General features: G+C 44.2%; 3 protein-coding genes and 1 long non-coding RNA gene across 7 annotated transcripts; 3 read left to right on the forward strand and 1 right to left on the reverse strand.

Moving 5' to 3' along the window:
- The first annotated feature begins 5217 nt into the window (after window positions 1-5217).
- LOC119363814 (pentatricopeptide repeat-containing protein At4g21065-like) lies at window positions 5218-7430 on the forward strand. Its single transcript, XM_037629181.1, has one exon. The coding sequence runs from the start codon at window positions 5246-5248 to the stop codon at window positions 7037-7039; it is 1794 nt and encodes a 597-aa protein (XP_037485078.1). The 5' UTR covers window positions 5218-5245; the 3' UTR covers window positions 7040-7430.
- A 2066-nt stretch (window positions 7431-9496) lies between these two features.
- Window positions 9497-11301, forward strand: LOC119363815 (major pollen allergen Ole e 10-like). 2 transcript variants are annotated; one of them, XR_005174455.1, is made up of 5 exons: window positions 9497-10068; window positions 10193-10528; window positions 10688-10718; window positions 10866-11032; window positions 11205-11301. XR_005174455.1 is itself a non-coding variant. In XM_037629182.1 (4 exons), the coding sequence occupies exons 1-4, from the start codon at window positions 10014-10016 to the stop codon at window positions 10963-10965; spliced, it is 522 nt and encodes a 173-aa protein (XP_037485079.1). In that variant the 5' UTR covers window positions 9497-10013; the 3' UTR covers window positions 10966-11301. The 2 variants fall into 2 exon arrangements, 1 of the variants encoding a protein (XP_037485079.1); XM_037629182.1 differs by having other exon boundaries at window positions 10866-11301.
- A 1282-nt stretch (window positions 11302-12583) lies between these two features.
- On the reverse strand, window positions 12584-19613 carry LOC119363816 (factor of DNA methylation 1-like). The gene is made up of 7 exons (XM_037629183.1): window positions 19475-19613; window positions 17919-18828; window positions 17593-17774; window positions 17399-17488; window positions 13652-13936; window positions 13322-13552; window positions 12584-13015 (listed from the first exon to the last, which is right to left on the reverse strand). The coding sequence occupies exons 2-7, from the start codon at window positions 18799-18801 to the stop codon at window positions 12776-12778; spliced, it is 1911 nt and encodes a 636-aa protein (XP_037485080.1). The 5' UTR covers window positions 18802-18828; window positions 19475-19613; the 3' UTR covers window positions 12584-12775.
- On the forward strand, window positions 14071-17207 carry LOC119363817. 3 transcript variants are annotated; one of them, XR_005174458.1, is made up of 3 exons: window positions 14071-14554; window positions 14630-14707; window positions 14828-17207. It is a non-coding gene; the product is annotated as an uncharacterized LOC119363817 (long non-coding RNA). The 3 variants fall into 3 exon arrangements; XR_005174457.1 differs by having other exon boundaries at window positions 14071-14728; XR_005174456.1 differs by having other exon boundaries at window positions 14071-14707.
- Window positions 19614-53274: the final 33661 nt, after the last annotated feature.

The raw sequence follows: 53274 nt of genomic DNA on the forward strand, positions 1-53274 counted from the left end.
GAGATTTTTAAAAATTCGTCAAATTCTGAAGAATTTGACGAAGATTAGAGTGAAGAAATAGAAACACAAGGAAAACTAAGTCATCACATATCAAAGTACATGCAATCTGGATACGAAAGAGTGAAGAACATGCAATCATACATTCATACACGCATGAAGAAAATGAACTAAGGAAATGAAAGATAGTGAGATGAAATTCTTCAGTTCAAATTCGTCAGAGCACAGATCACAAATCCTTCAGCAGCGGAATAAAGTAAGAGAGAGTTGAGGAACTTGAAACCAGATTGGCTCGGTGAAGACAATGATATTTGATAGACCAGTTCCAGTTGCTGCATCAACTGTACGTCTGGTTAAGGCGGCTGAGTCGCAACTCACAGGACACACAATCCTCACTGTATTTCTCTTGAGCTAAGGTCACTTAGTCCTCGTCCAATCACTCGTGGTAAGTCTTCAAGGTAAACTTCAAAAACCTTCATAGACTTGTTCACCTGCACACCACAATTACTCTTGGTGTATCCAAAACTTGACGCCTAACCGTCTGAAAGAATGACAGTTTTCAAAGGTAACAGGCGTCGGATCACACAGATCAATCTCTTCAGTGATGCTTAATCACTTTAGCTCTAGGGTTTTTTCTCACTTAGAATTCTCTCAAAATCATCAGAGGATGGATTGCTCTCTTATGACAAGTGTTAGTTTCTCTCGGAGCAGCCAACCAACAAGTGGTTGTGGGGGACGGCTATTTGTAGCCAGGGCAACCCGACATGAATTGTCATAAATGCCCTTCTCTCATTCGACCGTTGTCACGATAAGGATCCACTCGACAACTTGCACACGGCGTAGCAACGGTTGATATTTGAACTCTCAAATTCGTCGGGGCACTCAATTTCCTCACTCTTAGGCAGAACGCACTGGTGAACTCCTAACTCCTCAGCATGACCAAATTCGTCAGCGGCCAGATGAACTGCCTCAGCTGTATAGGAGATTTCCAAAGGCTTCATTCGAAGCGACTTGTGTATAGGTTTGGATAGGTTTGAGCATCACTTTGGAAATGTGAAATATGATTCACCTAGACCCCCTTTGACAGTACGATTTTTTCTATGACTCAAAGAAGAAGAAACTATGAAAACAAAGTATTCACACTTCAATTTCTTCAAAGGTCGTACCAATTTCATCATCAATTTTTTCACTTGAAGAAATACATTTTTAGGGGTCATCTTCCATGTGTTAAACCAAATCTTCTGGAACTCTGTCTTCTGTGTATACTCACGAACTCATTAGTTCCTCAACCTATTTGTCATCGATACTCTAAAACCACTAATGGGGCACTTGCTGCACTTACAAATAGCGATCACGCATCCACCTTGGTTGCGCTACTAGGCCGACACACATTGTTGGGGACATACTTAAAAAATTTGTGAACATTTTAGAAGTTTTTAAACATTTTGTCATTTTTTCCCGAAAAATTATTTTATTTTATGTGAACATTTATTTTTCCTCAATTTTTTAAACCAAAACAAAAACAATATATTTAAATTAAAATTGCAAAAGATATTTTTGATTTTAGCTTCCGTCGTGAGCTAGGTTATACTGGTGGCGATCCAATATACTGAAGTAGAGTTTCGGCAGCATTCCGTAGACTAGCACAGAAAAACTGATGGAATAACTAGTGGGAGGAGAAGCAGCCTAGCGGCGTATCTCCATCTAGATTAATATAGACGAGAGGGAAGAGAAGGGGCACAGACATCAGCGGCATGATCCAAGGGATTGGTGTGTCCTTTGGGGTGTGCCCCCACTATATATAGATGACCAAGGACACCGACTTGAAGGAGGGGAAGCCCCTTGAGGTCGATCGACCTAGGGATTAGAGTCCTCCTAGGACGACTCCTTCCCCCTTTACACACCTGCTTGCCTTGCCCCCATGATGGAGGGGGTGCAATGTATGCCCCCCAATTAGGCCCATGTAGCTGCTCCCTTGGGACAACCAAGGGATCGACCCACTAGACCCTTCCAAACTTTCCAGAACATTTCAGAAACTCCCAAAGCCCCTTGGCATTTTTCAGGGAATTTTCGGGACCTTCCCGACATGACCGAGTGCGCTAGGGCGTCTACGTCGCCACCCCAACTTCTATTACTATGTGGCTGGCTCGGACGGCATTGTGTTGATTGCTCATCGACCGCGAACACAAAGGTGGCTCCCTACGAGGCCCCGACAATTATGCATGACATCCCGACTGCCTGCACCGACAGTCGTGCTATGTCGCGCAACCATGCGCATTATCCATCGATGAGCATGCAACATGACACACTAGCGTTCCCATCCGTTGTCGGCATGCGATAGAGCCCAAGGAAACTTGGGTTGCTGGATCAAGGACGACATCGGTCGAGGATCGCGAAAAATATTGCCCACCACTCATCTTGCCACTCTTCTCCGTGCAGGAGCTGGTATACACCAACGTTGTCACAACATAGTTGGCGCCACCACGACCGAGGACAATCGGTCACACGTCACTTCCCTTTAGATATTATTTTATGTAGCAGCATACGTGTATTTAGGTAGTACTATGTTCGTCTGGATTTATTTGTCCTTTTTATATTTTGTGCCAAATTTTAACCTAACAAAATATAAGTTATATGTCATAAAAGTTACATTATTGAATTTATATTCGAAAGAGGTTTTCAATGATACTCCCTCTGTCCTAAAATAAGTGACTCAACTTTGTACTAATTTTAAGTACAAAGTTTAATCACTTGTTTTGGGATGGAGGGAGTACTATTTTTATGATGTATAATTTATTTTTTGGTAGTTATATCAAAGTTTAAAGTTTGACTCAATTAAAAATCAAAATACAAAAAGACTAAAAAACCAGAAAAAATGTGGTACTCCTTCTGTAAAGAAATATAAGAGGTTTAAATCACTACTTTGGTTATCTATAAGGGCATGGCGAATGGGTAGCCTCAAAGATTATGTTTCATAAGCCAACTAGGCTCGGATGCCACTGTGGCAGTAGGACCGCTGCTTGCATGTGCCAGGTGAAGCTTGCAGAGAAGACATGTTCTTCAAATAAGGAAAGAAAAAGTAAGGAGGGAGAGGAAAAAAGGGGAGGCAGAATGAAAAAGATAACACATGGGGACCAAAGGATGACGGGTGTGATCGTGTGAGGGCATGTACAATGGTGGAATATGGATACATATGCCCCATGACAAAAAGTAATTTGAGGCATCTACATTTATTTTTTCTTCTCAATGCAAGCTACCATTAGTGGGCCTCATTAAAAAATAAAAAATAAAGACTCTAGTATACATGCATCTCTACTTTCCACTCCACCTTTTCAGCTTTTGTTACCGGACCATACTTTTTTTCTTCAAGCACCCGCCTCCTGGAGAGGATCCCGCTTCCCTATCCGAACCTACTTTACATCATATCCGATCCTACATGACATGCGAGGCATCACCTTAAGGCTATGCATTGTACATGGCGGCAGCACCACCATAGCCACCATTGGACTGAATGCATGTGAGCAATAGCCTTAATCCTCTCATGCCTATGTGTTTGATGGAGCACCTGGCAGCCTCCATTGGGTCTCCATTGGTCATGCCCTAAACACTTTTATATTTTTTTACCCAGGAAGGGAGGGAGTATATAAGATTTTCGTTGCGCCGCGTTCCCTCCCCAAAGGGAAAAAGTCCATTTTAAACCTTAAACTTGTAGGGGTCGGACGAAATGAACCCTCAAGTCGAAATCCCGGTCGATTGCACCCTAAACTATACAATCCCGGTCTAAATCAAACCCTGACATTGTTTCAACTGGGATTCGTCTGGTGGGCCGGCCCGTTAGGGTTTTTTTTCCGTTCAAACACAAAAATTCCAAAGGGCGCATACCGGGGCAGATCCTATTTGACGCCCGCAGGCGTCAAAAGGACGTGGCTTCGCTGAAGCCTGCACACCCGACGCCTCATTTGGGCATCCCAGGGTCGCGATGATTTTTCTTCTTTTTCCTGTTTCTTTCCTTTCTTTTTTCTGTTTCTATTTCTTTTCTTTTCTTTTTCCTATTTTTATTTTTGTTTCTTTTTCGTGTATTATTACCAGTTCATTGCATATTTATGTTCAGCGTATATTTAAGAAAATGTTCAACATCTTTAAGAAAATGTTCATTGTGTATTTTAAAATTGTTCGACATATATTCACAAGAATGTTCAATGCATATTTAAACTTTGTTCAGTGTATATCACAAAAATATTCAATGTGTATTTAAATATTTGTTCAGCATATATAAAAAATATTCAATGTGTATTTAAATATTTGTTCAGCATATATAAAAAATGTTCAGGTGATGTAAGTTACTTCTTAAAGTCGGGCGCCCCTAATTTAACACTGGAAGACGGCAGGTCTGTTGGTTTGGAAGATGTATGCACTAGCGGCAGATCGCGAGTTCGAGCTTTACTCGTGAAACAATTTTCAAGCTAAATTTTTTCATGCGCCTGGATTTTTTAATATCCATTGAACATTTTCTTAATGTACGATGAACATTTTAAATTATACATAATGAACATTTTGGGAAAACTATGAATATACGTGTTGAACAATTTGCGAATATGCATTGGACATTTGTAATATACGTTGAACAATTTTCGAATACACATTAAAAATTTGTGTAATATACACTGAACAAATTTTAGAAACATAGGGTACAATTTATATTCATTGAGCAATTTTTAATATACAATGAACATTTTATAATGCATGATGAACTTTTTTGTAATATACTGTGAGCATTCCTAAATATACAATGAACATTTTGTAACACTATAGGGAAAAAGAAACATTAAAAATAAAAAAATAAATCATAAAAAAGGAAAAAGGAAAAGATTATAAATATAAATATAAAAAATAAAAAGGAAAAGGAAAAGAAAAAAGAACCAGGAAAGAAAAACCGAAAAAAAACAAATAACAAACAAAAAAACTGAAGCAACAACGCGCAGCACGGGCTGCCGCGAACTAGGCCGGCCCACCTGCGGGCGTTTCCTCCCCAATCCCGATCATTCTTTGCCACATCAGCAATCCCTGTTTGGAAAATGACCCGAAGGTTTGATTTAGACCGGGATTGCAGAGTTCAGGGTGCAATCGACCGGGATTTCGATTTGAGGGTTTGTTTCGCCTGACCTCTACAAATTCAAGGTTTAAAATGGACTTTTTCCCTCCCCAAAGCCATCACGAACCCTGACCGCGGCACGGCCATGCCATTGCCATGCGCGAGGCAATCGCTCCTGCACCACCTTCCACGCACCCGGCGCTGCGCCACTGCGTCGCGCTCCTCCGCCTCCACCTGCAGTCTCCCTCCGTCTCTGCCGCCAAGCAGATCCACGCGCGCGCGCTCCGTGCGGCTGGCGTGCCCCTCTCCCACCCTCTCCTCGCCAAGCACCTCCTCTTCCACCTAGCTTCTCTCCGCGCCGGCGCTCCCCCGCTCCTCTACGCCGTTGCCGTCCTCTCCCGCCTCCTCCCCGACCCGGACCCTTTCTCCCTCAACACCGTCCTCCGCATCGCCGCGTCCTCGGCGCGCCCACGCCTCGCGCTCGCGCTCCACCGCCGCCGCCTCGCGCCGCCCGACACGCACACCTACCCGCCGCTCCTCCAGGCCTGCACACGCCTCCTTGCCCTTCGCGAAGGCGAAAGCCTCCACGCCGAGGCCTCCAAGAACGGCCTGGTGGCGCTCGTCTTCGTCAAGAACTCGCTCGTCCACCACTATGGCGCGTGCGGCCTCTTTGAGAGCGCCCACAGGGTGTTCGACGAAATACCGGTGCTGGAGCGGAACCTCGTCTCATGGAACTCCGTCATGAACGGGTTCGCGGCCAATGGGAGGCCCAACGAGGTACTGACAATCTTCCGGGAGACGTTCGAGGTGGACCTCATGCCGGATGGATTCACCATTGTGAGTGTTTTGAATGCGTGTGCGGAGATCGGGGCGTTTGCTCTCGGGAGGAGGGTGCATGTGTTCACGTCGAAGGTTGGGTTAGTAGGGAACAGACATGTTGGGAACGCGCTGATTGACCTGTATGCCAAGTGCGGCGGAGTTGAGGATGCAAGGAAGGTGTTTGAGGAGATGGGGGTGGGAAGGACCGTCGTCTCATGGACGTCACTGATCGTGGGTTTGGCAGGGAATGGGTTTGGGAAGGATGCACTCGAGCTGTTTGGTCTGATGGAGGGGGAGAAGCTTATCCCTACTGATATCACTATGGTGGGAGTGCTGTATGCTTGTAGCCACTGCGGGTGGGTCGACGATGGGTTTCGATATTTCAATGAGATGAAGGACAAGTACGGCATAGCACCAAAGATTGAACATCTTGGATGTATGGTGGATCTGCTGGGGAGAGCTGGAAGAGTTGAGGAAGCACACAATTATATCAGCACGATGCCACTGGAGCCCAATGCTGTTGTGTGGCGGACATTGCTAGGTGCTTGTGCTATGCACAAGAAGCTGGAACTTGGGGAGGCTGCTTGGGCCCGGCTGGTTGAGCTTGACCCTGGGCACAGCGGCGACTATGTCCTCCTCTCAAATCTGTATGCTGCTGTTGGGAGGTGGGCAGATGTCCATGTCCTTAGGAAGACAATGGTCACGCGTGGAGTGAGGAAAAACCCAGGGCATAGCCTTGTGGAGCTCCGCAACTCGGTCTATGAGTTTGTTATGGGCGATAGATCACATCCTGAGAGTGATCAGATATACCAAATGCTTGCCGAGATAGCAGAGAGATTGAGGCGCCAAGGTTACGACCCCCGCACAAGCAATGTATTGGCAGATATAGAGGAGGAAGAGAAAGAGGCTGCATTAAACTACCATAGCGAGAGGCTGGCCATTGCCTTTGCCTTGCTGAAGTGTCTTCCTGGTACTCCTATCAGGATAGTGAAGAACTTGAGGGTGTGTGGAGACTGCCATTTGGTAATTAAGCTAATATCTAAGGTATATGACCGTGAAATCATTGTTAGGGATCGCAGTAGGTTCCACCATTTCAAAGGTGGAGAATGTTCATGTAAAGATTATTGGTAGTTGATTCATGTACGGACTGACAGTGATGAATGCATGGTTTATGAGGTTCCATGCCCTATAATCAGGGGAATGCTGGTGACTTATGGTTGCAGAACAGTTCTATAGAACTTCATTTGTCGACACCTCATGTTTTGACTCAACCACAACATCTGGTTTCTGTTGCACAGGACTACTGCAGCGAAAGCATTGGGGCAACCTCATCTATTACAGGTCGCTGCAATCTCAGTCTTGGTCTAACTCGCTAAATGTGTAGTGGAAAAAATAAGCTTCAGGACATGGCACATCAAAAAGCAAGGTTGAAGCTGGATACTGCCATCTCCATTCTATTGTTGGAAATATTATGATGTAAATTTCTGAGTCCTGGTTGTACAACAAGTTCTGTAGAAGTTCAGATCTCGACACATGTGTTGATTCAGTCACATTATCCAATTTCTGAATGGAAGTGTGGAGGTAACCTCATCTATTATTCTCATATCTAGTCCAACTTACAAAATGTGGAAGTGAGAAACAGAGGCAACCAGAGATACAGCAGATAGCAGGTTGGGAGCTGATACTGCTAGTGTATACTACAATTCTAATGACGCACCTGTGTTTCAGAATTTGCACCTCTAAAATAGTCTGCGTCGTACAAAGAATCTACCAGTATCCTACTGTTTGGTATGCTCCATGGGATATTACTGTGACAGATCATTAAGATTTTCTGTTTTTTTCTCAGACAGTAAGGTTGTCTTGAATGAATGTTCTGTTTCTTGTAATCAAAGATTCACAGTAGATGATTGGCATGATAAAGCTAGGGATGATACAGTTTGCAGGGTTCCTCAATCTATGGGATTTAGTCGCCGATACAAATCCGATGCCTCATCTTTGAAGATGAGTTCTGGTGGATGTGGACCCTAGACGAAGTGTATTCGGCAAAGACAGCTTACACAACCTTTTCCCCACTAGGGTGGAGGCCAACTTCACAAGCATGATCTGGAAGTCATAAGCACCTGCTGAGTGTCGATTCTTCGTGTGGCTAGCAGCATGGGATTGCTGCTGGACTGCAGACCGTTTGCAATGGAAATGCCTCGACCACCCAGTCCGATGCCCACTTTGCGATGAAGATCAGGGGACTTTGCCTCACCTTCTGATTGGGTGCGTCTGAGTCCAGGTAAGTGTGGTTGGAAGTTTTGAGTCATGACAATGCCAGGAGGGGATTCCACAGCAGGATGGCATCTTGTTGGACTGATGGGCTCAGAGGACTGTGCCCCTCCAGGGCAAATACATGATCTTCACAATGCGTGCATTTTAACGATCTGGAGCATATGAAAGTAGGGTGGATAAATAGAAGGTAAAAGCTTCCTGTGGCATTGTAACTGTGTATTCTATTTCTATCTAGAAGAAAAATATACAAACAAGAACAGTACAATGACATGAGCCCTTTTATTTAATAGACAATGACATGAGACATGTTTTGCGGGTGGTCCTGTAACTAGTATATTGGTATGTATGTAAGATACCAAAATGACACATCTCCCATGAATCCATTCTTTCTGAGGATGTGCGAGTTACAGACTTTTTGAACACATTTGAGTACTTTTAATTATCACATGTAACCAAAATTAACCATTTCAGCGGAGACAAAACTGAGATATGACTGTTAGCCAGATTCTGATTCGAAATCGAAATTCCAACAAACACAGTTGTAGTTACTTGCAGGCTTCCCTTGCGTGACAAGTATTCGCTGTAGATTTGCATGTGAAAAGTAGGTCTGCACGACATGATCAGGTTTTTCAGTAAATCAATGCAGGACCATATATATTGTCTAAAGATACAACTTTCTTCATGACAAACATCAAAGGTAGGTTAGCCCAATATTATAGTTATACGTCCTCTTTAACCTTGTTAGTTGGTGTTACTTTGTTCCATATGTCTCAACTCATTGGGATCACCACTGATGGTTTCTGCTAGTATGGTTTCCTTTCTCAAAGAAGTTTCTGGCACCACTTTTGTGCCAGTGGTTTCGTGTTAAGCTTAACAAGTTTCCCGGATGTGGCGGTGGCCGAGCCGAATTGAGTTCTTGCCAGCTACTCACTAGAAGGGAATCAAGATCGGCCCATTCGGCGACCGAGCTGAGGAGCCTTTTCTCAGGGTTTTTTTCACTCCTAGCTGCTCCATTCTATTTAGTATGCTATGTTACCTGTCCTGTCTATCTGTTTCACTGCAGCTTGCTTGTTTTTTCAAGACTTGTTACTTGTCATATATATGCTTCAGCATGTCATTTGTTCCATTGGCACTTGGCAGGTGGTGTAGGTCAGTCAAGGCAATCTGGTTCACCAAACCTCATTCATTAGGTTTGAGTCTAGCTTTGTAAAGCGAATGGAGGTTCTTCCCTTAATCCACAAGAAAAGCTTTTGCTCGTGAAGCTCCGACACATTCTACCATGAAACAGCAAAAAGATAAAATAAAGGTAACACACCATTCACTTGGCCCCTTGAGAGATCTCGTGGAATCTATTGCCTGGTTTCCTTTTGTCCCTTTAGAAATCATGGCCATGCATGCATACCTCCATGGCATGGCAGCAGAATCTATGGTTTGCCTGGCCTTCAAGTCATTCGATATCGTCAGTGTTGTTTTATAGTCATAAAGGCATCTGATCTGCATTGGTTTACACAGCACACACAAGCCTCTCTGCCATGGCCATAAGTATGCACCATGCACGGTGAGCAACCCGGGGACTTTTTTGGTTCATGAGTTGCTTCTTTCAGCGACTCGAGTAGTGAACTGAAATCCAGTGCCCTTTGCATGGACAGTAGCTTCTTTCCTGTTGATACAGGCGCTCTTCGCTCGGACTCCCATTATATTCCCTAAGACTCACATAGGGGAAAGAGACGGGTCAGAGAGAGAGAGAGAGAGAGAGAGAGAGAGAGAGAGAGAGAGAGGGAGAGGGAGAGGGAGAGAGAGGGGTGTCTTTTGAGTTAGTTTTGTTTCACACATGAAGAGAAAGGAGCTGATCATGAACGTTATTTTGATCCTTGCGTGCTTCATTGGTGAGTTCTTACACCACATATATACATGTCTCTTGTTTCTTTGCCCGTGCCTTCTTATGTCACTTGCTCTACCCTGTCATTTGAGCGCTGTTGTGTCATTTGAATCATGCATGTGTGTGATCAGTGTGCGCGGCAGGCGCGCCGCAGGAGAAGGCCGAGTCGACCACTCCGATCCCTACCCTGTCTCCTCCCGAGGGAAACACGAGCTTCATTGACGGTGTCACCTGGTGCGTCGCGCGGCCGGGAGTCCCCCAGGAGGACCTCCAGAACGCGCTGGACTGGGCGTGCGGCCAGGGCGCCGCCGACTGCTCGCCGCTGCAGCCGGGCGGCCATTGCTACCAGCCCAACACGCTGCTGTTGCACGCCTCCTACGCCTTCAACATCTTCTACCAGCAGAACGGCAATTCCGACATCGCCTGCAACTTCGGCGGCGCTGGAACCATCACCAAGAGGGACCCAAGTAAATTCCTTTTCCTTTTTTGAAATATATCTTCTGCTCCATTCCATCCATCAGCGGATGTAGAGTGCTTACTCTTGATAAGTCCGTGGCTGAGCTACATATTTTATTTTAATGATGAGTTGTTCAGTGGTGTGACCTATTTGCTGTCTGTCTTGATAGGTTTCGGGCCATGCAAGTTCCTGGCATCTGAGTGAGTCTACTTCACACGTACTACTAGTATACCAAAGGCACTCCAGTTTGTAACACATGAATTTCACAAGAAACACTTCCACACGTAATTTACTGTTGAATTATTGTACCAGTAGTAATATTAAGTGCTTCTGCTGGGCTGGTGCAGGACTTCTGCTGCTTCAGCGCTCGTGTTGAGGAGCATGAGGATGATCTGTGCTGCGTTGCTGACCATGCTTCAGCTCAGAGTTTTCCAAGCTGTGTACTGAGCGCCGTGTGTCGGTGGCTGGGATGGCTTAATGGTGCTACCAAAGTATGTAATGCAAAATCAACAATGCTATGGTCTATGTTTTTAAGGCGACGCCTTGCTTTAAGGCGCTGGGGGGGCGCTTCGACGCCTAGGCGACGCCTAGGCGCCTAAAGCGGACGCCTAGGCGCCTAAAGCGCAAAGCGCTGGGGGGGCGCCTCGACGCCTAGGCGTCGCCTTACGGACGCCTTTAAAACATAGGCTATGGTGGTTTCTCCTTTTTTGCACTTATGTAAGGAACTTTTTCTGTAATTTTACAAGGACATGCCTTCGGAGTATATATCTATATTTTATTAAAGGTGATTGAATGCAAACTGAATACAGGAAGTGCCCACTGCCACCTTTTCTCCTCAGCGTTCCATCTCAGATTTACAGAAATATTAGATAAGTTGGATGCTTACTAGAAGGTGACGCGCTTTGCTGTTTCTCGGTCATGAGTTAAGTCTTTTTTATGGGGCTATTACAGATAGAGTTGAGCATTTTTACATAGAAAACCAACGAACCAAACCAAACTGAGTTGACCGATATTCCTGTTTATTCAGTTTATTGGTCTTTAGTTCGGTGTTTCCGTAGCTAGTCGTTTAGTGTTGGGGTGTATTGTCGTTTTCGATCCTACATGATCCCAACTGATCTTCAGACCATATACACCGAAATGGCCTCCTTTCCTGTAACTTCCCTACTTTGCTGGCATGTGTAGGCATGATCCAATGTGCATGCACGCTCCCACACAATCCAATTCACTCATACATTTGCCTCTTCGAATCTCTCTTTCTGCACTGATTTTCGTCCCAAAAGAACTCCAATCTCTCAACCTAGTTGGTTCACAACCTTGACATATATCCAATCTCTCAACCTTGTTGGCTCACAACCTTGAGGTTACATATACCGCTACAAGGCATAGCTACAACGATTGTCAGATAGGTACTCACGTTGGCTTGGATCTCTAGCGCTCGATCATTCTGTTTCTGGCTCTCCCCCAATGCTAGGATGACGTCGGTCTTCCACTGCAAACCCACAACTCGAGGAGCCTGACGAGGAAGACGGAGAAAGCCGCGACTCGACTGCTTGACGCAGAACTAGCAAGGTGTCGTCGCCCCCTCTCAAACGCACGAAGTAGAAAACCAGCTCGCCCCCACCCCCAAGAAGGAGGTCGTATTCAGCGGAAAACGCGTCGAAGGACTATTTTTTTCCTTTTTGAAACGGAGGCAAAAGATTTGCCTCATCCATTAATTAAGAAGAGAGAATAGAGTTTGTTACAATCAACCCACGACAAATCCACATGGCAATTACTCGCGTTCAAGTAGTGCCCCTAGTTTTTTTGCTCCCGCTATGCTCCAAAACTTTGCTTCTTCTATAATGATGTTGAGAAGGATCGTCAGCGGGGCGCTCTTGTGGCGGAAGACCCGGGAGTTTGCTCATTCCATATTCGAGTCGAAGGACTACAGATTTGCCCACACCTGCGAAGAGGTAATCCATGGATTACGCTATGAGCGTCGGGTTCCGATGCGAATAGGCTCCATTGCAGCCGACGGCCTGTCCACCCTTTGACATAGGAGGCCATAAACGTAACAACGACAAAAAAAAGCACCAACAGGTCTCATTTCATGGGAGCTTAGTATCTCTAAAAAATCCAATGGTTTTCTAAAACCCTCTTCGCAATTGTGTTTATTCCTTTTGCAATTTACTAAGCATCAAGTACTGTTACTACGATACGATTTTACAGCGCCACAGGCCAGAAACTACAGCTAGGACTAGGAGGCGTCGGATCTCACTCAGGAGAAGTAGGTTCTCTTGTTCTTGCTCGTCTTCCACTGCTTGAGAATGTACGCTACTGCCTCGTCAAGCGGCGCTCTCCGGTTCTCCTTGAAGTTCCACAGCACGGGGACGGGGTACCTGCCGCTGGGGTTATATTCGTTCATCTCAAGAAGGGCCTTGACCACAACATCGTGGGCCTCCTGCCCTAGCTCTTCTTTCAGGGCTTGCAGCTTCTCATCGTCTTCCCGGACTATTTCCTGCACCATTCAAACGTCTATCAGAATCACAGGCTGCAAAGTCATAACAGTGTTTTCATTACTGGATCAAGGACTCAAATCAGGATAGCGATGTATCCAGTTGAAATTCAAATACTTCAGTTTTTTCCTTTCTTTTTTGACAATCTGACCATTGCCCATCAAATCAAATCAAATCAAATCAAAAATATTAATACACAAACAAACATGCATGGAACTACAGAAACATGGACCAGGACACCCTCTCAACCAGTATATGTTGTTCTCCGAAAAGGAGCAGTATAATATAAGCAAAATAAAAAGGCTTACCTTTGTCTGTCCATCAACATCGATAACTTTGAAAGGATGCCAATCTGGTTGCTTGATCTCATCTTCCCATTTTGATAACACAAGTGTTGCCTCTACATCATACTTTGCATTTTTTTTAGAAACACCATTTCCTGCTTTCTTCTTGCATGCAGCAACAAAAGCTTTTTCATCAAGCACACCCATTCTTTTGACACCAATAGTGGATCGAGTTACTTGTATCTGTTGTAGGCCCTACACAGCGAGTAATTTGTTACCCGCGAGAAGGACGAAGCGATATATAAGGTATCACAATCAATAGAAAATTAAGAGTACAATAGAGATTATACATATCTGTATAAGTTCTTTCTTGGCTTGTTCAAGTTCATCATTGGTCCTTCGTTCCACAATAATAAGGGCCTGGTTTGCAGATTCCATGGCTTCAAGTTGTTCATCTTTCTCTTTCAGCTCTTCAGACACCTTATCAAATTCCTTTGATGTTGTATCTGCCTCAGCTCCCATGTGCTTCATTACCTCTAACTTCCCTCTCAACTGTGCTAATTCCATCTCAAGATTCTGCTTAGAAGTTAAGTCCTCTTCCAGTTTGTATTGCCTCCTGAAAGCATCTTCTTTCTCTTGCTGCAATTTCAGGAAGTGAAACAAATCAAACCCATTACGCGTCGCGCAAAGGGCGAACGCTTGCGAGAGCCACGTCCTCGTTTTTACTGTGTCGAAGTAAAGAAAAATAAAGCCATTGGGAGCGGAAAAGCACATCGAGCCCCACACCCCACCTCCCTTTCCTCCCCACGCACGCGACCTTTCCTTCGTAGGCACGCCTCATCCCTCTCGTCTCGTCTCCCCTCTCTATCATCGCACTCAACCTCTCCCCTCCCGCAAAATTTACTCGATCCGGCGATGCGCCCGCGCCACTGCCGGCGTGCTCCTTTTTGGTCCTCCCCTTCCACCGGATCGGCCGATGAGCGGATTTGCTAGAGGCGGTCGACCAGTGGAGGTGAGGAGGTTATCCCCGATGCCCACATTCCCGATGCTCGTCTTTTCCTCTCCCAAGTGGCTGCTAGGGTTGCCCCCGCCATCGCCGCCCCCATCCCACCTCCTCCGGCGCTGCCCATCTCCCTTGAGTAGTGCGGTCTGGCGCTCAGCTACGAGGGCAAGGATCCCCAGCCGCACCATCCACGTCCTTGCCGTTGTGATCGCCGCGTCGGGAAGGCAGCACGAACACGCGATTAGAGGATCCAGGTCTCTCTCTACCTCTTAGAGTTCACTACGGGTTCTGGTATATGCACCCCTAAGGTTCTCACTGGTTTCCTGAAGGAGGTTGGTACATGAGGACGTGGGAAACCAATGAGGAAGATGACTGGCGAGAAGGCTGGTTGTGTTTTTTTTCTAGAAGTAAGGCTGGTTGTGGTCATGGTCCGCCCCCTTCCCAGGCCAAATGTTGAATATCTGGAGCAGATAAATTCTTGTTTGGTTCTGGTGCATCTGATTTTACCCTTTGCTTTTTCGCTTCAGGTGCATTCTAGAGGAAGAGGATGAAGCTGTATAAAAGACTGCCGAATTCTTCCTGTTCTAGCAGGTAAAAACTGAACCTGTATGTTTTGAAATTTGGGACACATTTTAAAAACTGGACCTTTACTGTTTGTTCAAAGGAAATTTACTCTTGCAGATATATACTCTCATGATTCGTTGATAATATGTACTGCAGATTCATCATGTACTAAAAAAAAATCCTTTGTGATGCATCATATGATTTAGTTATCTTTTACACCTCCTCTTTGGACTTGTTCATTGTCAACAGCTTTACACATGGATCTCATATATCTCATTTGTAAGGTAATAGTTCAAAGGTTAAATGTCTATGTTTTTTAGCCTGTCTATCTAATGGGCACTTAAACTGTAGTTTTTTTTAATCCTGATTCGGTTGAGATACTTTAAAAATTGAGTGTTATTCACCTGCCGATGTGTGATTCAATGTAGGGGTAAAGCAACAACGGAGAAATTTTGAATTTCACATATTGATCAGTTTATTTCAAGAGCGCAGGTCATTTTTCTGTATGCTGGATGAATAGCTCCCTTCTTCAGTATGTACTTCTATTTGAAGGACCGAAGAGAAAATTCAGTGTTTATACTACTCCGTTTCCAGAATAGTTATGCTCTTTCTGCGAAATCAAACGAGTCAGTGATACAAAAATAGTGTTGTTTTTTCTCCTTTTGTTAATGATTTGTTCTAACTATAACGTTAGCATGAATTGTAATGGTGAAATTATCCCTACTGCAGAATAAGTTGGCATGAAGCAATCTGTTCCCAAAATAATGTATACATGTATTAATGCCAATCTCATGTTTTCCTTCTTTTGCTGAGCTCTATATGAACAGTTCTCTATGTGTAAGTGGTCCATATGGATTTTTAGTATATCATGCTATGTACAAGTAGTTCTATATATTCAGGTTAGGTATGATGGATAGTGTCAGATTACTGGGCATTTATGTATAATTAAAATTATATTATGATGCATTTATGTATCCTTAAAGTTCTATTATGTTGTTGTGTTATATACGAAAATTGCTGCGTCGAGTTCAGGTATGGCTCTTTGTGCTACATCCTCTCTTCTACCTCTGCCTCTGTCAAGCACCACAGATCCAATAAGTTGACCTCCTCCCTCTATTCTTTTAACGTTCTCTATTTCGACATAACCAAATCTTTAATAGTAAACTGAACTATGGTCATTTGGTGTATCTTGTTTATATTATGACCAAGTGCTGAAATAGAAAGTGATGAAATTGAAGGCCTTTGTCTTTGTTCCATGGCTCTCAAGTCTGCCACTCCATCTACTATGGGATCACACCAATTGCTAGATCTAATATGTCATCTGCTCCTGTACTAATTAGTATCTCACGGGCCTTCAGGTTCTGATGCAATTTAGAAAATCCCTCTTTAAGCAAAAGTCTGGTTGACAATATAAAACTGTAGCTCTGAATTTAGTAATCACTTACCCTCACAAGCATGTTGATAAATTAGCAAGATGACTAGCTACCTAGCATATATTACTTTTCCTTTTTTTAGAAACTCAAAGTTGTTGGTTCTAATGTCTTACTGATTAGAAGCAATAATAAAGATTACCTATGGTGACATGACTTGATATTCTGATTGACTTGTTGCCTTCTCTTACAAGTAAACATGTGTAGCTACTTCGTTCCCTAATTTTACTGATGCATTTTATTCTGGTATGTATCTCATTTTCGAAGTGGTACATGTGTTGTATTAGAAAACACTCTATATTGATTACCTTTTTCCCTTTCTACTCCTTAACCTCAGTTCTCCCTGGTATCTCTTTTGAGCTCTGACGTAGCAACAAGACAATCTAGCTAGGTTACTCTGCACATACCTTCCCTGTGATGTCACATTTGCTGTACCCTTGGCTCTTGTTCTTATTTTGTAGGTAGTCACATTGCTGTCATATTTGTCCTATATGAAAACGAATGCGATATAGGACAACCTTGGACGTGGGGAAAAGGGGAGGCAAAGGGCAGTAAAATCTCAACCAAGGGCGATGTCCGCAGCTATGGCATTGTTCTTCTGGAAATGCCAGAAATGACCTACCCATGAATAATTCGATGATGGATTTATGCTTCGCAAGTATGTAGAGGCATCTCTTTCATGGACTGAAGACATTCTTCACCTCAACCTTATTTCAGAAATATGAGATCAACAGGTCGATCTTATCCTCAAACTTGCAAGAATACAAGAAATTTATGCTGAATGATATATGTGCTCTTGGACTCTTTAAATTTGGCATTTCATGCTTTTGTAGAATCACCAAAAGAAATACACATGTATGAAACTGCTATGCTTGCCCTGCTTTATCAATGCACAATCTTGCTGTTGTAGTTCTATTGCAATGTCTTGTATTTTTAACAACCAACATGCAACTATCCCTCTTTTGGACTGTCTGGACGTTGACTAGTACGCCAGCATGATTAGTGTGCACAATCCTGCCTCAAGAGGCACCACCAGGTGGTGCCCCAGCCACTAGTGCATATTCACTAGATACCCAACATACAAACAATGCTTTAAAGCAATACCTCGTGTTTCTTGAGAAGCTGCCTGAGCTCTTCACGCGCCTTCTGATGCTTTAGGGTTGCTAAGTCAAGAAGAACATTCTCGTTTGCATTCTGTAAGAGTTTTGAACAGCATACACAAGTTCAAATTCAGTTCATTAAGATATAACAGAAGGAACAAAACATAAAATAGCATTGGAGGAGACAAGAAAAACAACCTTTTCTTTCTCTGCTTCAACTTTTGCTCTGTCAATATTACTTTTCCTAGCCAACTCTTCAAGTTGCTTATGTCTCCGGATGGCTTGTTCTCTCCTGGTCTTCAGTTCCTGTTGCAGTCTTTGATTATCTTCAACTATTTTACTAGAATTCCTGCGAGCGTCTTCCTGCATCTTTCTTATCTCTGGTTATCGAATGGGAAAAGAAACTCAGTAAGTTCAGTGATCACAAGATGATATTATTGCTGACAGCTGTATTGTAGAAAACAAGTAAGATCATTAGTACGCAAAATGCGGCAAAAACACGCAGTATCGAAATATGTCCATACTTTCATTATGTTCCTCAACCATTCGATCCTTTTCCTTCATCATGCTATCAAGTTTCATGGCATTTTGATTGTTCTTCAGCTCCAGTTCTTGTAAATGCTTATTCTTCTCTTCCATTTGACGAGTAAAATGAGCTATACGCTCAGTTCTCTCATGTTCCTGATCACCAATACTTTTTAGAACTCCAATTTTCCTCAGATGCTCTCCTATTGTCCCATGAGAGTTATAATCATCAGATCTTGCAAGCCATCCATAAAGATCGTCCATTCTACAGTTTCTTCTGTTCCAATCAGTCTTACTGTACTGCTCCACTATGAAATGCTTTTCAAAAGCTAATGCATCCTTGAACCCAGTCCAGTCTTCAGCAAACTTGATGATGGAGTGATCAGTCTGGCCCTTGGAATCCAAAAGAATAGTGACTTCGCATGGTCTGAACCGTGATAACTGTGATTTTAACATATGCTCACTTTCCCTGACAAAATTTGTATCCATCAAATCAGCTGGTAGATTAACCAGAATGCCCATCCACGGCCATACAAACTTCTCTTCTTCAATCTTAGGAGGCTTATACTCAACGATGGCAAGTTGCAATGATGGTTCCAAGGAGCTGCCCAAATCATTCTTCACGTACTCTGCAAGTGCTAGGTGTGCTGCCCTCACCCTGGGCTTGCGTTTCTGAGCAGCCCCTATTCCTGAGGCATGCTGCAGAAGATCCTTGACGTTGTAATCTTGCTTCTTTTTCCCTAGGCAGAACGGGCATCGGAAGATCTTCTCACCATACTGCACTTTCAATTTTTTGGACCGCAGTTGAGCGTAGATCTTGTCCTTGTGCTCATCGATCTCCGAATCACTAATCTCAGATTCTTCTTCAGATGTATGCTCCATCGGGATTTGGATGAGAGATAAAATGCCCTGAGGATGAGCACAAAAAAACATTCAGTCAGTGCTATCAACTGATTTGAAGTGATTCATATGGTAAAGAGGCATAGCAAATTAAAGTGAATGGAAAGCTGTGCTAGTCCTCGGAAATGATTAAATAGCTAACATTTCATTTATACACACTTTAAGTTCGTATACTAATTAGGAAATGAGAAATGCGACCAATTTCTAAAATATTCAGATAAAAACGAACCAAAAACCTATCCATGGAATGACTAACAGTAATAAAAGGATCGGGTCGATGCAGATGTGTGGATTTCCTCTGCCATTCAGAACGATTTTATTTACACCCAGTGTTGTACTCAACGTGTGTACGGAGATTTAGCTGGAAGAATCCCAGATATTGTTTGGGTAAAAAGAAGTGATTACTGCAAAGGGATCGGCAACTAAATCAATGAGGGAGGGGGAGAATGATTTGGAGTTGGGCTGATCGTTGGCACAGCAAAGAACGGAAAAACCCCAAGGGCAAAATTAACACTGATCAGTAGTATTTGGATTCCTCTTGTAGTCTTGTCCGTGGAAAATAATCAAAGAATGGAGGATGGGTTACCACGCACCTAAGGAATAAGCAACGAACCGCGAAAATCAACCGAAAAACGATCACGCTAGGGTTCCTTACCAACAAAGGAAGGAAGGAAGAAGCAATCCACGCAAATCCGGGGCCAGTAGGCCTCGCTTCTTGTGCGCCGGCGCCGTCGGCACGAGAATGCGAGGGATTTCTGGGAGAAATCAGAGAAGAAGGGCTGAGAAGAGGAACAGCAAGGGGACCGGGGGTTTACGAACGGAGGAATTTTGATGGGGGTTTCACCTAACCTATATCTCTTACTTAACCCCTTCACGTCCGTTATTCACAGCTCTGGCCATCTGAGGCAAAAATGTGCTCATCTTTATTTATGCGATTAGTAAGTGGCCTTTTTTCCTCTCTTTTTTTGCGGGCTCGCGTGCGTCGGCCTACCTCACGAGGATGGACACCGGTGAGTTGCTTTAAGCCGTACGAGTATCCAATAAAATTGGATGGTACTATTTTATTTACGAGGAAATGAGAGTTCCCTCTAGTTAGGGTTTCGTTCCTCTCGCCGCCTTGGCGACGTTGAGATCTATCGTCCCTCCCGCCGGTGGATTGGAGCTCTGCATCCTGGGATCGAGGCAGCCCTGTTGCTGCCAAGGCTCGGGGTTGGTCTCTCACCGCCGGGGGCTAGGGTTGTTGGTTCGAGAAGATCGTGCTCCTTCTGTGACCGAACCCTATGGCTGGCCCGAGTTCGTCGGCGGCTGACCGCAAAGGAAAAGGAAACTTGAAGGAGATGATGAAGGAGTTGGCCCTCAAAGAAGATGACCTCGATGATGTGATATTCGAGGATGATGATGCCCCAGCAGAGGAGGCGCTCCGCTGGATGATTTTAGCCTGAGTTCATATGGACAAGGGCTTCAGCACTTACTGGTTCTTTTGTAACATGAGATCGGCATGGGATCTAGCCATGCCAGTCAAGATTAAAACCTTGGAGGAAAACCTTTTCCAGATGCGGTTTGATTGCTTGGGAGACTGGGAGCGTGTTACCCAGGGTGGTCCATGGCACTTCAGGGGAAATCCTGTGATTATCGCTCCGTACGATGGATATACGAAGCCCTCCTTTATTGAGCTCTTCACTTTTGAGATATGGGCAAGAATCATCGAGCTTCCGATCGCTTTCCATGTAAAGGTCAAGGCGCTTGCATCAAAGATTGGTGAGTTTGTCGATTCTGAGCCTTCATCTTTTAACTTCGAAGGAAATTTTTATAGAGTCAGAATCAGATTGGACGTCCACAACCCACTGAAGAAAGCTATATCCTTGATCCGGGGAGGAGAGAGGGAGATTTTTGCGGTGAAGTATGAGCGTTTGCCCGATTGGTGCCAGGTGTGTGGCATGATGGGTCACGAGTTCAAAGAACATGGCGACGGGGTGCATCCCCCCTCTGCTCTTGTGTTCAAAAACCTTCGTGCTCCGGCAATCACTGCTTGGGGAACTCGACGCTGAAACAAGAAACAGCAGAATCAGAAGCAAGAGGTGCATGCGACACACAACCCTACGGCGAGCCAACATGAAACAAGAGCAGATGAAGGCAGGGATTTGGACAACAACAGGAAGCGCTCGTCCGACCAAGTTGCTGGCTCCTCGAACCCTAAATCGACGGGTCTGGAACTGGTCCCGGTGACGAAGCTGAGTGGAGGTACATTGCCGATTAGCCCCCCCCCCCCCTAAGCAAGAACCAAAGCGGTCTAGACTAACGGGGCAGTTGGGAAAGATAGAAACTTCGGTGGAGAAGGATGGAACATGTGGTGCAGTGAAGAAAAACCCCAATGGGGGAAAGAGCTCAAACGCGAGATCGGTGGCCTCCCTAACGGAGGACCACCGAACGCAATGAATCTTCTATGCTGGAACTGCCGGGGGATTGGCAACGCCCCGACAGTCCAAGAGCTGCGCGAACTCGCGAATAAGTTTGCCCCTAGAGTACTTTGTTTAGTTGAAACCCAGATCAGTGGGGAAAGAGCTGAAAATTTGAAAAGTACTTTAGGTTATGATTGTTCTTTTGTTGTTGATCCCTCCGGTAGGAGCGGAGGTTTGGCTATTTTCTGGAATAATGAAATAAGAAACGAGATTTTGGGTTACTCGAGATATCATATTGATTGTAAGATAACTGGCGTAGGGGATCAACCATGGAGGCTCTCTCTTTTCTATGGTGAAGCTCAGACCCACCTTCGCCATCAAACTTGAAGCACGATGAAAAACCTGTCCACTCTCCAAGATTTGCCTTGGGTATGCATAGGATATTTCAACGAGGTGTTGAGACATGATGAACATGACAATATTGGAACGAGGAGTCAATCATAAATCCAGGGCTTCAGAGATGCGGTTGACGTATGTGGTTTAGTCGATCTCGACTACAAAGGCATAAAGTGGACTTATGAGAAGAAAGTAACAGGAGGCTCGTATACCCGAGTCAGGCTAGATAGGGCTTTGGGCTTGGTGGATTGGTGTGGTTTGTTCCCATCGGCGGCTGTAGAACATATCACAGCCGCTTCGGATCATTCGGCCATCTTACTGCAGTTAACCCAACCGAATGGAGGAGCCAAAAAAGTCAGGCAGTTCAGATACGAGGTTATGTGGGAGACCCACCCAGACTTGAAACCCGCGGTGCATGTAGCGTGGGAGCCCAATGGCCATAATATAACAGTGGGGAAGTCTGAGCAAATCTCGAGGCTTTAGCAAATAATCTGGGCGACTGGTCACGAACCACGTTCGGGAGTGTAAGAGGAGAAATTCGTTGTCTGAAGAAGGAGCTAGATCGCTTGCGGAGTGACTGCATGAGAGTCGGCCCTTCCCATGCGGAGATTAAGATCAATGACCGCCTGATTGAACTCTATCTGCGAGAAGAACTGATGTGGAGACAACGATCTCGGGTTGAGTGGCTATCAGCAGGGTTCGGAACTCCCGTTTCTTTCACATGTGGGCTTCCATGCAGAGGAGGAAGAACTTGATCAAGGCTCTGCAAAAACCGGATGGACAGGTGACCACGGACCTAACTAAAATGCAACAAATGACATTTGATTTTTACAAACAACTATACACCACAGAGGGTGTTGAGGGAATATAGGATGTTCTCCAACATGTCCCTTTAAAGGTTACTCCGGAGATGAATGCCTCACTGTTGGCCCCGTATGAGGCAAAGGAGGTTAAGACCGCTCTTTTCCAGATGTTTCCCACAAAACCTCCAGGTCCAAACGGGTTTCCAGCTCACTTCTTTCAACGACACTGGGATGTATGTGGCGAAGCGGTCACGAGGGCAGTTTTGGCTATTGTGAGGGGCGAGGAGAGCCCTACGTGCTTGAATGATGCCCTGTTGGTCCTTATTCCGAAGGTATCAAATCCAACCTTGCTCTATCAGTTCCGCCCTATAAGTTTGTGTAACGTGTTTTACAAGATCGCTTCGAAGGTGCTAGCGAATCGCCTTAAGTTAATTCTCCCAGAGATTATATCAGAGGAGCAGTCGGCTTTTGTCCCCGGAAGGCTAATAACTGACAACATAATCTCGGCATATGAATGTTTACACTTCATGAAGAGGAACAGATCAAAGAACAACAGTTATGCAGCTCTGAAGCTTGATATGATGAAGGCATACAATCGTGTGGAGTGGACTTACTTGAGATCAATCATGGAGAAGTTGGGTTTTGCGGCACCTTGGGTGTCAGTGGTGATGAACACGGTGAGCTTAGTATCTTTTTCAGTAATATTCAATAGTGTGAAGTCAGAAGTTTTCAAACCTTCAAGGGGTATTCGATAGGGAGATCCAATCTCTTCATACCTTTTCTTGTTAGCAGCAGAGGGCCTTTCGTGCCTCTTAAAATCCCAGAACCAATCATCCCAGCTTAGTGGCATTAAGGTAGCACCGACGGCACCGGCGGTGAACCACCTTTTATTCGCGGATGATAGCCTATTGTTTTTTCAGGGTGAGTGTTGATGGAGCTGAAGCAGTATCAAACCTGTTGGACACTTATTGCATGGCATCGGGCCAAAGGATGAACAAAGAGAAATCATCAATTTTCTTTAGCAAGGGCTGCCCAGAGATAGTTCGTGTTGCTGCCAAAGGCCACTTGCAAGTTGCCAATGAGTCATTGGGCGACAGATACTTGGGCATGCCAACGGACGTGGGTCATTCTAAGAAGGGGACATTCAAATACTTGAGTGACAGAGTATGGGACAAGGTAAAGGGGTGGATGAGCAAATGTTTGTATGCAGGTGGGAAAGATGTGCTAATTAAATCGGTAGCCCAAGCTATCCCGGTGTTTTCTGTGTCATGTTTCAAACTCCCTAGAGGCTTATGTGATCATATCAAATCCATCACCAGAAAGTTTTGGTGAGGCTGCAAACAGGGAGAACGCAAGCCGGCATGGGTGTCATGGGATGTGATGACACGCTCAAAACACCTTGGTCGACTGGGTTTTAGAGATCTTGAATTTTTCAACCTATCTTTGTTGGCGCGTCAGGCTTGGAGACTCTTGCAAGAACCAATGAGTTTGAGCGCTATAATACCGAAGGCGACATACTATCCTGACAGGACGATCCTTAGCGTTGAGTTGGGGTCTAGACCGTCTCAGATATGGCGAGCTATCTTGGAGGGGCTGGATTTGGTTAAGCATGGAATCACCCGCCGGATTGGCAATGGACAAACAACGGAGATATGGAATGATAACTGGATACCAAAGGAGATGACACCAAGGCCCATCACGTTGCTGGTTGCCAACCCCCCGAGGTATGTTTCGGAGTTGCTCTCCCCGGCAACAGCCTCATGGAATGAGACTCTAATCCGGACAGTTTTCCTGCCTATAGATGTTGAGGCTATTCCAAAGATTCCGGTATGCACATGTAATATAGAGGATTTTTGGGCTTGGTACCCGGACAAGAAAGGAAAGTTCAGCGTCAACCCGGCCTATAAATTTTTGCTTAAGATAAAGTTGCAGAGGGAGGAGTGGCTGAACGGTGGTATCGGATCATCTCACACTGAAAAAGATGAAAAAGCTTGGACCTCTCTGTGGAAATTGAGAATCCCGTCGAAGGTGAGAATCTTCCTTTGGAGACTTGCTCACTATTCACTCCCCACGACGGATGTGTTGAAGAGAAGAAACATGTCAGTTCGAGATGTATGACCGCTTTGTGGCTGTGAGGATTCATGGCGCCATGCTTTGGTTGCATGCACGATGTCCTGTTGCGTATGGGCGCTTTCGGATGAAACTCTGGTGGCACTCATGTCTAAAAATGAGGAATCCAATGCAAGAATATGGCTGTTTGAACTCAATGAGAAGATGGACCAAGCCTGCTTTGCAAGGATGGTCATCACACTTTGGTCCATATGGTATGCTAGAAGAAAAGCTATCTATGAATCGATTTTTCAGAGCCCAACATCTTTCATTAATAACTACATTGACGAGCTGGGCCAATTGAGAACCGGAGGAGTGCATGAAGGTAATCCCAGTGTTGCAACACCACGACAGAAGCGGTGGCTTCCTCCACCGAGCGGCATTGCGAAGATTAACGTTGATGGGGCTGTGGTTAGATCACGGAGAGGTGGGGCAGTTGCAGCTTTATGCCGCGACCAGGTCGGGCATTATTTGAGGTCATCGGCGGTGGTTTACCACAGGATTACTGATCCCTTAACTTTGGAGACTTATGCATGCCGCGAGGCCCTTGCTTTGGCGGACGATCTGGGACAGCAGAAAATTTGCGTGGCCTCGGACTGCCAAGAGGCGGTGAATGACATCAACAGCGGAACAAGAGGCCCCAATGCTGCGTTGGTACATGAAATAATGAACCATTGTAATAGCTTTATTTCTTACTCTTTTGTTTCGAGCGTAGGAACTTTAATTTTAAAGCTCATAATCTCGCCAAGTTTGTTTGTAACCTAGATATAAGTAGACATGTTTGGTTGAGCAACCCCCATAACCCAGACCTTGTACCTATGACAATTGCTTTTGAATGAATACAACAGGCGAGATTTCTCAAAAAAAAAAATGAAAATTGCGCGGTCACAGCAATGTAGCGGCAGATCTTGAGCCGTCCATTATGTTGCGAAGATGCGTGCCATGGATTCTGTATAAGTTGCATAAGCTTTCACTTTTCATATACATCTTAAATACGTCTGAGCATTCTGCCCGATACGTGGATACGGCACCAGGATCCCATGAAATTGAATAAAAGTCAGGACGTAAATATCTTCATGACGGGTCATCCCCTTCTTCTTCGTCCTCAAGCTCCCGGTCTCTCCTTCCTCCTTCAACTTACGACCTCTCCTTCTTCCTCCTTGAGTTCCAGGTGGAACACTTTTTCTTCAAGATTCAGATCGATGTGCCTCGAATTTTTCTCCAGCAACATCCTTAGCCCAAGTGTCGACAGGATATTTGTCACTACAATATTCCCAGGTATAGATCCGCCATGAAACATAAATCTATGTTTCTTTTGCGGGAAAAAACATAAATCTATGTTCTTATATTATTCTTATCTTTCAGTTAATTCTTCTTCATATATATATATATATATATATATATATATATATATAGTGTAGCAGTTTTGAAAGTTTGAATCCAAGCAATAGAACGCAATTTCTACCGTTGATTGGACCCATCCGACGACCCATGATGCTTGGATTCGTGGTTACAGTACAAAGCACATTTCTCTACGTTGTTCTTTCTATTTTTAAAAAGAACGCACTAGCCCCTCACATCCCTCTTCCTATCATCGGCCGATAGACACGAACAACCATGTGTGGCGAGCAGTCGGAGTCGCATCCACGGCCAGTTCCGTTACCTAGCATGAGGCTGCCATTCAGCGGCGGAGCTAGGGTAAAATCCTTGGGCGGGTCAAACAGGCCAGACTAAAGCTAACCTTACTAATTTTCCTATTAAGAGCCTCTCAATCTTCACTATTTGGTGCTACACTGGGCAAGCTACAGCCGAGTTTTGCCCCAACGTAGTTCTGCCACTGCTGCCATTGATGAGTAGGAAGCGAAATGTACTACGTAGTACTCACTCCGTTTCTAAATATAAGTCTTTGGAGGAATTTCATTATGGACCACATACGGAGCAAAATGAATGAATCTACACTCTAAAATGCATCTATATACATCCGTATATGGTCCATAGTAAAATCTCTACAAAAACTTATATTTAGGAACGAAGGGAGTATATAAGAGGAGAACTTGTGCAGTTTGGTCTACCGTACATAATTCAGTCAAGCGTGCATTTACATGTGCGCAAACATGCGAAGCATGTGAAACTAACTACTCCCTCCGTCCCAAAATAAGCGTCTCAACTTTGTACTAGCTCTAGTACAAATTTGTACTAAGCTTAAGACACTTATTTTGGGACGGAGGTCTATGCAGACTGCATCCTCTATCTAAGTGTTGTTGCAATACATAAGAAAATTTGGAATCTCGGATTTCCAACAAAAGATTCGACCTACACTAGTCATAATAGTTTTACAGATGTTTCTCACCATGTATTTTGTAGTTCTGTAATTTTGTAATTTTGTAGATTCGCCCTATAATTTTATTTTGAATATATTATTTCACATATGTTTCAATCTTTATCACTTTTTCACATATCATTCACCCGTGTGTGCATTATTTCACATATTTTTCAGTTTTTAACAGCACTGCACTATTATGATACTTCATATATATATTACTACCCAAGTTCATAATTTACAACATTTTTACGAAAAATACTATATTTTACAAGTGTGTTATTATATTATGTATGTATCGTCACTGGGGTGTAGAATAAGCTATTATACACTCACACTTAGTTTAGCGTTACTATATAGATAAAGAGTTTGGCTTTCGTATCAACACTAGCTGGGGTGTAGAATAAGCTATTATACACTCACATTTAGTTTACCTTTAGATTGACACCTTTCTGAGGATAAGGTTGGCATTTGCTGATTTGTTGAATATCGCCTTGACCAAAGGAGGCGCTGCACGGCTGGACTTCTAAAAGGAACAAGCAAAAATGGCAAGCTAGTCTCTGCCATTGCAGTAAGATTTAGAGCAAAGTTGCAGCCTGTTTTCTATAATCGGGCCTCGTGATTTACACGGTTTCGGCAATGCTAGTGTTTAGGCTAGCTGTACGGCTGTACCTATGCTTGTGAAGAGTTCCGTCCATACACAATGTTGCTTTTGGCTCATATTCGTACATAGTTTGTATATTTACCGGCCAAGTCAAGCAGTAGCACGCGCTAGACAACGAACATATGACAAAGTGACAACTTTCTTCACTTGGAAACTGGCACACATCCAATTTTAAAGCGCTTCTTGGTTTTTATTTAACAAGATTCGTGAACGTTGGGCAGCTCTACTGGAATTAATCCACCTGGTTTTGTAGCGGCTTGTGTACGTGCATGCATTGTGTGTGTCGGTATCGATCAAGGAGCTTCTCGTTCTAGCTTCTTCTTCTAGAAGACCTTAGAATGGAACTGTCCCTATTGGAGGAATTAGAGGAAGATGGCCCCCTGACTCCTGAGATGTATAGCAGAAAACTAGATATTAATTTTGAGCTTCCTGAGCTCCTTGTGAATGAGGAAATTTTTTGGCTGCAACATTCACATGAGCATTGGTTGCTCAAAGGTGACCTTGATACTGATTATTTTCATAAGATTGCAAATGGTCGTAAGAGGAACAATACTATTCATTCTTTGAAATGTGGGGATGTGGAGATCGAAACCACCGATCGTTTGATTTCCGATGTGACTGAATACTATAAAAATTTATTTGGTTCTACCCTCGGTAATCATTTTCACATGAATTCGGAGTCTTGGGGGCATGCTGAAAAACTTAGTAAGGCTGATAATGCTGATCTGACTAGAGAGTTTTCAGAGGAGGAAGTTAAAGAAGCTTTGTTCGCAATGGATACCAATAGGGCGCCTGGATCGGACAACATTCCTGCAAAATTTTACCAACACTGCTGGGATATTGTCAAAAAGGATATAATGTAGCTATTTGTGCATTTTCATGCAGGGTCGCTTGATGTTCAGCGCCTCAATCATGGGATTATTACTTTGTTGCCAAAAGTGTCGGGTGCGGACTGAATCCAACAATTCCGTCCAATCTGCCTACTCAGATGTCCATATAAGCTGATTATGAAGGTTTTAGACCGTAGAGTCGAGAAATACGCAAACAAACTTATCAGCTCTACCCATAATGCGTTTGTCAAAGGCAGAAATATCATGGATGGGATTATGTCTCTTCATGAACTGCTTAATTACAAGCATGTTAAAAATCGGGTGGGTATTGTGCTTAAGCTCGACTTCGAGAAGGCATATGATAAGGTCAATTGAGAATTTCTGTTAGAGTGTCATAAACTCAGGGGTTCAATGACACCTGGTGTGGATGGATTAGACAAATCTATATAATGGTACGGTTAGCAACAAGCTCAATAATTCTATGGGGCCTTACTTTCAAAGTGCTAAAGGGTCCGACAAGGTGATCCCCATTCACCTTTTCTTTTTAACTTGGCGGCAGACTGCCTGACCAGGCTGATTAAAAGCGCCCAACAGAACGGTCTCCTGGTAGGCATGGCCTCGGATCTTATTCCCAACGGTGTAGCTGTTTTGCAATATACTAACGACACCATTATTTGCCTTGAACATGACGTTGAAAAGCATGTGAATCTCAAATTACTGCTATATATGTTTGAACTAATGTCTGGATTGAAAGTTAATTTCCAGAAAAGTGAAATTCTTACTGTTGGGGGTGATGCTGACATTGTTAAAACATATGCTGAGCTTTTTAATTGCAAAATTGGCCAATTTCCTATCAAATACCTGGGGATGCCCGTGAGCTTCACGTCCCTGAAAGATTCGGTTTGGGAATTTATTGTGAAGAAATACGTCAAATACTTTGATTCCTCGGTGGGTAATGCAACCTCTATAGGGGGTAGACACACACTTCTTACTTCTGTGTTGTCTCAATTGCCACTCTACCATATGTCTATGTGACTTTTAAGCAAAACCTTTGTGGAAAGGTTGGATAAATATAGGAGGAAGTTTTTTTGGCAGGGGTGTAGTAAGAAAAAAAGATACTACCTCGTGAAGTGGAAGAGAGTTTGTAGATCTAAGGACAAAGGAGGTCTGGGTGTGAAAGATTTGAGAAAACAAAACTTAAGTCTTCTAGTGAAGTGGTGGTGGAAACTAGAGACTCAAACTGGAGTTTGGCAAGATATTGTCAAAGCCAGATATTTGTCTAATAAAACGGTAGCCAATGTTGGTCCCAAATTCTCCGACTCCCCCTGTTGGAAAACTCTTTTCAAGGTCAAAGAGCTATACATGGTGGGGAGGAAAATTAAAATGGAATCTGGTGACTTTACTAGAGTTTGGAAGGATCCTATAAATGGGTTGATCCCGTTTAATATGCAATTCCCTCATTTGTTTGAGATTTGCACGGATCCAGACTGCACGGTTGATAAGTTTAGTGTTGTAGATGTTAATGCCTTTTTTAGGCGTCGCCTTTGTCTAGTCCTTGCTGAACAATGGCGTGAGATGTGTCACTAAATTCCAGATGTTCACCTCACGGCTGGAAAAGATGAGGTGTATTGGGGGTTAAATAAAAATGCTAAATTCTCTACTAAATCAACGTATAAATGGCTAGAAAAGCCTCTTAATGGCTGCAATTACAAATGGATTTGGGAGGCAAAAATACCTCTCAAAATTCTGATTTTCATGTGGCAATTAGCCCAGAATGCTGTACTCACGAGGCGAGTGATGAAGAGGAAACAAATGGCTTGGTAACCCAACCCGTTCTTTTGCGATGAAGTTGAGACAACGACTCATCTATTTTTTACCTGTCCCGTGGCTCGTGTGGTATGGAGATCAATAGGGGTCGTTTTGGGGACTAACTGGTGCACTAATGATTACTGGCAATACTATGTTTGGTGTCACAAATTTCTCCGTGATGAACCCTAGTTGTATACGATCGGTCTGGCTACTGCCACCTGGGCCATTTGGCTAGCTCGTAACAGTGACACTTTTGAGAAAAAAATTGATTAAATCTCCTTTTGAGATTGTTTTCACGATGTTCCTTTCTTCTATACCGGGCAGGTCTTCAACCAGCAGGGGGAGCGGAGAAGCTGCGACAGGGCGCAGAAATAGTGAGAACCAATACAATGAAGCAGATGAAACTCTGCGAGACATCTAGGCGTCTGGGCGATGATGCGGGGGGCGTACTTTGCTGGTGATCAAGTAGCAGTCTTTCGATTCCAAGTCCGAGTTGATGAATCGGTACTATCATGTGATGGGTTCGTATCCTGTCGGTAGTTTATCTCTTTTGGGTTTCTCGGTGGCCAGAACTGATATACTCGTATACCCTAGCCGTTCTGGGTTTATGCCCCTCTGATTTGGGCATGTAATATGTTAGTTATTTTGGTGCTGTCAGGTTTTCGTCCCATAGCCTTCGTTTTGATGGCGAGCAAAGGCAGTAGGTTTCCTGCCAGTCGTTGCAGTCGCTACCTCCCTTTCACTCCTCTTGAATGTTTCTCAGACTATTTGTATTTCTGTTCTTTGTAATGGAAAGGGGGTCAGCCCAGTTAAAAAAAGCTTCTTCTTCTTCTTTTGCAGGAATTCGTTCTAGCTTCCCGTAAATGTGTTTTATTAGGCAAGCACCCGCTAGCAGCGCATTAGGGAGCCAACTTTGGTAAGAGCATCTCTAGCAGACCCTGCAAAATCCTGACCGGCAAAACGCGTTTGCAGTTCGCAGAAAAACGGCTTTGCGGGCAGGCGCGGATGGCCGCAGAGGCAACCCCCGCAAAATGGACCCGTATAAAAGGATATTCATGGAAAATGCTCTTTTACGGGTTGGCTCTGCGGCGTCTGGTCTGGCGCCGCCCTCGCGGGCCCGCAAATCCTAAATTTGCACCTCAATTTGACACAAGATAATGCATTTCTTTGCTTTTTCAACAACATTGAATACATATGACATCACCAAATCTTTGCTAGCATAGTAAGACCAAAGAAAACAAGAACCACAATTATGCATTTTAGAAGATTTCCAACTTCCATAACTGCACCCACTAGTTGGACCAATATCTTCTCCATGCATGATATGTGGATTCTTGATTTTGCATTCTTCATTCTTCTTCTTTGGTTCTAAAGAAGTAGATGTTGCTTCCCCTCTAGTTGCACATGCAGCCGCTTCATTGCCTTCAATTCTACTAAGGAGAGCACGAATGTCTATAAAGTTTATTTCTATCAACAAATCAATGTATTCGCCTTTCCAAAACCAAAATGAGCATCCATCTTCCTACACACATGATGATGTTTGAAATGATCTATCGCAATTGAACCAAATAATGTGGTGCCAAATCCTAATTAAAATAACATGTACCCCATCGTTTTTGCATTTGAAGAAAAACACATTCGAGGTGCTTCGGCGTGCCCGAAGTTAGGCGAAGAACTGTCTGCGTGCAGTCATCGCACTATATGAGCGGTATCAGCGAGCCACAGAGCCTCTGCGTGAGCGCCGAGCCTGGTGGCTGGCCGGCCGAATCCATGCCCGCAAACCATCGGCGGCGGCGACGGGATGAACCCGTACCGCATGCGGCGATGGGACTTTGCCGGGGCTGCACGAGGTGCTCCCCGACCATTCCATCGCTTGGCGCAGCCACCGGCGGTCGGAAAAGCCAAATCCGGCCGCCCGCGACGAAGGGCCGCAGATCTGCAACTTTCTGGTCCACCGACGCAGGAGGGGCAAAGGGCAACCTCGTGCGTGTGGCGGCCTTTTGGCGTGATCCTGCCGGCTACTTTCGCTGGAATCATGGGCGCTGGCCCAACGGCGGGGCGAGGGGAGAGGGAAGGTGGTAGGTGGGGAAAAGCGCGGGCTGAAATGTCCTTCCCACCAACCGCTCCCGATATATGCAGGGCACCGACGGGCTGGGGGGGGGGGAGAGGGACCCACGTATTCGCGGGTTGGGGTCAAGATTTTGCCGCGCTCCTCAAAAAAATTTGTAGGCCGACCGCATTTGCGGGGTCTGTTCGGGCAATATTTTGCGCGCCGACCCGCATTTTGGCGGTTATTTTGCGGGTCGAGGCTTTTTACGGGGTCTGCTAGAGATGCTCTAAGCATATTATTTTAAAGAGAAAAATAAAACTTTGGCAAGCACTACAAGGCAAGAACTACGTACACACAGAAAAAGGAGACCGCTGAAAAAACACTCCTAACAATGTTCTTTTCAGGACGCTGGAAGCTGAGTACTTACTTGCAATGCGCCTTTTTGTTGAGTATCCGATTATTAGAAAGTATAGAATAGACTAGGATTTGATCTTGCCTTGTCTTATACTTCAAGTTGGTCATTATACTTTTATATATACGCCTACGAGGCTTAAGCAATACAACAAATATTCCACCAAATCTCTCTCTCTTTTCTAACATATTATTGTTGGGGAACGTAGTAATTTCAAAAAAAATTATACGCACACGCAAGAACATGGTGATGCATAGCAACAAGAGGGGAGAGTGTTGTCTACATACCCTTGTAGACCGTAAACGGAAGCGTTAGAACAACGTGGTTGATGTAGTCGTACGTCTTCACGGCACGACCGATCAAGCACCGAAACTACGGCACCTCCGAGTTCTAGCACGCGTTCAACTCGATGACATCCCTCGAACTCCGATCCAGCCGAGTGTCGAGGGAGAGTTCCGTCAGCACGATGGCGTGGTGACGATCTTGATGTTCTACCGTCGCAGGGCTTCGCCTAAGCACCGCTACAATATTATCGAGGAGGACTATGATGGAGGGGGGCACCGCACACGGCTAAGAGATCCAAGGATCAATTGTTGTTGTGCCTAGAGGTACCCCCCTGCCCCCGTATATAAAGGAGCAAGGGGGGAGCGGGCGGCCGACCTAGGAGGGGGCGCTCCAAGGGGAGTCCTATTCCCACCGGGAGTAGGACTCCCTCCTTCCTTGTTGGAGTAGGAGAAGGGGAAAGAGGGGGAGAGGAAGAAGGAAAAGGGGGCTGCGCCCCTTGTCCAATTCGGACCAGAGGGGGGCTGCGCGCCTCCTTTCTTTCGGCCTCTCTCCTCTATTCCCGTATGGCCCAATAAGGCCCATATACTCCCCGGCGAATTTCCGTAACTCTCCGGTACTCCAAAAAATACCCGAATCACTCGGAACCTTTCCGAAGTCCGAATATAGTCATCCAATATATCGATCTTTACGTCTCGACCATTTCGAGACTCCTCGTCATGTCCCCGATCTCATTCGGGACTCCGAACTCCTTCGGTACATCAAAACACATAAACTCATAATATAAATGTCATCGAAACCTTAAGCGTGCGGACCCTACGGGTTTGAGAACTATGTAGACATGACCGAGACACGTCTCCGGTCAATAACCAATAGCGGAACCTGAATGCTCATATTGGCTCCCACATATTCTACGAAGATCTTTGTCGGTTAGACCGCATAACAACATATGAAGTTCCCTTTGTCATCGGTATGTTATTTGTCCGAGATTTGATTGTCGGTATCTCAATACCTAGTTCAATCTCGTTACCGGCAAGTCTCTTTACTCGTTCCATAATACATCATTCCACAACTAACCCATTAGTTGCAATGCTTGCAAGGCTCATAGTGATATGCATTACCGAGTGGGCCCAGAGATACCTCTCCGACAATCGGAGTGACAAATCCTAATCTCGAAATACGCCAACCCAACAAGTACCTTTGGAGACACCTGTAGAGCACCTTTATAATCACCCAGTTACATTGTGACGTTTGGTAGCACACAAAGTGTTCCTCCGGTAAATGGGAGTTGCATAATCTCATAGTCACAGGAACATGTATAAGTCATGAAGAAAGCAGTAGCAACATACTAAACGATCAAGTGCTAAGCTAACGGAATGGGTCAAGTCAATCACATCATTCTCCTAATGATGTGATCCCGTTAATCAAATGACAACCGATGTCTATGGCTAGGAAACATAACCATCTTTGATCAACGAGCTAGTCAAGTAGAGGCATACTAGTGACACTCTGTTTGTCTATGTATTCACACAAGTATTATGTTTCCGGTTAATACAATTCTAGCATGAATAATAAACATTTATCATGATATAAGGAAATAAATAATAACTTTAATATTGCCTCTAGGGCATATTTCCTTCAGTCTCCCACTTGCACTAGAGTCAATAATCTAGTTCACATCACCATGTGATTTAACACCAATATGCACATCTGTATGTGATCAACACCCATAGTTCACATCGTCATGTGACCAACATCCGAAGGGTTTACTAGAGTCAATAATCTAGTTCACATCGCTATGTGGTTAACACACAAAGAGTACTAAGGTATGATCATGTTTTGCTTATGAGAGAAGTTTAGTCAACGAGTCTGTCACATTCAGAGCCCTATGTATTTTGCAAATATTCTATGTCTACAATGCTCTGCACGGAGCTACTCTAGCTAATTGCTCCCACTTTCAATATGTATCCAGATTAAGACTTAGAGTCATCTGAATCAGTGCCAAAACTTGTATCGACGTAACCCTTTACGACGAACTTTTGTCACCTCCATAATCGAGAAACATATCCTTATTCCACTAAGGATAATTTTGACCAATGTCCAATGATCTACTCCTAGATCACTATTGTACTCCCTTGCCAAACCAGGGCAGAGTATACAATAGGTCTGGTCCATAGCATGGCATACTTTTATAGAACCTATGACTGATGCATAGGGAATGACTTTCATTCTCTTTCTATTTTCTGCCGTGGTTTGGATTTGAGTCTTACTCAATTTCATACCTTTGCAACACAGGCAAGAACTCTTTCTTTGACTGTTCCATTTTGAACTACTTCAAAATCTTGTCAAGGTATGTACTCATTGAAAAAACTTATCAAGCGTCTTGACTATCTCTATAGATCTTGATGCTCAATATGTAAGTAGCTTCACTGAGGTCTTTCTTTGAAAAACTCCTTTCAAACACTCCTTTATGCTTTGCAGAATAATTCTACATTATTTCCGATCAATGATATGTCATTCACATATACTTATCATAAATGTTGTAGAGCTCCCACTCACTTTCTTGTAAATACAGGATTCTCCAAAAGTCTGTATAAAACCATATGCTTTGATCAACTCATCAAAGCGTATATTCCAACTCCGAGATGCTTGCACCAGTCCATAGATGGATCGCTGGAGCTTGCAAATTTTGTTAGTATCTTTAGGATTGACAAAACTTTCTGGTTGCATCATATACAACTCTTCTTTAAGAAAAACATTAAGGAATGCAATTTTTACATCCATTTGCCAGATTTCATAAAATGTGGCAATTGCTAACATGATTCGGACAGACATTAAGCATCACTACAGTTGAGAAAATCTCATTGTAGTCAACACCTTGAACTTGTCGAAAACCTTTTTACGACAAGTCAAGCTTTGTAGATAGTAACACTACTATCAGTGTCCGTCTTCCTCTTGAAGATCCATTTATTTAACATGGCTTGCTGATCATCGAGCAAGTCAACCAAAGTCCATACTTTGTTCTTATACATGGATCCTATCTCAGATTTTATGGCCTCAAGCCATTTCGCGGAATCTGGGCTCATCATCGCTTCCTCATAGTTCGTAGGTTCATCATGGTCTAGTAACATGACTTCCAGAACAGGATTACCGTACCATTCTGGTGCGGATCTTACTCTGGAAGACCTACGCGGTTCGGTAGTAACTTGATCTGAAGTTTCATGATCATCATCATTAGCTTCCTCACTAATTGGTGTAGGAATAACATGAACTGATTTCTGTGATGAACTACTTTCCAATAAGGGAGCAGGTACAGTTACCTCATCAAGTTCTACTTTCCTCCCACTCACTTCTTTCGAGAGAAACTCCTTCTCTAGAAAGGATCCATCTTAGCAACGAATAACTTGCCTTCGGATCTGTGATAGAAGGTGTACCCAATAGTTACCTTTGGGTATTCTATGAAGACACACTTCTCCGATTTGGGTTTGAGCTTATCAGGTTGAAACCTTTTTTCACATAAGCATCGCAGTCCCAAACTTTAAGAAACGACAGCTTTGGTTTCTTGCCAAACCACAGTTCATAAGGCGTCGTCTCAAACGGATTTTGATGGTGCCCTATTTAAAGTGAATGCAACTGTTTCTAATGCATAACCCTAAAACAATTGTGGTAAATCGGTAAGATACATCATAGATTGCACCATATCCAACAAAGTTCGATTATGACGTTCGGACACACCATTACATTGTGGTGTTCCATGTGGTGTGAGCTGTGAAACTATTCCACATTGTTTTATATGAAGGCCAAACTCGTAACTCAAATATTCTCCTCCACGATCAGATCGTAGAAATTTTATTTACTTGTTACGATGATTCTCCACTTCACTCTGAAATTCTTTGAACTTTTCAAATGTTTCAGACTTGTGTTTCATTAAGTAGATATACCCATATCTGCTCAAATCATCTATGAAGGTCAGAAAATAACGATACTTGCCATGAGCATCAACACTCATTGGATCGCATACATCAGTATGTATTATTTCCAACAAATCTGTTGCTCGCTCCATTGTTCCGGAGAACGGAGTCTTAGTCATCTTGCCCATGAGGCATGGTTCGCAAGCATCAAGTGATTCATAATCAAGTGATTCCAAAAGCCCATCAACATGGAGTTTCTTCATGCGCTTTACACCAATATGACCTAAACGGCAGTGCCACAAATAAGTTGCACTATCATTATTAACTTTACATCTTTTGGCTTTAATATAATGAATATGTGTATCACACGTTCGAGATCCAACAAACCATTTTCATTGGGTGTATGACCATAGTGTTGGGGAACGTTGCAGAAAATTAAAATTTTTCCTACGGTTTCACCAAGATCCATCTATGAGTTCATCTAGCAACGAGTCATGGGAGAGTGATTGCATCTACATACCACTTGTAGATCGCGTGCGGAAGCGTTCAATGGAACGGGGTTGATGGAGTCGTACTCGCCGTGATTCAGATCACCGATGACCTAGTGCCGAATGGACAGCACCTCCGCATTCAACACACGTACGGAGCGGATGATGTCTCCTCCTTCTTGATCCAGCAAGGGGAAAGGAGAGGTTGATGAAGATCCAGCAGCACGACGGCGTGGTGGTGGATGCAGCAGAACTCCGGCAGGGCTTCGCTAAGCAACTACGGGAGGAGGAGGAGGTGTTGCATGGAGGAGGGAGGCGCCAGGGCTTATGGGTGCGGCCACCCCTCCCTCCCCTCCCTTTATATAGGCGCATGAGAGGGGGGAGGGCGCAGCCTTGCCCCTTCCTCCAAGGAAGGGGTGCGGCCAAGAGGGGGGGAGGAGTCCATCCTCCCCAAGGCACCTCGGAGGTGCCTTCCCCTCTTTGGACTCTCCCCTCTCCAAGTCTCCTTGGTGCATGGGCCTCTTGGGGCTGGTGCCCTTGGCCCATATAGGCCAAGGCGCACCCCCTACAGCCCATGTGGCCCCCCGGGGCAGGTGGACCCCCGGACCCCTTTCGGCACTCCCGGTACAATACCGATAAAGTGCGAAACTTTTCCGGCGATCAAAATAAGACTTCCTATATATAAATCTTTACCTGCGGACCATTTCGGAACTCCTCGTGACGTCCGGGATCTCATTCGGGACTCCGAACAACATTCGGTTTGCTGCATACTCATATTCATACAACCCTAGCGTCACCGAATCTTAAGTGTGTAGACCCTACGGGTTCGGGAGACACGTAGACATGACCGAGACGGTTCTCGGGAAATAACCAACAGCGGGATCTGGATACCCATGTTGGCTCCCACATGCTCCTCGATGATCTCATCGGATGAACCACGATGTCGAGGATTCGAACAACCCCGCATACAATTCCCTTTGTCAATCGGTACGTTACATGCCCGAGACTCGATCGTCGGTATCCCAATACCTCGTTCAGTCTCATTACCGGCAAGTCACTTTACTCGTACCGTAACGCATGATCCCGTGACCAAACACTTGGTCACTTTGAGCTCATAGTGATGATGCATTACCGAGTGGGCCCAGAGATACCTCTCCGTTATACAGAGTGACAAATCCTAGTCTCGATCCGTGTCAACCCAACAGACACTTTCGGAGATACCTGTAGTGCACCTTTATAGTCACCCAGTTACGTTGTGACGTTTGGAACACCCAAAGCACTCTTACGGTATCCGGGAGTTACACGATCTCATGGTCTAAGGAAGAGATACTTGACATTGGAAAAGCTCTAGCAAAACGAACTACACGATCTTGTGCTATGCTCAGGATTGGGTCTTGTCCATCACATCATTCTCCCAATGATGTGATCCCGTTATCAATGACATCCAATGTCCATAGTCAGGAAACCATGACTATCTGTTGATCAACGAGCTAGTCAACTAGAGGCTCACTAGGGACATATTGTGGTCTATGTATTCACACGTGTATTACGATTTCCGGATAATACAATTATAACATGAATAAAAGACAATTATCATGAACAAGGAAATATAATAATAACCCTTTTATTATTGCCTCTAGGGCATATTTCCAACAGTCTCCCACTTGCACTAGAGTCAATAATCTAGTTACATTGTGATGAATCGAACACCCATAGAGTTCTGGTGTTGATCATGTTTTGCTCGCGAGAGAGGTTTAGTCAACGGATCTGCGACATTCAGATCCGTATGTACTTTGCAAATATCTATGTCTCCATCTTGAACTTTTTCATGGATGGAGTTGAAACGACGCTTGATGTGCCTGGTCTTCTTGTGAAACCTGGGCTCCTTGGCAAGGGCAATAGCTCCAGTGTTGTCACAGAAGAGTTTGATCGACCCTGATGCATTGGGTATGACTCCTAGGTCGGTGATGAACTCCTTCACCCAAATTGCTTCATGCGCTGCCTCCGAGGCTGCCATGTACTCCGCTTCACATGTAGATCCCGCCACGACGCTCTGCTTGCAGCTGCACCAGCTTACTGCTCCACCATTCAACATATACACGTATCCGGTTTGTGACTTAGAGTCATCCAGATCTGTGTCGAAGCTAGCGTCGACGTAACCCTTTACGACGAGCTCTTCGTCACCTCCATAAACGAGAAACATGTCCTTCGTCCTTTTCAGGTACTTTAGGATATTCTTGACCGCTGTCTAGTATTCCTTGCCGGGATTACTTTGGTACCTACCTACCAAACTTACGGCAAGGTTTACATCAGGTCTGGTACACATCATGGCATACATAATAGATCCTATGGCTGAGGCATAGGGGATGACGCTCATCTCTTCTTTATCTTTTGCCGTGGTCGGGCATTGAGCCGAGCTCAATCTCACACCTTGCAATACAGGCAAGAACCCCTTCTTGGATTGATCCATTTTGAACTTCTTCAAAATCTTATCAAGGTATGTGCTTTGTGAAAGACCTATGAGGCGTCTCGATCTATCTCTATAGATCTTGATGCCTAATATATAAGCAGCTTCTCCAAGGTCCTTCATTGAAAAACACTTATTCAAGTAGGCCTTAATGCTGTCCAAGAATTCTGCATCATTTCCCATCAAAAGTATGTCATCTACATATAATATGAGAAATGCTACAGAGCTCCCACTCACTTTCTTGTAAACGCAGGCTTCTCCATAAGTCTGCATAACCCCAAACGCTTTGATCATCTCATCAAAGCGAATGTTCCAACTCCGAGATGCTTGCACCAGCCCATAAATGGATCGCTGGAGGTTGCATACTTTGTTAGCATTCTTAGGATCGACAAAACCCTCCGGCTGCATCATATACAGTTCTTCCTTAAGATGCCCGTTAAGGAATGCCGTTTTGACGTCCATCTGCCATATCTCATAATCATAGTATGCGGCAATTGCTAACATGATTCAGACGGACTTAAGCTTCGCTACGGGAGAGAAAGTCTCATCGTAGTCAATCCCTTGAACTTGCCGATAACCCTTAGCGACAAGTCGAGCTTTATAGATGGTGACATTACCATCCACGTCCGTCTTCTTCTTAAAGATCCATTTGTTTTCTATCGCTCGCCGATCATCGGGCAAGTCAGTCAAAGTCCATACTTTGTTTTCATACATGGATTCTACCTCGGATTTCATGGCTTCTAGCCATTGTTGGAATCTGGGCCCGCCATTGCTTCTTCATAGTTCGAAGGTTCACCGTTGTCTAACAACATGATTTCCAGGACAGGGTTGCCGTACCACTCTGGTGCGGAACGTTACCTTGTGGACCTATGAAGTTCAGTAGCAACTTGATCCGAAGTACCTTGATCATCATCATTATTTTCCTCTTCAGTTGGTGTAGGCATCACAGGAACATTTTCCTGAGCTGCACTACCATCCTGTTCAAGAGGTAGTACTTCATCGAGTTCTACTTTCCTCCCACTTACTTCTTTCGAGAGAAACTCTCTTTCCAGAAAGGATCCATTCTTGGCAACAAAGATCTTGCCCTTGGATCTTAAGTAGAAGGTATACCCAATGGTTTCCTTAGGGTATCCTATGAAGACACATTTTTCCGACTTGGGTTCGAGCTTTTCAGGTTGAAGTTTCTTGACATAAGCATCGCATCCCCAAACTTTTAGAAACGACAGCTTAGGTTTCTTCCCAAACCATAATTCATACGGTGTCGTCTCAACGGATTTAGACGGTGCCCTATTTAAAGTGAATGTAGCTGTCTCTAGAGCATATCCCCAAAATGATAGCGGTAAATCGGTAAGAGACATCATAGACCGCACCATATCCAATAGAGTGCGATTACGATGTTCGGACACACCGTTACACTGAGGTGTTCCAGGCGGCGTGAGTTGTGAAATGATTCCACATTTTCTTAAGTGTGTACCAAATTCGTGACTTAAATATTCTCCTCCACGATCCGATCGTAAGAATTTTATCTTTCGGTCACGTTGATTCTCTACCTCATTCTGAAATTCCTTGAACTTTTCGAAGGTCTCAGACTTGTGTTTCATCAAGTAGACACACCCATATCTACTCAAGTCATCTGTGAGAGTGAGAACATAACGATATCCTCTGCGAGCCTCAACGCTCATTGGACCGCACACATCGGTATGTATGATTTCCAACAAGTTGGTTGCTCGCTCCATTGTTCCGGAGAACGGAGTCTTGGTCATCTTGCCCATGAGGCATGGTTCGCATGTGTCAAATGATTCATAATCGAGAGACTCCAAAAGTCCATCAGCATGGAGCTTCTTCATGCGCTTGACACCAATGTGACCAAGGCGGCAGTGCCACAAGTATGTGGGACTATCGTTATCAACTTTACATCTTTTGGTATTCACGCTATGAATATGTGTAATATTACGCTCGAGATTCATTAAGAATAAACCATTGACCATAGGGGCATGACCATAAAACATATCTCTCATATAAATAGAACAACCATTATTCTCGGATTTAAATGAGTAGCCATCTCGTATCAAACAAGATCCAGATACAATGTTCATGCTCAAACTTGGTACCAAATAACAATTATTAAGGTTTATAACTAATCCCGTAGGTAAATGTAGAGGTAGCGTGCCGACGGCGATCACATCGACCTTGGAACCATTCCCGACGCGCATCGTCACCTCGTCCTTCGCCAGTGTCCGCTTATTCCGCAGCTCCTGCTGTGAGTTACAAATATGAGCAACGGCACCGGTATTAAATACCCAGGAGTTACTACGAGTACTGGTAAGGTACACATCAATTACATGTATATCAAATATACCTTTAGTGTTGCCGGCCTTCCTATCCGCTAAGTATTTGGGGCAGTTCCGCTTCCAGTGACCCTTCCCCTTGCAACAAAAGCACTCAGTCTCAGGCTTGGGTCCATTCTTTGACTTCTTCCCGGCAACTGGCTTACCGGGCGCGGCAACATCTTTGCCGTCTTTCTTGAAGTTCTTCTTACCCTTGCCCTTCTTGAACTTAGTGGTCTTATTGACCATCAACACTTGATGTTCTTTCTTGATTTCAACCTCTGCCGACTTCAGCATTGAAAATACTTCAGGAATGGTCTTCACCATCCCCTGCATATTATAGTTCATCACAAAGCTCTTGTAGCTTGGTGGGAGCGACTGAAGGATTCTGTCAATGACAGCCTCATCCAGGAGGTTAATGTCCAGCTGGGACAGGCGGCTGTGCAACCCAGACATTTTGAGTATATGCTCACTGACAGAACTGTTTTCCTCCATCTTACAACTATAGAACTTGTCGGAGACTTCATATCTCTCAACCCGGGCATGAGCTTGGAAAACTAGTTTCAGCTCCTCGAACATCTCATATGCTCCGTGTTGCTCAAAACTCTTTTGGAGCCCCGGTTCTAAGCTGTAAAGCATGCCGCACTGAACGAGGGAGTAATCATCAGCACGTGTCTGCCAAACGTTCAAATTGTCTTGCAGTGCTGGGAGAGCAGGTGGGTCACCTAACGGTGCTTCAAGGACATATGCTTTCTTGGCAGCTATGAGGATGATCCTAAGGTTCCGGACCCAGTCCGTATAGTTGCTGCCATCATCTTTCAGCTTGGTTTTCTCTAGGAACGCGTTGAAGTTCATGTTGACATGAGCGTTGGCCATTTGATCTACAAGATATATTTGCAAAGGTTTTAGACTAAGTTCATGGTAATTAAGTTCATCTAATCAAATTATTTTAATGAACTCCCACTCAGATTAGACATCCCTCTAGTCATCTAAGTGTTACACGATCCGAGTCGACTAAGCCGTGTCCGATCATCACGTGAGACGGACTAGTCATCGTCGGTGAACATTCTCATGTTGATCGTATCTTCCATACGACTCGTGTTCGACCTTTCGGTCTCCGTGTTCCGAGGCCATGTCTGTACATGCTAGGCTCGTCAAGTTAACCCTAAGTGTTTTGCATGTGTAAAACTGTCTTACACTCGTTGTATGTGAACGTAAGGATCTATCACACCCAATCATCACGTGGTGCTTCGAAACGACGAACTTTAGCAACGGTGCACAGTTAGGGGAGAACACTTCTTGAATTTTTTGTAAGGGATCATCTTATTTACTACCGTCGTTCTAAGTAAACAAGATGCATAAACATAATAAACATCACATGCAATTATATAAAGTAGTGACATGATATGGCCAATATCATATAGCTCCTTTGATCTTCATCTTCGGGGCTCCATGATCATATTGTCACCGGCATGACACCATGATCTCCATCATCGTGTCTCCATGAAGTTGTCACGCCAACGACTACTTCTACTTCTATGACTAACGCATTTAGTAATAAAGTAAAGTAGTTTACATGGCGTTCTTCAATGACACGCAGGTCATACAAAAATAAAGACAACTCCTATGGCTCCTACCGGTTGTCATACTCATCGACATGCAAGTCGTGATTCCTATTACAAGAACATGATCTCATACATCACAATATATCATTCATCATTCATCACAACTTCTGGCCATATCACATCACATGACAATTGCTGCAAAAACAAGTTAGACGTCCTCTAATTGTTGTTGCATCTTTTACGTGGCTGCAATTGGGTTCTAGCAAGAACGTTTTCTTACCTACGAATAACCACAACGTGATTTTGTCAACTTCTATTTACCCTTCATAAGGACCCTTTTCATCGAATCCGCTCCAACTAAAGTGGGAGAGACAGACACTCGCCAGCCACCTTATGCAACTAGTGCATGTTAGTCGGTGGAACCGGTCTCACGTAAGCGTACGTGTAAGGTTGGTCTGGGCCGCTTCATCCCACAATACTGCTGAAGCAAGATAAGACTAGTAGCGGCAAGCAAGTTACAAGATCTATGCCCACAACAAAATTGTGTTCTACTCGTGCAATAGAGAACTACGCATAGACCTAGCTCATGATGCCACTGTTGGGGAACGTTGCAGAAAATTAAAATTTTTCCTACGGTTTCACCAAGATCCATCTATGAGTTCATCTAGCAACGAGTCATGGGAGAGTGATTGCATCTACATACCACTTGTAGATCGCGTGCGGAAGCGTTCAATGGAACGGGGTTGATGGAGTCGTACTCGCCGTGATTCAGATCATCGATGACCTAGTGCCGAACGGACATCACCTCCGCGTTCAACACACGTACGGAGCGGATGACGTCTCCTCCTTCTTGATCCAGCAAGGGGAAAGGAGAGGTTGATGAAGATCCAGCAGCACGACAGCGTGGTGGTGGATGCAGCAGAACTCCGGCAGGGCTTCGCTAAGCAACTACGGGAGGAGGAGGACGTGTTGCAGGGAGGAGGGAGGCACCAGGGCTTATGGGTGCGGCCACCCCTCCCTCCCCTCCCTTTATATAGGCGCATGAGAGGGGGGAGGGCGCAGCCTTGCCCCTTCCTCCAAGGAAGGGGTGCGGCCAAGAGGGGGGGAGGAGTCCATCCTCCCCAAGGCACCTCGGAGGTGCCTTCCCCTCTTTGGACTCTCCCCTCTCCAAGTCTCCTTGGCGCATGGGCCTCTTGGGGCTGGTGCCCTTGGCCCATATAGGCCAAGGCGCACCCCCTACAGCCCATGTGGCCCCCCGGGGCAGGTGGACCCCCGAACCCCTTTCGGCACTCCCGGTACTATACCGATAAAGTGCGAAACTTTTCCGGCGACCAAAATAAGACTTCCTATATATAAATCTTTACCTCCGGACCATTCCGGAACTCCTCGTGATGTCCGAGATCTCATCCGGGACTCCGAACAACATTCGGTTACTCATATTCATACAACCCTAGCGTCACCGAACCTTAAGTGTGTAGACCCTACGGGTTCGGGAGACACGTAGACATGACCGAGACGGTTCTTGGGCAATAACCAACAGCAGGATCTGGATACCCATGTTGGCTCCCACATGATCCTCGATGATCTCATCGGATGAACCACGATGTCGAGGATTCGAACAACCCCGCATACAATTCCCTTTGTCAATCGGTACGTTACATGCCCGAGACTCGATCGTCGGTATCCCAATACCTCGTCCAGTCTCGTTACCGGCAAGTCACTTTACTCGTACCGTAATGCATGATCCCCTGACCAAACACTTGGTCACTTTGAGCTCATAGTGATGATGCATTACCGAGTGGGCCCAGAGATACCTCTCCGTTATACGGAGTGACAAATCCCAATCTCGATCCGTGTCAACCCAATAGACACTTTCGGAGATACCTGTAGTGCACCTTTATAGTCACCCAGTTACGTTGTGACGTTTGGAACACCCAAAGCACTCTTACGGTATCCGGGAGTTACACGATCTCATGGTCTAAGGAAGAGATACTTGACATTGGAAAAGCTCTAGCAAAACGAACTACACGATCTTGTGCTATGCTCAGGATTGGGTCTTGTCCATCACATCATTCTCCCAATGATGTGATCCCGTTATCAATGACATCCAATGTCCATAGTCAGGAAACCATGACTATCTGTTGATCAACGAGCTAGTCAACTAGAGGCTCACTAGGGACATATTGTGGTCTATGTATTCACACGTGTATTACGATTTCCGGATAATACAATTATAGCATGAATAAAAGACAATTATCATGAACAAGGAAATATAATAATAACCCTTTTATTATTGCCTCTAGGGCATATTTCCAACACATAGAAGGTTTTATTCATGTAAACAGAACAACAATTATTCTCTAACTTACATGAATAACCATATTGCAATAAACATGATCAAATCACATTCATGCTCAACACAAACATCAAATAACATTTATTTAGGTTCAACACTAATCCCGAAAGTATAGGGAGTGTGCGATGATGATCATATCAATCTTGGAACAACTTCCAACACACATCGTCACCTCACCCTTAACTAGTTTATGTTTATTCTGCAACTCCCATTTCGAGTTACTACTCTTAGCAACTGAACCATATCAAATACCAAGGGGTTGCTATAAACACTAGTAAAGTACACATCAATAACATGTATATCAAATATACCTATGTTCACTTTGCCATCCTTCTTATCTGCCAAATACTTGGGGTAGTTCCACTTCCAGTGACCAGTCCCTTTGCAGTAGAATCACTTAGTCTTAGCCTTAGGTCCAGACTTGGGCTTCTTCACTTGAGCAGCAACTTGCTTGCTGTTCTTCTTGAAGTTCCCTTTCTTCCCTTTGCCCTTTTTCTTGAAACTAGTGATCTTGTCCACCATCAACACTCTGATGTTTTTCTTTGATTTCTACCTTCCCTGATTTTTTTTGCATCGCGAAGAGCTTGGGAATTGTTTTCATCATCCCTTGCATATTATAGTTCATCACGAAGTTCTACTAACTTGGTGGTGGTGACTAGAGAATTCTGTCAATCACTATCTTATCTGGAAGGTTAACTCCCACTTGATTCAAAAGATTGTAGTACTCAGACAATCTAAGTACTTGCTCACTAGTTGAGAAATTCTCCTCCATCTTTTAGGCGAAGTATTTGTCAAAGATCTCATACCTCTTGACACAGGCATGAGTCTAAAATACCAATTTCATCTCTTGAAACATCTTATATGTTCCATGATGTTTCAAAAACGTTTTTTGTAGTCCCGGTTCTAAGCCATAAAGCATGGTGCACAAAACTATCAAGTAATCATCATATTGAGCTAGCCAAACGTTCATAATGTCTGCATCTGCTCCTGCAATAGGTCTGTCACCTAGCGGTGCATCAAGGACATAATTCTTCTATGCAGCAATGAGGATAAACCTCAGATTACGGACCAAATCCGCATCATTGCTACTAACATCTTTTCAACTTAGTTTTTCTCTAGGAACACATATAAAAACATAGGGAAGCAAAAACATAGGGAAGCAACAACGCGAGCTATTGATCTACAACATTTGCAAAATACTACCAGGACTAAGTTCATGATAAATTAAAGTTCAATTAATCATATTACTTAAGAACTCCCACTTAGACAGACATCTCTCTAGTCATCAAAGTGATCACGTGATCCAAATCAACTAAACCATGTCCGATCATCACGTGAGATGGAGTAGTTTCAATGGTGAACATCACTATGTTGATCATATCTACTATATGATTCACGTTCGACCTTTCGGTCTCCGTGTTCCGAGGCCATATCTGTATATGCTAGGCTCGTCAAGTTTAACCTGTGTATTTCGCGTGTGCAACTGTTTTGCACCTGTTGTATTTGAATGTAGAGCCTATCACACCCGATCATCACGTGGTGTCTCAGCACGAAGAACTTTCGCAATGGTGGATACTCAGGGAGAACACTTCTTGATAATTTGGTGAGAGATCATCTTAAAATGCTACCGTCAATCAAAGCAAGATAAGATGCATAAAGGATAAACATCACATGCAATCAATATAAGTGATATGATATGGCCATCATCATCTTGTGCTTGTGATCTCCATCTCCGAAGCACCGTCGTGATCACCATCGTCACCGGCGCGACACCTTGATCTCCATCATAGCATCGTTGTCGTTACGCCATCTATTGCTTCTACGACTATCGCTATCGCTTAGTGATAAAGTAAAGCAATTACATGGCATTTTCATTTCATACAATAAAGCGACAACCATATGGCTCCTGTCAGTTGCCGATAATTTTGGTTACAAAACATGATCATCTCATACAATAAAATATAGCATCACGTCTTGACCATATCACATCACAACATGCCCTGCAAAAATAAGTTAGACGTCCTCTACTTTGTTGTTGCACATTTTACGAGGCTGCTACGGGCTGAGCAAGAACTGTTCTTACCTACGCATCAAAACCACAACGATAATTCGTCAAGTAAGTGTTGTTTTAACCTTCGCAAGGACCGGGGGTAGCCACACTCGGTTCAACTAAAGTTGGAGAAACAGACACCCGCTAGTCACCTGTGTGCGAAGCACGGCGGTAAAACCAGTCTCGTGTAAGCGTACGCGTAATGTCGGTCTGAGCCGCTTCATCCAACAATACCGCTGAACCAAAGTATGACATGCTGGTAAGCAGTATGACTTGTATCGCCCACAACTCACTTGTGTTCTACTCGTGCAAATAACATCAACGCATAAAACCTAGGCTCGGATGCCACTGTTGGGGAATGTAGTAATTTAAAAAAAAATCCTACGCACACGCAAGATCATGGTGATGCATAGCAACGAGAGGGGAGAGTGTTGTCTACATACCTTTGTAGACCGTAAGCGGAAGCGTTAGAACAACGCGGTTGATGTAGTCGTACGTCTTCACGGCACGACCGATCAAGCACCGAAACTACGGCACCTTCGAGTTCTAGCACACGTTCAGCTCGATGACGTCCCTCGAACTCCGATCCAGCCGAGTGTCGAGGGAGAGTTCCGTCAGCACGATGGCGTGGTGACGATCTTGATGTTCTACCGTTGCAGGGCTTCGCCTAAGCACCGCTACAATATTATCGAGGAGGATTATGGTGGAGGGGGGCACCGCACACGGCTAAGAGATCCAAGGATCAATTGTTGTTGTGCCTAGAGGTACCCCTACCCCCATATATAAAGGAGCAAGGGGGGAGCGGGCGGCCGGCCTAGGAGGGGGCGCGCCAAGGGGAGTCCTATTCCCACCGGGAGTAGGACTCCCTCCTTCCTTGTTGGAGTAGGAGAAGGGGAAAGAGGGGGAGAGGAAGAAGGAAAAGGGGGCTGCGCCCCTTGTCCAATTCGGACCAGAGGGGGCTGCGCGCCTCCTTTCTTTCGGCCTCTCTCCTCTATTCCCGTATGGCCCAATAAGGCCCATATACTCCCTGGCGAATTCCCGTAACTCTCTGGTACTCCAGAAAATACCCGAATCACTCGGAACCTTTCCGAAGTCCGAATATAGTCATCCAATATATCGATCTTTACATCTCGACCATTTCGAGACTCCTCGTCATGTCCCCGATCTCATTCGGGACTCCGAACTCCTTCGGTACATCAAAACACATAAACTCATAATATAAATGTCATCGAAACCTTAAGCGTGCGGACCCTACGGGTTCGAGAACTATGTAGACATGACCGAGACACGTCTCCGGTCAATAACCAATAGCGGAACCTAGATGCTCATATTGGCTCCCAGATATTCTACGAAGATCTTTATCGGTTAGACCGCATAACAACATACGAAGTTTCCTTTGTCATCGGTATGTTACTTGCCCGAGATTTGATCGTCAGTATCTCAATACCTAGTTCAATCTCGTTACCGGCAAGTCTCTTTACTCGTTCCGTAATAGATCATTCCGCAACTAACTCATTAGTTGCAATGCTTGCAAGGCTTATAGTGATGTGCATTACCGAGTGGGCCCAGAGATACCTCTCCAACAATCGGAGTGACAAATCCTAATCTCGAAATACGCCAACCCAACAAGTACCATTGGAGACACCTGTAGAGCATCTTTATAACCACCCAGTTACGTTGTGACGTTTGGTAGCACACAAAGTGTTCCTCCAGTAAACGGGAGTTGCATAATCTCATAGTCACAGGAACATGTATAAGTCATGAAGAAAGCAATAGCAACATACTAAACGATCAAGTGCTAAGCTAACAGAATGCGTCAAGTCAACCACATCATTCTCCTAATGATGTGATCCCGTTAATCAAATGACAACCGATGTTTATGGCTAGGAAACATAACCATCTTTGATCAACGAGCTAGTCAAGTAGAGGCATACTAGTGACACTCTGTTTGTCTATGTATTCACACAAGTGTTATGTTTCCGGTTAATACAATTCTAGCATGAATAATAAACATTTATCATGATATAAGGAAATAAATAATAACTTTAATATTGCCTCTAGGGCATATTTCCTTCAGTTATCAGCCTTATCGATCCAACCCTAGCCGTCGTCCGCCACTTCAGCTCCCATGCGCCGCCCCTGGGGCAGCCGGCCTCTATGACCGCCACCGAGGGCCGCGCCGCCCGTACCTAGGGCTCGTCTGCTAGTCGTGTTGATCGACTGCACTAGGGAGTCTTTTTTTCCAAGACCTTGCTCCGAGTTTTTCTCTCTCCCTCCTGTCATCTTGATCGGCGTTTCTTTTTGATTTTTCGATCTAAGATCAGTTTGCATCGCCCGCCGCCACCTTCAACAACTGCGCGCCTCTACTTCGACACCAGCACGACCACCCGGCCTCCTCCCCAATCTGGCGGCTGATACGTCTCCAACGTATCTATATTTTTTTGATTGTTCCATGTTGTTATATTATCATTCTTGGATCTTTTACAATCATTTTATATCATTTTTTGGTACTAACCTATTGACATAGTGCCCAGTGCCAGTTGTTGTTTTCTGCTTGTTTTTTACATCGCAGGAAATCAATACCAAACGGAGTTCAAATGCAACGAAACTTTTTGTGGATTTTTTGGACCAGAAGACACAAGATGGGCCGAAGAAGTACCAGAGGGGTGGCCCGAGAGGGGCACAACCCACCAGGGCGCGCCCAAGTGGGTCATTCCCACCTCGGTGGCCTCCCGCACCGCCTCTTTGTTCTATAAATACCCCAATATTCCAGAAACCCTAGGAGAGTCGACGAAAACCAATTCTAGCCACCGCAAGTTCTAGAACCACCAGATCCAATCTAGACACCATCATGGAGAGGTTCATCATCCTCATTGGTGCCTCTCCGATGATGGGTGGGTAGTTCATTGTAGACCTACGAGTCCATAGTTAGTAGCTAGATGGCTTCCTCTCTCTCTATTGATTCTCAATACAGTGGTCTCTTGGAGATCCATATGATGTAACTCTTTTTGCGGTATGTTTGTTGGGATCCGATGAACTTTGAGTTTATGATCAGATCTATGTTTTTATCCATCAAAGTTATTTGAGTCTTCTTTTGGTCTCTTATATGCATGATTGCTTATAGCCTCATATTTCTTCTCCGATATTTGGGTTTTGTTTGGCCAACTTGATCTATTTATCTTGCAATGGGAAGAGGTGCTTTGTGATGGGTTCGATCTTACGGTGCTTGATCCCAGTGACAGAAGGGGAACCGACACGTATGTATCGTTGCTATTAAGCATAACAAGATGGGGTCTATTTCTACAAAAATAGATCTTGTCTACACCATGTCATCGTTCTTATTGCATTATTCCATTTTTCCATGAACTTAATACGCTAGATGCATGCTGGATAGCGGTCAATGTGTGGAGTAATAGTAGTAGATGCAGGCAGGAGTCGGTCTACTAATCATGGACGTGATGCCTATATAATGATCATTGTCTGGATATCGTCATGAGTATTTGAAGTTCTATCAATTGCCCAACACAAATTTGTTATTCTACCATTTGCTATTTTTCTCGAGAGAAGCCACTAGTGAAACCTACGGCCCCCGGGTCTCTTTTTTAATATATTTGCCTTTGCGGTCTATTTTCATTTGCTTTTATTTTCAGATCTATTAAACCAAAAATACAAAAATACCTTGGTGCATTTTTTAGCAATTTATTTTATCATGCATTCCCGTGAGATCTATTTATCCAATCTACTACAATTTTATATATCTTTTTACCCGTGAGGGATTGACAACCCCTCTCTTACATCGGGTTGCAAGTATTTGTTCTTTGTGTGCAGGAGCTATTTACGTGGTGTTGAGTGGTTCTCCTACTGGTTCGATAACCTTGGTCTCATCACTGAGGGAAATACCTACCTTTGTTGTGTTGCATCATCCCTTCCTCTTTGGGGAAATACCGACATAGTTCAAGCAAACATCAAAAGGAATTCCTGGCACCGTTGCCGGGGAGGATCAAGTCTGAGTCTCCCGTCCACTAGCCATTTCTGGCGCCATTGCCAAGGAGACATCATCAACATCAACCATGTTCCTAATCACAAATCTCATCTCCTTGCAATTTACATTATTTTTCTTTTGCCTCTCATTTTCCTCTCCCGCACTTCACAAAAAAATGCCATTTTATTCGTCCTCTTTTTCGTTCGTCGTTTTCTCGTCAGATCTCTTATTTGCTTAAACTTGGCACCATGAGTGATTTTGATATGGCAGAAACAGATGATGGCCTAACTCCTAAAATGGAGCGTACGGGTAATCTTGATGCCAAAACTTTTGTTCTGGGGCAAGGGAATTTTATGGGAAAAGAACATATCCAAGAATTTTTCAATTGTGTTGGAAAGTTATGTCTTGATGATGCTCCTATACTTAAAAATACTAAATATTATGCGGAAGCTATTTCGACACTAGTTCTGAAACTTGAAAATAAATTTATTCACACTCATCCTACCTTGCAAAGATTGTTCTATGAGTTCCTGTTATAAAGAATCCTAAAGCTAAAAAGTTAGCCACTCTTGTTCTCATGAATGAATTTGACTACATAATACGGGAAGATAGGGAAATCTCTGATTTTTATGGTATGAATCGTGAAAAACCCGTGATTGATGAAATTCTTTATAATAGTGATTATGCATTGAGACATTTGCTTGGGAATAATCAAATCCTTGATGAGAATCTTAAAAACCAAGTCCCTGTTTTAGACATGATCCAACAAGTTTTCAATGATGTTAATTGACACTGTTCTTGGATTGCTGCCGGAAATCAAAAGGGTTATGATGATAAGAAACTTGATAGTGCTAAGTTTTCCATGGATAATGTGTTTTATGTTTTATTTGCAAAACCTCCTGACAAAAATACCCCCAAGGAAAACAAGGACAAAAATGACAACACTTAGATCCTTCGCATTATGCCTAGCTACGGCGTAAAACGATAGCGCTCATTGGGAGGCAACCCAACTTGTATCTTTTTGCTTTTTGGTTTTCTTGCTATTTTCAATAAAATACCCAATTATGCCTCTGATTAGATGTGGTTTTGTGGTTTAAATTAGTGTTTGTGCCAAGCAAGGCCTTTGGGATGATTTGGGTGAGAGTTGATTTGATCTTGCTGAAAAACAGAAACTTTTGCGCTCACGAAAATAATTCCCATTTTTAACAGAAGAGTTCTTTTGAGTTGATTCTTTT

Source organism: Triticum dicoccoides, chromosome 2B, assembly GCF_002162155.2.
Source record: "Triticum dicoccoides isolate Atlit2015 ecotype Zavitan chromosome 2B, WEW_v2.0, whole genome shotgun sequence".
NCBI classification, from domain to species: domain Eukaryota; kingdom Viridiplantae; phylum Streptophyta; class Magnoliopsida; order Poales; family Poaceae; genus Triticum; species Triticum dicoccoides.

Coding starts and splice junctions, on each gene's coding strand:
- LOC119363815 (XM_037629182.1), top strand. CDS start 10,014: ATGAAGAGAAAGGAGCTGATCATGAACGTTATTTTGATCCTTGCGTGC. Junction 10,069..10,192: donor GATCCTTGCGTGCTTCATTG/GTGAGTTCTTAC, acceptor GTGTGTGATCAG/TGTGCGCGGCAGGCGCGCCG. Junction 10,529..10,687: donor CATCACCAAGAGGGACCCAA/GTAAATTCCTTT, acceptor CTGTCTTGATAG/GTTTCGGGCCATGCAAGTTC.
- LOC119363816 (XM_037629183.1), bottom strand. CDS start 18,801: ATGGAGCATACATCTGAAGAAGAATCTGAGATTAGTGATTCGGAGATC. Junction 17,775..17,918: donor GGTTGAGGAACATAATGAAA/GTATGGACATAT, acceptor TTCGATAACCAG/AGATAAGAAAGATGCAGGAA. Junction 13,553..13,651: donor CCAAGAAAGAACTTATACAG/ATATGTATAATC, acceptor CTCGCTGTGTAG/GGCCTACAACAGATACAAGT.
- LOC119363814 (XM_037629181.1), top strand. CDS start 5,246: ATGCGCGAGGCAATCGCTCCTGCACCACCTTCCACGCACCCGGCGCTG.